A 55,568-nucleotide genomic window follows, 5' to 3' on the forward strand; every position below is an offset into this window, starting at 1 on the left:
TGTAGGCCTACCTACTACACTTCAGGGCCCGGTCACAAAGATGACGATCCTATATGGCTATATTTTTCTTATTGCCGATGATGCCCGCATGAGCCTCCAGCTTGTGCGTGGATAATGGAAAGTGCGAAGGTGATTTGATAAGATGATTGATAACGTCCATGCCTACTGGCGGCATTCGAACCCACGACCAGGTCGCACTAGAAGACTTTTTCAGTTATGACCGCGAACGGGTGATTTGATAAGATGATTGATAACTTCCATGCCTACTGGCGGCATTCGAACCCACGACCAGGTCGCACTAGGAGACTTTTTTAGTTATGACCGTGAGCCTCAAGCACATATCACACACTTCCAAGTGGTCTCCTGTATGAGCTACAAAGTCGGTGTCGGTGGAGATATCAACAAAGAGTTTACTCTGTATTGCAGTGGAACCACCTAAAGAAACCCGGCAGAACCTCTCCCCCGGGCACAGACAAGTTAGTGAAAACTCGATAGGAAATTAATCAATCTGCCGGGTACCTAACCTCATTATCAGGGAATCATCTGAATAATTCTAGAATTATTATTTGATAATTTTAGTTGTAGTGAGTTATTTGATCTTTTTCTTTTGTTATTGTAGTTGACAAAATGCCCACTGAAGCGTTGATGACCATTTGGATTTTCCCAGAGTTTTCATTTCAGTCACTTGTTGACGAGCTCACTCTATTGGAGTAGCTCGATATAATTTCTTGTTTGAGTGCTGTGCAGCTCTACTAAATTTATCTTCTATGATAAAGTGTCAGTGCGGAGTGCGCCAGTCGGCTTCTGAACGCAGCATTGTTGTCTGCTCGCTCAAGATGGCTTCCATTCCAGCTTAATTTAGATAACAATTTATAATGTTTTTGAGATTTAGTGTTTATTATTTGTTTCCTGACAACGTAATACTTGTGTGATTCGTTCCTTGTTTGTTTATGCCGCTCGTAAATTTGAACCAGTCGTAAATCAGTAAGTAAAATTGGCTTAGTCCATGACCTACATTCATACACCAATGCTTGAGAAATCCAACAAAATATTTGTTGAGACATTGGTGTTTTCATATTGAATGATTGTTTCTGCTGAATGATAATTCACAATTGGGTTTACTCCAAGTTTGAAGTCCAACATGTACTAAATATTTTTGTGATTGTCAAGTACTAACATTTCAACATTTTGTTTGAATGCATGAATATAGGTCAAAATTTACAGCTAGAATTATTTCACCTTGCTGGATCAATACACGATGTTTATCAAGGACTTCAGCATTGCGTTTTTGGCCGTCACAGATTTGTTGACAGTTGTTATAGGTTTCAGGTTGTTTAAAGCAATTTTTTCAGCCTGTCTCATTTTGATATGGCATCAAGCAAGACAGTGATTTCTTGTTAGCAATGAAGACTCTAGTCGTTGATAATATTCAGCTTTATAGAGCTACCTTAATTATTATTGGCTTGAGCATAGGAGTGATAAGGGGCATGGCAAGGGACAGCAAAAAAATGAATGTGTACGCCGCTCCAATAATTTCTGCATCATCATAAAAACAATCAATAGCAGTTGGCAGGTTCTAAAAATCATTGCTTTGATTGCATTCAACTTTTTGTATTGATGAAAGGTGCTAATAATGATAATAATAATCGCAGAACTTAAGCGTCTGGCCTATTAAAAATAATATTCAATTAAGAACTATAAATCAGACAAGTTAATTTTCATTAGTTACTATAGAGAATGAGTCATATGTATGGAAACCCTTCAATAAATTGGAGACTGTTGTAGATATAATACTGTAACTTCCATAAGTTATTGGTCAAATACTCTACCTTTTGACGTACAACTGAATTCCAACCCCTTATAAGGGGTCGTAGGTTGTAATCTTCATAAACTCTTATTGTTATGTCAAAAATTGTAAGTTTTTGAAAAACGTCAATGTTCTTAAATCACAAAATAATCAATAAAAATTATTCATCCTCAAAAAAGTTTTAAACTTATTCATTCATTTATTTAATTACAACATAATATAAGAATGCTGCAGGCTGACGCCCAAATGCACTCATGAAACAATCAATTATCACAACAAAAGATAATTTAATGGTATTAAATCTCTACTCGTATTTTTACATTCTTCACAGGGAAGGCCCCCCATCCCTAATGTATTTTCATTTATTTTATTCTTTTCCCCAGATTCCTTCAATAGCTGTTCCAACCAAACCAAACCCCTTCTTTCTAATAATATATTCTTACCCTCAAGAGTACCCTCAGTCCTACGAACGCCTTTCAAATTTAATTATGATATTCTTAAATTTCACTTTTAAAATGATTTGAGTAAAATTATGGAAATTTTATAAAAAAATATTTTTATTATAATTATATATGTAAAATTAATTCAATTTACAAATTATTCTTGGAAATCGATTGGTTTCAGTTAGGAAACTGAGTAAAAAAGAGTATGAACATTGTTGAAAAAAATGAAAATGTTTTATTAGATAATAATGTAGGTATTAAAAAAAAAAATATTTAAAAAAATTAAATTTACAAATATTTCTTTCCTTAGATATCTGACAAACTATTAACATCACTGCTTCAAAATTATCATCGTTGCATGAATTAATAATTTGATCTGGCGTATTATGAATGTTTGTCAAAGATTTAAAGCTACTCTTATCATCGAGTATTGGCCTAATAGCACTAAGCTTCTCTTTCTAGCGGTTCTTTGAAAGTTTCTGGGGAAAGCATGTATTCAACCAAACAAAATACTTGACAACTATATTCGACTCCATCCTTTAAAAAATGTTGTTCGCCAATTTATTGAATAAATTGATAATAATTTAGTCCTCTCATGCTACTATTGATCTTTCATGATCACCTATTTGCATTGGCAATTGACATCCTATTGAATACAATTTTTTGATATATATTCCATTCTTAGATGCGGTTAAATCATCCAACAATAGTGAAGCTCCTTGCTGTCGTAATTTCTATGTACTGGAAAATATTTGTAAAGAAAATATCACGTTTAATTTCAATTAAACCAGAAATATCTGGTACTATATAAAATATCGAATATATTGAACCGTTATCGCCTGGCTTGTCTTTGAATGGGCTGCTATAATTTAAGGTCTTCATCGCAACGGTATGGATAAATTTATATCTCCCCTACATCGCTCAGAGCCACTTGAATTATGTTATATGGTACAGCTATAGTGTAGAAAATATTTTTGATAGAATCAATTTTTTGGGAGGTCAGTAAAATATGATAGTGCAATTCTTGAGAATATAGACTCACTGCGCTAGACGGTAGAAGGTAAGCTACTCATAAATTATGAAAAACAAGATGCATATATTAACTTATAAATTTTCAGGCCCAGTCGATCTTAAAAACAAATCATTAATATCGAGGTAATAGAAAAGCAACATAAAAGTTGAACAATAGAAGCAACATGATAATATGGTATGTCTTGTCATGTCATGTGTTTTGAGCTTTCATATGAAAAAATATAGATTAGTTTCGGAAATCATATACTCATGACAGATTAACCAAAGTTTCTAAGATTTTAAATAATTGGGTTGGTGCTGTCCTAAAAGTCAAGACCTTCTTTTCGTGAAGATTGAGATTAGTGCCTTTCTATCAAATTGGGACGGTATATTCTTGAGGCATATAGCAATAAACTGAAACGGGCTGCTGCAAAACTCACCAGTTACCAGTAGTTCGATACCATAAAAACTGTAGGTCCACTCATCCCTCACCGACATCCTCCATCACCCACGCACAAGCCTATGGCTTATGAGGGCATCATTCACACCGAAAAAGTGTAAAGTTTGGTTATAAGTCAGGGGTAAAAGATGTAATTGGTTTGAGCTAGTTGCATTAGCTCAATGAATACAAAAAATCTGGTGTGGCGCACTTACATAACTTTCCTTGCCGTTATAAAAATTTATCACCTGATGCTATTGTTCACGCGCATCTCAAGTTTACTATTCAAAGATCTGAGCTAGCTGGTGACAGTACAATATCGCTGGAGACACAAGAGGTCTGCTATCTCTTCATAGTGAATGATTTAATAGAATCAACAGTTGCCAACAGTTTGCAATTGTATAATCACATTTTCTCGAATTTCGAGCTTATTTTCAATTTTAGGTGAAAATGTTACTGAACATTAATTGTAGAGATTTTCATGCTCAATCTTTTCCACTTCGATTTTTTTTTCAAAATTGTTTCTGAAGCCTGATAATTGAGAATATAAAATCCAACTTTGCATGGATGGGGCAGAGCTCCTGAAATTTTTACAGACATGAGACTTGTGGCAGTTAATAGAGCTTATCAATGACTATTTTATTTATAAATTTGATCAAAAACGTTGGGGACGTTTTCGAGAAAATCGCGAAATCCCCTGTTTTTGACAACATTTTCGCCCTTTAGCCGCCATCTTGAATTGCATTTGATCGAAATTGTTCGTGTCGGATCCTTATATTGTAAGGTCCTTGAGTTCCAAATTTCAAGTCATTCCGTTAATTGGGAGATGAGATATCATGTACACAGACACACACACACACACACACACACACACACACACACACACACACACACACACACACACACACACCAACACATACAGACCATTACCAAAAAACCACTTTTTTGGACTCAAGGGACCTTGAAACGTATAGAAATTTAGAAATTGGTGTACCTTAATTTTTTTTGGAAAGCAATACTTTCCTTTCCTATAGTAATAGGACAAGGAAAGTAAAAATTGAAAGCATAAAATGAAACGCAATCGATTTATCATTTGATAAAGGATTGGCCTGCTTGGGAGTGATGTTGTTATTGGGCGGGTGTTGTGTCTGGTTCTTAGCACGCATGCGTTGCAATATGTTGGCAGATGGCATCGTTTGCTGCTCAAGCTGCTCTGCGTTCCAAGTGGACCGATTTGGTCGAATCGTCCAACTTCGAGGTTCCCGGAGAAGTATCTTCCGGAGTAAGGAGTGTGGTTGGATGGCTCAAACAGGTGTGCTCTTTCTCACTCATATAGCACACGTCTATCTCTCTCACGCTTCATCTAGTTTTTCGTCTATTTGCGCTTTATTTTCGTAAATTTGAATCTAGCTTTGTGACCAGTGTAGCTTCTAATAGAGAAGTTATTCTAATCCGTCATCTTTCAGCATTATTTTTTTGAAGATTTCTCAATTCAATTGATTATTTATTCTCAATAGAAAAAAGTGTCCACTCTATTATCTATGAAGCAAAAATATAATAATATACATTATATCTACGGTGACCAAACATCCTACCTAGTTGATTGAGATTGATTCCAGAGGTTTTTCTCGTAGTCCCGTATCACACTCTAACTGTCTCGATATCCCAAAATATTGCAAAATAAATATAATTCGTATGTTTCAAATTAATTATAAACAAAGCTGAGATCTTGCAATTTTTACTAACTGTCTCGATATCCCAAAATATTGCAAAATAAATGTATTTCGTATGTTTCAAATTATTTATAATACAAAGCTGAGATCTTGCAATTTTTATTAAAATATATATTTGAAGATTAGATATATTAACAGATTTCTCTTTATTAATATGCCTGTTGGATACAACATCTTGTTCATAATGGATGAATAAGCCAAATCTGTATTGAATAATGTATTGAACGAGTTGTTGAATAACCTGTGAATCTTGTGCAATTCATATAAATCATGTGCAATGCATTATAAACTCATCCGGGATAATATAGATTGATTGAATTGATTCAATTGCAAAAATAGTTATTACAGAAATTCTTGCATTTGTTGTGAATTAGAACTAAGTTTGAAATTGGCTGTTGACTATAAAAGTTTTCAAATATAAGGAAAATAACTTGTCCTGATCTGACCTGAAATATTATGGTCACTGTAAATATATCTTATCAATTGATAAAATAGAATTCAGTATGTGAGATGAAACTGCTAGAAAGAAAAACCTTTTTCAATTTCCTCTCTACAAAACTTCAATGATCTAACTACTGGTTTCTAATCTTTGATGATGGTTTCATTAACAATAATTTCATATACAAGAATTAAATTGAATCAGATAATGACAAACCTGATGATTGATGGTATTATGATTTTCATAGGTTGTGGGAGCTTTAAAAAATAAATTGAAATCAATAGTTGATTGTGAATTTCAATCATCACGACTAACAACTATCTACCAAATTTTAAGAACTTCTTAATCCACTAAATATGAATCAGTTCAGATTTGACTACCATGATGGGAGCGCCATCTTTTTATCATATAAACTACTTTCTGTATATCATTATGTTCCAATTAAACTTTTACCAATTGGTTCTGTCATATTCCACTCAATTAAATTGTGTAACTAGGAAATCCATCCTAGTTTGTATTTCTTCAAGCATTTCTTTTCAAAATTAATATAAAATTTTCACTTATAGAAACGTCAATGCAGAAACCCCTCCCCTCCTACTTCGATGCAGAAGTTTAATTTTAATTATACACTTTTGTCTTGATTATTTCATTATTCAAATTTTGTTGAAGCATATTGTAGAGATTTAGTAGAAAGTATGCTTTTACGTGCAGAAACTAATTTTCATTCTTATTTTCTACCTTCACGTATTAAATTTTATCCTGTCTCCAATCTAAAAAAAACAGATCTATCTATTATAAGAAAATAATTCGATCAGTTTTTTCCACTGTTACACTTCAATAAACTAACTTACATGACTCACTCAATGACTCAATTAATTGGCGTGCTTTGAAAATGACATGCTCTTGTTAGCAATTACTGTGATGATTCAAATTCACTATCGATTTGAAATTTCCTCTTCAAAATCCCACCTACCATCGCATGATCTAGACAATTTCTTATCCAGTTTATTTCGAGTAATAATTATTATTTATGTAGCTGAAACAAATATGAGCGCGTTGATTAATATTCAGAACCTACAAAATTAGAATCTCTTAATTTTATCTTGATTATGCTGTGATCGATGAGGATTAGATCAGGGTTTGATACGAATGCTTTATGCATGTTTCTATATAAAATTTAGATATGAAAATTTCTGGCACTTATTATCTCTATAGTATCAACGAGCTGAATCATCAATCTCCATTATGGTCAGTAAACAAACATTATATAACTTCCATAACTATTGCTTCATAGAGCTCTTTTCAGTTATTTTAACTTCGAACAAATCGTTAATTTTCTAATTTCAAAGCTTTGCTATTTATAAAGCTTATATGTACTTGTTGATCTGTTGAGCCTATATTTGAAACCTAACTGTCATAACTGTGTCGCTAGCTGATCAATAAAGCGCTTCAAGACTTTAATTTTTGAAAACTAAAATATGAAAATTAATAATAATAATAAAAAAATAATAATATAAATTCCTCAAACTCTTACTCATCTCTTCTATTATAATCAAGTAACAGTCATGGGGATACATTTATTTGATTAAATACAATTAATAAAAAAAATAATATAAATTCCTCAAACTCTTACTCATCTCTTCTATTATAATCAAGTAACAGTCATGGGGATACATTTATTTGATGAAATACAATTAAGTAATTTAATAATCCTTGGACGATTTTTCTAAACCCAATGATAATGAGCCACTATATTGAACGTTATACTGAACTGAGTCACCCGTAGTTTGTAACAAAACATTCTAATGCCTCATATTTAAAAAGTTCTACTCCTATAATTCAAATTAAAATATTCTTTATCCCATACAAAATACAAAGGCTACATTGCAATACAGACCATATTTTTACTAGTAATGATAAAATTTTGATAATAATTTCATGTTAAATAGGTAAAAATTACGTTTGAATGATTCTATTTAAAATTTGAATTTGACATGTTTTTAACCAAGCTGCGTCAGCTTGGTTTGTCAGACAACCGAGGCACGGACTGCCTTGTACTTCGGTTATTTAAATCATTTTAAATTGACCAGTATTGGTTTATATAATTTGTATGGTTGTAGATTGATAACCAAAAGTGCCGTGGTATTGGGCCCTATTTTCTAAGCCACCATAACTTTCTATTGTACATGACACACTCAGCTTTAAGTACTCAAATCAAATCAAAAAGTTTCTTATTCACAAAAACATAATACATTAAAAATTCATTAAAACAGTGAATACTCTCAACAAAGACTAGAGTCTGTGAGTGGAGGGTGAGTTCTTTCAAGTTGATTGAGTTCATTTAGACCTACTGATAAATAAAGTTAAATTGTTTGATGAAATGAAGATTTTTTCAATTCGATTCAGTTCAATTCAATACTGCCTCCATTACTATTTTACTTTCTCTTAATAGGGTGTGTACTGAATGATTGTTGTAGTAAATATTGAGTCAAAACCTTAATTGCTCATAATATGATAAAATATGTGGACTCCGAACGACTACCTGCAGCTACTCTTTCTCAAAAAGCATTATTGTAACATTCGCATGTTTGATAAATTCGGTAACATAGCTTCTTAAAATGTATGTATTCAGGGCTACTCATTCTTGTTTATGAAGGTTATACGAGTAACCTTTTAAAAAAGTTTTTAATATAAAATAATAATAATAAAATAATCATTCTTGTTTATAAAATACGAGTAACCTTTTAAAAAAGTTTTTAATACAAAATAATAGATTAAAAACACAAACATAGTTTGTTCGGTAACATAGTTTCATTAATCATAAAGGATTCTATTCATGTGGTGCAACGTCATTATAGAATCACGGTTAGCTCCAGCTGGATTGCCACATATCAGTGACAGAGAAAGTGTGGGGCACAGAGAAATAATATAATTTCCATGAGATCCAATTGAACTGTTTCCACTTAGCACGGCCGAACAAGTATGAATAGTCCCATTTGAACTTATGGCAATAATATTCTCACGGTACTGATCACTGTCCCATTCACTGATGTGTGGGGATTCTGCTTGAATAAGTATTTTTCTTGCAACACATCTTATTTTGTATTTTCAGGTTGTTTTCTGTTTGTATATTATGTACCGTTGTCCCTCCAACGGGAGTCTGGGTATGAAAACGTCCAAATTATTTGTATGAATACCGTGGTTAAGAATAATATTGCAATATGGTAGTTATGTTTTCAAATTTCACGATTTAATTATTTCGTCTTGAGTAGAGAAGGATTATGTTCTCATGAGAAGGACTACGTCCTCAAGTAAAACTTAAAGAAGTAGAACTGTACCCTCTCAAGTAGACAATCCACATTTAAGTGTCAAGCCATGCGAGGAGTTTTTTCAGTCTGCACTACAGGACAGGAAGCTCTCTGATTGGCTGATTGGGGTGAGTTTCCTATCCAGCCAATCGGAGAGCTTCCTGTCCTGTCGTGCCGACTGAAAAAACGTGGCTTGGCCCTTATTCAAACAGGGGAAACTTGGAAACTACATTCAATTCAGTAAATAACTAAATAAGTAAAACTGCTTGTAAGCGCCACCCAAGTACTGAAATACTCTTGCTCTCTTGCGTTAGGTACTATCCAACCAGGTTTTTATCATTCAAGAATATAGTCTCGTCTGAAATGAGATAATTCATCAATTTTTGACAATAGTAATACAAAGATTACAAGTAGTCCAGTCAATGAAAGGTTATAAAGGGAAATGTTTGGAAGACAATTTTTGACCCCACAGTTCTGTTTAGGGTAGTAAGGAGGTAAACATATCAAAAGTCCCCACCCCTACCCACTGTGCTAAAGGACTTGACTGTCATATAAAAAATTAAAGCTTACATAATTTCCTACAATATTCATCTCACAACTTTTTTCATATCTTCTGTAGTTTTCGAGATATCCGCTTTTAAAACCGCTCTAAAACATTCCCTTCAAATTCCTTTGTCAATTGGTTTATTGTTGCAAAAATGGAGATTTCACACTCAACACTAACACTGCTGCAAAAGGTGTAGGGAAGTTTGTAAAAGTGTGAAATTATATATAATATTGAAGAGAATTCAATGCTCTATAAGCTCATAATAAGCATAGATTTTTCCCATCGATTTTTAAAAAGTTATAAGAGCAAAAATTGGAGGCAGACGTTTCTTTTCAAAAATATCACACCTTCAAGAGCGGATATCTCGAAAACTAGAGAAGATATAGAAAAATTTGTGAGATGAATATTGTAGGAAATTATGTAAACTTAAATTTTGTATATCACAGTTATGTTCGTAAGATACATAGTTTTCGAGTTGTATGCGAGAAACCAAAAAATGGTACCTTTGAACCACCCCCACCCCCTTAGCACAGGGATAGGGGTGGGGAATTTTGATATGTTTACCTCCTTACTACCCTAAACAGAACTGTGGGGTCAAAAATTGTCTTCTAAACATTCCCCTCGATACTCTTTTTTGAGCTTGATTGCCTGGACTAAAGGGAATCTTTGATGAAAATTGAAATCATGATGTTATGCCAGTCCAGAGAGTTGGTAGCTAATTTTTTCTTTAGACCTAACCAGTAACCATGCTCCATGATTTTCTAAGGCTGCATCATGAGTTCATACTGCAATTAAAGTTTGTTTTAGTAACGTTTTCTAACAACAAGATGTAATATAAATGTTCATCTACTATTATATTTTTGTAAAATATTTTGAACGTAAAGTATTTCATATTATTTGGATTGAAAGCCACCCAAAAGATTAATTGAAATTTGTAATGTCATTTTTTTGGATCATTGAATATGACATTATACTCAACAATACAAATCAAATTACTTTATTCACTCTATTGTAAAAATTATTCCTGAAGGTTTTTGTAAAAGTTTTAACCTTCTTAACTTTTTCAAGTTTTCTGCATAAGTACAACGAATACGTTTTATTAATTTCTTGTTTATTGGCAAACTGGGATTGGTGGCATTTGGGATTACAATGCGGGGCAAATTATGAAGACGATTTGTGTGTTTGCAGTGAGCGTTATCCATATGTACGATAGGATAGCGATTGCGATAGCTAATCGCCAGGCTCCAGCCACTTGAAAACAGCCAGAACAATGTTCCGCTCCACACTAAGGCTGTATGGTTGCAGCCAATTTGCTCTAAATACTTTAAACAACAAAGGGAATGCATGCCAAAGCTCTCGGATCTTCTGTATATTTCCGGTAATCATGTTTCTTTTCATGTCGTTCAATTTTTGTCGGATAAGAACTATACAATGAGTGTAACAATAAGTACAGTGTACTATTTTGAACTTGATTTTTGCCAAAGATAATTTTTTGAAAAATTATGAGTACAGTATACTATTTTGGGCTTGATTTTTTCCAAACAAAATATGATGATTTTTATAAAAATTATTACTTGGAAACATACCGGTAATGAATATCTGTTACTTGGCCTCGATTTTTAAAACACTCTTTGAATCTAATGAACCATTAAATCCAGATTTAATGGTCCATTAGTTTTAATAATTGTCATAGATATCGGGCCTAAGGGACGTATTTGTTAAATTTCTTGAAAACATTCTCAGCTAAGCACGCTTCGATTGTTTGACAACCAATATCAGAAACAAGCTGCTAGACATCCTTCTGATGTTTCTCTGATTTGGTTGCCAAGCTATCAAAAACAGAAATCAACCAGAAGAACTCTTAGGATTTTGATTGGTCCCTGTTATTGGGTGCGAGACATCCAAACAGTACTTGCCTAAGTTAGTTCTTAAAAATCGTTTATAAATACGTACCTCATTCTATGTTCAATACATACGTATATCATGAGGTACGTATTTATAAACGATTTCCAAGAACGAACTTAGGCAAGCACGGTTGAGTTAGATGTTTCGCAGGGACCAAACAAAATCGTTATATTTGTTCTGATTGATTTCTGTTATTGATTGCTTGATAACCAAATCAGAGAAACATCAGAAGGATGTCTAGTATCTTGTTCCTGCTATTGGTTGTCAAACAGGGACATCAAAATCGTTCGAATTCTTCTGACTGATTTCTGTTAATGAATAATTATTTACGTATTTACTGTAAATATTTACTGTATTTACGTCCGCTAGTCAGTTTGTTTGCCCGGACCCTTGCAAGTCAACAACTAACGCTACGTTTCGCCGGAAAATTTCGACAGAGATGTTGAGTCTCCAGTACCATCTAACCTACAAGAGTACAGGAAAACTAAGGCCAGGAAAAGTGTGTCGAACATGTGTGAACACACACACATGTTCGACATATAAGACATGTCAATGGCGAAAGGCTTCCAACAAAAGTTTTTGATTTTAGGTTTTTGTGTCTTCGATTTCATTTTTCCTTCGCTGATCTAAGTTTGAATTATTCTTGTATACTTATAATTTGTAATTTTCCAGCGGTTTATTGACCGAGCGCAGTGAGGTCTGTTTTAATTCGGATTTTCTTCTGTCTGTATGTATGTAACGCATTTACGGCCAAACGCGTTGATAGATTTCTATGAGATTTGGCAGGAATAGTCCTTTTTCAACAGCGCGTCGATGCATACTAGGGATGTCAATTCCGGGACTGATTTCCAATCCCCGGTATTTCGGGGTTATCCAATATCAATCCCGGGATCCCGGGACTGATCCCGGGGATTGGCAAAAATCAGTTTCATGCATTTTTAACCAATTGTTCCTCCTCAATTACATGTTCAGTAACAGTGTGTGGAGATGAAAAAGGGCTCATTATAGAGGGAGAGGTTATTATTTAGATGAAAAAATAGTTAGGAATAATATTAAAATTGAACATTCTAGTTCCATAAGTGTTTTCAAGATTAGGAGTAACTTTTTTATATGATGTCCTACTAATTTTTCATTTGCTGTATCCTAGATGATAGTGAGAACTGAGGAAAGCAAGATGACTCATCAGAGTCTTTTTCATGTAGAGCAAAAGCATTTCTATCCTACAACAGGACGGGATAGATTTCACACTTTTATCACTTCAAATACTGTAAAGTGAATTAATATCACTTGAATTAATAATAAAAATTAATACTTTTTGTAACACCGCATCGCCATACCGACCGAACAACGCAAAAGCTTAACCACTACACTACTAAATGAAATTTCGTAGAGTCAACTATATTCACTTCAACTAGATATTCTATAGAATTAAAATATTATTCAGGTCCATGTGAAGATCATTCCTGAATTAAAGCACTGTCGGTTCACGACTCTTCCCTGATAAGTTATGAATCTCAATCATGATTAAAATACTAGGATGAAGATTTTTCAAGGACCACTTTCTATATGATTTAATTTTAATTATTTTTTGTGTTTTTTATTGTACAAAAATATTATTCTTATGTATGAGTTTTTGTAAGAGTATGTAGAACTGACAGCAGATTGTGAATCATATTGTTTTGTTTTTTATGAGGAATAAAGAACTTTTTGAATTGAATTGAATTCTACTTATGATAGGGAAATAGAAGAGAAGAGGATTAATTAGACAGAAATTGAATTGTAAGTGCTTGTTTATTTCTGATTTTTGAAGTTTTTTCAAAGTTCTGAGTGACATCAGCACTATTGCAAAAATTGCGTCGTCTAGAGTGGTAATAAGTGGTGCTGTGTAAACAGAAACAAACATAGACATAACAACCGATCAACAACCATTCTGCGAATAATGTGAACCGACAATGCAAATTCTATTCAGCCAGTTCAGAATTCAGTATATTCCAGTATATACAGTATTATGTATATGCAACTGTAGGCTTTGCCTGTAGAATAAATTAGTCAAACACTTAGAACAATGAATTAGTTATAAAAACTCATATTCATCACCGTAAATAAATTCTATATTGCATTGTTTTTGGAAAAAAAACAATTCACAATTTTAGGTTTTCTAATCCCGAAAATCCCGGGATTGACGCTGAAAAATCCCGGGATTGTTAGGTATCAAAAATGGACCGGGATCCCGGGATTGACATCCCTAATGTATACACAAGGTTTTTTTTTGAAATTTTGCATTTTAAGGAAAATATAAAAGGAAAAGGAATTTCCTCCATACTCTGATATTGCTGTATATATCATCTACTCTGAAGATAGGATTAAAATCAGACTATAGAATTATTCATAATCAATCAGCTGACAAGTGGATTATTCACTGCATGCATTACACAGATGTCTGGAGAAGCCGGTGGACAGGTGACACCAGATACTTGTGGATGAGAAAACTGCGTGAGGTCTACTACTGTTTACAGAACTACTAGTTTATTGTTATCAGTTTATTTTATGTTAGAAGTTGCTGTTAACAGCTTTTTTTCGTTCAAAGCCTTTCGCCTGAATGTCTTTTCCGTTCGAAAACATGCCTGTTCACACATGTTCGACACACTTGTCCTGTCGTTAGTGGCCGGCCTACTGCACACCTGACTGGTACTAACGTTCCGGATTTCGACTGTACAGTTGAAAATGTCCGGCGAAACGTAATGTTAGTGGCTGGTCCAAGTATTATCATTAGTAGAAAGATGTCACTAGTAACGCTGTACTCCTTGACCTCCTTCCCTGATATAAGCAGAAGTAAGCTGCTGCCAAGTACCTCAAACATACTCAAGTCCTGTTGTATAACAATGTGAAAATTTGAAACATCACATACATTAAATTTCTTATTGTAATCAGTACTTGAAGGGTGAAAAATTAAAAGGAAATACTTTTCAGTTTCACTTAGAATTAAGCGTAAAATTCTTTTTTTTTTCATTCTTTCAACATTGAAATATAATAGAGAAGTTAATTAATTATTCATCCATCCACTCATATAATTATCATAAAAATAAAAATATAAAAATAATAATAATTATAAAAAATAACAGTCTTCCAGCCAAATATTTCCCTCTATAATTCTTCAAATTCTCTGTGCGATCAACATATTTTTTGTAACTTGTTGTTGGGCTTTACTCGTCTGGTTTTGTATGAAAATTATGTATGTTGACCTTCCAGTCTCTGTCCGGCTATACTTTCATATGTGAAAAGATTTTTCAAAAAATTTCAGTTGTTTTTTCATGAATGCTTATTATTCATTTCCGACTTTGTGTGCTATTTTTTCAATCAGTTGAACAATATACTATTGGTTCATTTGTTAGCCTGGGTTCTTTATGTGTTTCTGGAATTTAATAGAGATTTCTGTGAGAAATGCATTTGTGTGATAGCTTAATGTGCTTGGTTTTCGGTTCTGTTGAACTCTTCCACAATTTCTGTTAGTTTCTTTGTGCCTACAGTATTATTTAGAAAGCATCTTGAATTTTCTATGCAATGTTTAGGTACCTACTTTGTATAAAATGGATTTTAAATAGTGACACTCATCAATAAGTAGTTTTTATGGTTAAAGTAAGAAAGGATTTTATGTGAAAAATATTTCTGTAATCACTAGAAAAGATCTAGTTTGTAAGGAGGTCCTGATTTTATCCATTTTTCACTTTTATAGTATTTTTGATAGATTCATTGCAAATATAATATTCCTCATAAGAGTGATACTTCGAATGATAGCCTACTACTTACCAAATAGGACTATAGTTAGATACAAATAGAATTTATTATCTGTCTATGAGAACTATTCTTGAAAATGTTTCTATGATGATGTTCGTTACATAATTATGAGTCAGATGACCCCCGCTTGATTAAATATGATGTGATACATCTTTCATACTAAAAATAAGACCAGAATTTCTTATTAGAAAGTATCTTAGCCTCCAATCATGATTTATATGCTCTGTTTATTCCTCCATTTCTTTTGAATTATTTTGTAGTTCTGATCTGGTATCATTAAATTTCAAAATCCTTTCAATCCGTCAATATACTTTGAATTTAAAGTAAAAGTGCCATTATAGTCCTCTTATTAACGGATATTGTAAGAAGACAGTGATCTGTTTAAACTCCATTTAAGACTAAATATCTGAAAAATATCTATGTAAGTAGCTTACCTTATTACAGTGAACAACTCACACACCAGAACATAGAGTTATGGTAAGATGAAGGTAAGGTTTGTTTAGAGTTTTTTTTGTATAGTATTTTGATCAAAGCACCTGCTTGGTTTCTTATTATTTTGATATTTTTAGGCTTGTAGTTTTGAATTTTACACACATTCAAAGTCAGAAGAGACACGTAAAACTTAGTTACTATAGTAAGCCTAGTAGAATGTAATTTAGTTTACTCCACTAAAACATCCAAAACCTTTTTATCCACGCACAAGCCTTGGGCTTATGTGGGCATTATATTCAGCTAAAAAAACGTATATTTGTTATTGGGTGGAAGTTTATTTAATATTTATTATATATTGGAGTTGATTTTGTGAACTGTTTATTCATTTATTTATTTATTTGTTCCTGGATACAATCACAAATCATATAAATATGATTAGGAAGGAACAACAGGCTTGTTGTGAAATGCCAAGAATTATAAAATGGTTACTATTGAAATTTGATTTGAAATTGAAATATAGGTTAATAAGCATTAGGAAAATTCATTCATGGGACGATATTTTTTAAACAGACATATTTTCTTTGCTTCTATTTCTATATGAAGTATTCTACTCAGTAATCCCATATTCATATTTCTCTTCTCTTGAAAAGTATCTCCCCATATTCCTGTCCAATGCCTAGGAATTGTATGATTTTTCTGGCGAACATTGACAATCACGTTTATTCTCCTATAAAAATCGAATAAATTGAAATTGAAAAATTTAATTACAACTTCATTGTGAATCATGACGTATTATTTTTTGAGCTGTACATAGTTTTAACCTGGTGACAAGGTGATCTTTCTCAAATAATAGTTTAACTAAGATTTTTAAATTGGCATTTAATGGAACAATTTTGGGAAACTTACTAAAACCTGGTGACCGGTCGAATATTGAACATTTATTTTTAAAAACTGCTTTCAGGCTACCTTTTTCTCATATGGGCTATAAAAGTATGAAAGTTTAAAAGTATAAAACATTATCATTGATTTATTTTGAAAGCTTTCAAATATATTGCCCCTGATATGATTATCTATGAATTTTTATTTATAAAATGAATTTGGTTTGTGAATATTGGTTTGTAGATGTGTTTTGTGTTTTGGTAGAATACCATTCAATAGGAAAAAAATCGAGCTGTTTTTTTTCTAGGTAATTTCAATCATATCTCAGTATTTTATTTTTCCATAACTCATTAAATACAAAATTTGTATTTAAATGTAAACTGGGAATTTCGAAACTATTATTAGCGGTTTTTAAGCCTAATTTTGCTCGAGATTTGTTTTAAATAAATTAATGTTACAGATTAAGTAACATTGTAGGCTACTGATTCGAAAATGTTATAGTTGATTTGAAATGCTTACTTCCGTACATGTAAGGAAGTATTCCTACTCTATACTGATTTTACTTGAATGAAATGTTATATTTTGAAAATATTAATCGTTCTCGCCTACCTAAATTTGGATTCAGATTTGTTTCATAAAATACGTGTTTACAGATAAAATAAGTAACATCAATACCATTACATATCACAAATTTACTTCTCTACATATTTACATGTACAGATGTACACTTTACTGATTCATCATATTTTGTTTAGGAAGTCTTACAAAAACGCAACATTAATTAATTAATATGTGAGAATTTATCTGAATAATGCAATTTTAATTTTTAAAATTTTCACCCAACAAGTAACGCAAATTTCACTGTACCTACATTACTCATTTGTTTTGTTGAGTCCGCATTATAAGAATTTGTTAATTAGATCTTATTAAATTAATTATTTTTATGATAATTGAAGAGACTTGAGATTTTGTCAATGTTCCACTTTATTTCAATAAAAATTATTCTTTCACAGGAGCATGCTTTCGTGTGTGCTCACACACTACTTCCCAACATTCTACTTCTACTTCCCAACAGAAGTTTAGTAGAACTTTCCACTTCCCAACATTAACTTACTTTAGTAGAACTTTCTACTTCTCAATATTAACTTACTTTAGTAGAACTTTCTACTTCCCAACATTAACTTACAGCTAATGATGTGTGAGTACACACAAAAGCATTCTCCCGTGAAATAATAATTTTTATTGAAAAACGTGGAATATTGACAAAATCTCAAGTCTCTTCAATTATGGAAAAGTTTCACAACATCAATATTCACTCTACAAACTTTATTTTCATGATACTTTTTAGACGAAATTTATGATGAATTTTAAACAAGGCGACAACAGCAATATATATTTTATAATAAATTATCGATCTAAAATTGAAAAAATGCTTAATATTCAACATCAATTTATCGACTTCAACAATCGTTATTTGAAGTCCATACAGGGAATTTCGAAAATAGTTAATTTCCTCCACCTACTGTCTAAAGTACTTACTTTACTCCCTGGAACATAATACTAAAGTCCAAGTTTTTCGCTCTCGGGACGAAAAAACAGAAAAAACTCCCTAGGGATGAAAAGTAACTCCATTTAAATAAGAAGGGAAGCATCTCTATTTTAAAAACTTACATTAGAAATAGGTTAGAAGGTCTAAGCTTAGATGAGGAAGCATAATAGAGTAGTCATTGAGCCAACTAAATTAAATACCTCAACCGGAAATTTGAGTAAGATATGGAATATATGTTTGTATGCTAAAATTGCCTATTACATACTTCATATTAGTATTCTACAAAAATTTAGAAATATTTTTTAAATATTCCATGTTATTCAAAATACCAGCCAACAAATATTTCCCATCAACTAATCAAATTTGGAACGCGAACATGTAGTTTATGAGTAGGCCATTGTTGTTACAACTTCTGCTGACAGACAGCGTATAGCGCTGTCGGTGGTGAATTGTGATTACTTCCAGCTGTTTACTTTTTAGGTTGAGTTGTAACACATTGTTACTGGTCACGTAAGGTTTTAACATTATTTTATTTGCAGTTTTTATAAAAATGTAGGTGGAGGAAAAATGTTGTGTATATCACGAGTGAAAAATGCTTTTTCTCCCTCAGGGAAATTGCGCCTCGGGAATCAATCTTTCCCCTTGGGGAGAAAAAGTGGCATTTTTCACTCTAGATATACAATAGTTATCTGTATATCTAGAGTGAAAAGTACGACTTTTTCTCCCTGTGGGAAAAAGTTTGAAGCCCGAGGCGAAGCCGAGGGCAGCAATTTTCCTGAGGGAGAAAAAGTATTTTTCTCTCGTGATGTACACAACATTTTTCCTCCATCTACATTTTTTCATAGAAACTGCAAATAAAATCATTCTAATAACTTACGTATTGGTGACAATGATTCCTAACAACATAACCTAAATCTAAAACCTAAAAACCGATCGTCTGATTGGCACTGCCGATTGCGCTATCTATCGGCAAAAGTTGTAACAATTATATCAGCTGAGCAGCTACCAAAAATGGCTGACTCCAGATCACGCGGTTCAGATTTGAATTGCTGATCAAAAATATTTGTTGGCTGGTATTTCGAATAGAATAAAATATTTTAAAAATTGTATAAATTTTTATTGTCTACTAATATTAAGAATATAATAATTATCATACAAACATATATTTCATGAGTTAATCAAATTTCTGGTTGTGGTATTGAATTCAGTTGACTCAATGACAGACACCTCTATTATGCTTTCTCATCTGAGCTTAGACCTTCTAACCTATTACAATGTAAGTTTCAAAATAGAGATGCTCCCCATGTTATTTAAATGGAGTCACTTTTACTCCCTAGGGAGTTTTTCTGTTTTTTACTACCGAGAGCGAAAAAGTGACACTTTAGTATTAGGTTTCAGGGAGTAATGTAAGTACTTTAGACAGTAGGTGGAGGAAAATAACTATTTTTGAGCCGACCTCTTTGTGGTTGTTACTGGCTCAACGATTTTCGTATTGAGTTTGTATATTTTTAGTTATATTCAAGTCCTATTTTCGGTTGTTACTAACACATTGTTGTGATATTGTGACAGGCATCGTTGGAAGTAAGACAGGCGGGACGTCGGACATTGGATCGTGCGACAGGAACCAACAGTGGCGGGGGCACAATGTCGCAGTCCGACTCAGTGTTGACGATTCTCCACTTCAACGATGTCTACAACGTGCAGCCGCAGCGCGAAGAGCCCGAGGGAGGGGCTGCTCGCTTTGTGGCGGCCATTAAGGCGCATGCGCATCTCGATCCTCTCGTCCTGTTCAGCGGAGATGTGTTCTCACCGAGCATGCGTGAGTAGCAGACACACTATAATTTTTTCATCGAAAAGAGATACAACAATAAAATTAATAATTATTGTTCATCAAAAGGAGAGATAAAAATAATATAAGATTTGCAAACACTGCAAAATTTGTGAGTAGCAGACACACTATAAATTGTTCATCGAAAGGAGAGACACAATTACATAAAATTTGCGTTTGTGTGCGTATAAAAGTGATGACACATCACATACTATTATACAGTATGACCACGAGAAACATTCACATTTCAGAAATGAAAAAACATTATTAATTTTTCAAGATATTATTTATTCAACTTGAGTTAAATAGTTGTGATTATATACCATTTACTTTCTTAGAGAAAATTATGTCAGGAAGGTGACTTCCTTCTTCCCTGAGGCAATTTTCTATTCTGTTCATAAAGCTCTTCCACACTCGTTCCAGTGTATCCTCATTGATCCACGCCACCTCAGTAAGTCTGAGATGACAAACTACGATAAACAAACTACAGGGTGAACACGATAAGCATTTACATTTTGTAAATAAAAAACAATATTAATTTTTCAAAATACTATTTATTCAACTTCAGTAAAATAGTTGTGAGTATATGCCATTTACTTTTCTTGGAGAAAATTATGTCAGGAAGGTGACTTCCTTCTTCCCTGAGGCAATTTTCTATTCTGTTCATAAAGCTCTTCCACACTCGTTCCAGTGTATCTTCATTGATCCATGCCACCTCATTGAGTATCGCCGCTTTCAAGTCATCCAAAGTGATTTTCATTTGTGGGGACATTTGAAAGAGCAAGTTTATCGTCATAAACCCCATAGTTTAGATGACTTCTTGAAAGCGGAGATACGTACTGAGGTGGTGTTGTTCACTGCACCTACACTGGGACGAGTGTGGAAGAGCTTCCTGGGGAACGCACCAACTAAGCTCCCCGACAGTAAAGCTCCTTTTAAAACCAATTTCAAGAGGATTTACTGACGGCACAGTATACATACAGTATGGAAACTTGGCTAGTACCCTGACGCAAAAATCCGCCATCTTGTTAGGAAGCGCCTCATTGTAATAGTATTGATGGTAGGTTCGGATCACTCTAATGATCCGGATCAATTGATCTCGTTCACTGCCACGAGACAATCAGAAGACCAGGATTGGAACTTCCCAAGGTCACGTGACGTGTCTAGTATTAACGTCATGTAAAAATCATTTGATTACAAGTTTCCATTCTGTACCTATTCTGTGCTGACGGCGTCAACTGAGCTCCTGAGAGAGGAGCTTAGTTATCGTCTACGGTCCCGACAACTAGTCCCCTCTGAACCAGTAGGGGATTTACTGTCGGGGAGACTAGTTGACGCTAGCGTGCAAGGAGCTTGGTTGTTGTCACCGAACCCGCACGATCTGAGTGCCTGAGTTTTCGCGAGTAAACTGACATATACAGTAGAACCTCTGTATAACGAAGAGAGATATTCGTTATTGAGAGGTTTTTCTGTCAAGAAAACTGCCTCGATCTTATGGATCTTGTAATATAAAATCACGGCGGTAAATAAATGAATATGGTACATAAACATCGCGAACGTAGGTATGGCACCTATTAGGCCAATATTAATATGGAAATTTTAAAATTCATGCTGTTTAAAATAAAAAACATGTTTTTTGAATATTTATAGAATTTATTTCCAGATTGCTTGATATGTATTATTAGTAGAGTTTAATTAAAGTACATACTCAGTAGCAATATTTTTCAACTTCATTCACCAAAGTTATTTTACAACTTTTTACACTACTATCATATTGAACGCAAAATACGGTAATTTTAATAATCGAATCCATAGAATGTGTGAAACTGTGTCTGTGATTGTACTTCCCCGCCCAATTCAAGCTGGTTTCAATGTTCAATAGGGGATCAGCTGTCGGGGAGACTAGTTGTCGGGTACGATCACGACAACCAGACCCCTCATAGGCCTATCCAGTAGGGATTTACTGTCGGGGAGACTAGTTGTCGTGAGCGTGTGAGGAGCTTAGTAGTCGCCGACAACTAAGCTCCTTCGTTCTAGTAGGGGATTTACTGTGGGGGATACTAGTTGACGGCAATGTTATATTTTGCCAGGGGATTTACTGACGCCTATCATCAAAATAGCGAGGAGACTAGTTGTCGGGGAGACAGGTTGGCGGAATAAAAAATTGCCTCAGGGAAGAAGGTCTTCACCTTCCTGACTCTCAACGTAAAATTAATGGCATATCCTCACAACTATTTTACTAAAGTTGAATAAATAGTACTTTGAAAAATTAATATTGTTTTTTTTATTTCCAAGTAAATGTTTCTCGTGGTCACCCTGTAGTTTGTTTATCAAAAGGAGAGACAACTATAACTTGAAACTTGCACTTGTGTGCGTATAAAAGTGACTCAATCATCTGCTCTTTATCATATTGTTGGAGTCTTTAATACCAGTTCACAATGATTTCATTCACACTGAATCACACCTACTGTGATTACTGAGTTGAATCATAGAGAATCAATAGCGTAAGTAGATATCCCACGGTATAGGGCGTTTATGTCGCAACTTTTACTGTTATCTTAAGCCCATAGTCAACGTATTTCTTTCCCGTAATGCTGTGTGACGCTGGTAGTCTCTCATATTGTGCCGTTCATACACTCTCACCCCGCCAAAACATTAAAAATCGACAATAATCGGCTTGAGTTAACAGTAAAAGTTGCGACACACACGCCCTATACCATGGGATATCTACTTACGCTATTGTTTCTCTATGGTTGAATCTATGACAAATATGTTGTGGCCGCACATAGCAACATACAGACGGAGGAAATATCCCTCCTTTATGTTCTAATGCATGCAGACGTTTGATTTTTTCTTTGACCATCTGCTAAAGTGTGCATTCATCTTTAGGTGGATACTGTAAATCGGTGTTGCTGCTCCAAGATCCATTTTCACACATTTGATTACATCGTCCCTCGGCTCCCAGAACTGACTATAGTTCTGAATTAACTCAACTAATATTCAAATCAAATAGTTTTTTCTATTTTCGTATGAAAAGAACTGCATAATGAATAAGAGAAGCCTATATAAGATTTTGGTATACATAAAAATAATATTGGTCGACATCACAAGTTTAACAAGATTCCTCTTCTGTTATAACATATGCATTGTTATGAAAATTGTTCTCAATTGATAATGCCAAACCTATAGAATATTCTCAGTACTTTCCGTGTCCAAACAAGCAATCATTAGATACACAGTTCCCATGTGAAAAAAACCAATAATAATAAAAATATATATATAAACATTGGATCAAACATTATCATTAAATTACATGTTTCCAAAAATTTGCTCAAATATTCTCAGTTGAGGCATAGAGAAAAGATGGCATACTATGATATACCTAGCATACTGAAGATGCTTTACCTATGCTATCTTTTCTCTATAGTTCAGGTGTCTCCTTCATGAAAGTCAAGGCCTGTGTCGAAAGGTTATAGAGGTTGTTGAAAAAATAGTGACAAAAGAAATACAATACTGTACGTGTGAAACATTATGCTTCTTTATATTTTACATGGTGTGTTGTATAAATTAAATTGAAATGATCGGTTCTGATTTTTGCTGGGCTTGCAAAAAAAATCTTGAAACGGTTTTGTTTGAATCTTCAAAAAGTTTTGAATCTTGCAACCGTGTTGCACACACATTATTTACAGAATTAATGTAACAAAACATTTCATGGCGGTTACTCATGAATCTGTCCTGTCCTTATATATTATGTTGTTGCCTGGGGCCCATTCCTCGAAAGATACAAGTTAGATATTCACTAGTAAATCAAAAAAGATTTGTTACTTTTTATGTTTCTCAAGGAAAAGTCACCTATCTTTCTACATTGTCGATGTCAATATCACTTCCAACCATCTGTTGAATCAACCAGGTGATGAATAGGATGTTAGTATAGGGAAAAAACTCCTGGATCTTTTAAAGGACACAGGTATTGGTTTGCCCAACTAACATACTTGGGACACACAATAAGCTTCGGTTGACGTGTGAAGTTAACAATTCGATCCTTGAATTCGTCCCTTCAAAACATATAACATAACCACCTGTTATTTTTTTAACTTCATTAGTGATTGTCACATTCTATTTTTATGATATTCTGTTATTTTATTTAATAACCGTTGATCACTAGTGAAAAACGGCCAAGCTTTTCACTAATTCAATAGGTAGGTGACTAATGCTTTTTCATATGCTGACTTTCTCATTTGAAACTGAATTTTTGAAAGTGAATCATACAATGATGAATCATCTAGTAACAGACGATTGAGGGTTGAGTAATATTATGTCACTAGTCACTATAAAAACATATGGTGTCCCCAAAAGTAATAAGTTTGTTATTATGCTATAGTAGCCGCACAACGAGATGAACAATGTTTCACAGGGCGCATATGGTTAGTTCCACTAGTGAATTGAGAGTCACCTGTTAAAATTCATAGGTGAATATGTAATACTCATCTATTTCACTATCCATGACGAACTGCAAGTCAATAATCCGTTTTTGTACTATTTTTGATGTAGTTGTACTACACCTGACTGTAGTGTCGTCAAAAATAGTTCAAAACGAATGAACATGTAACTTGTGAATTTTGAGAAATGTGTCTCTGACGTATACGAGTATTTCATGGTGCATGAGTTAGATTGGATAGATAAATAAATATAATTTTATTGCATAAAATTCATAGAATTAAAGACTACGTTCTGAGTAGATTTTTGCCCACACCTTCTTCTACCAGAATTCCCAGTGTCGCTCTGGGCCGGCTAGACTCTGTCGGCGTCTGGGGTGGGCCGCAGCAGGGGACGGGACGCTTAGTGTGGTGTCCGTCAACCACCCTCGTTCAAGTCGGGGGTTGAAACAGGGACTTCAGTGCTTTATTGAAATGATTCCCTCTTTTAGGGAAGAGGGGTCGTGCTTTCGCACTGCCTAACAGGGTTGGGCGTGGAGAGACGGGAGTAGGAACATTCTGGTATTCTCGGAGAATACAGTCTTCGGGACAGGAAAAATGTTCCCTATCTTTGCTGGAGGTCCTCTTGCTATTCCGCCTGGGGCTAGCAGGCTAGAGGGGCCCTGGAACCGGGCGTCGCTGGCAGTCACCGAGTCCAACACCTCGGTCACCGGTTGTCTCCAGCTGTCAGGATCGAGATCTCCGGGTCGAGAAAGGCGTTCCCAATCCTTACTTGAGGTCCTCTTGCTTTCCGACCCTCTTCGGAATCCTCCTGGATCTTGTTAGATTTTGGTCCAAAATTTAACTTGTTGTCACAGGTCGAAACAGGCTGTCTGGCTGCCACGAGCAGCGGAAGTCGTCGTACGGGACTCGCCTTCTCGCCAGTGCCGTATCTCGATGCCTCACGCGTCTTCCTTTAACTCCAGTTAAGGGAAGGCGCAGTTCGAAGTTGTTGAAGAAGTGTAGAGGATGATCGTGTCACGAGTTGCACCCGCTCTGGCCGCGTCCTGATCCCTTCCACAGCTCAAGACCAACTGACCTAACCTCACTAACTCTCTCTTCTGCTCGGCCGGTCTTCCTTGGCAGCCGAGTCAGATAAGATAAGGATGCGCGGTGTAGCTGAGCAGTAGCCCAGTGCCTGAGCCGTTCGTTGTACAACGAGATCTTTTAAAAAGATTACCGAGCGTCGACAAAACTAGCTCTAAAATCAATTTCCCTCATTAGTCACGAAATACATCGTGACACAGTCAATATACAAAATATAACACACTAATAAAAGTGAAGATACTACTGCTTACAGCATGAGCTGTGACTCTTGACCACAAAATAATAATATTATATAATTACTTTTTAATTGAACTCACTACTGGCGCTCAAGTGTTACTTTTGCCAGTAGAGCCAACATTTTATTATTATTATTAATAGTTCCCTAGTTTTTATGTATGTATTTTAGTTAAGTGCAGTAGCACATATTTATTTTTTGTATTTTGTTTTTGGCATATAAATTCATTCATTCATTCAATAATAACTAAAAGTGCAGGTACACAAAAAGTAACAAATAAATACAACAAAGTTTATAATTAGTTTTTGAACTTTTTTTGACGACATATAATATATAATATATATTATAAACATATAAAGTTAATAATATATAAACATACACCTACATACATAATAACATGTCACTAAGCAATGATTATGATTTGTGTTGCAGTGAGCACATTCACGAAAGGCGAACAGATGAGCTGTGTGCTGAACAACTGCAACGTGGCTTGTGCCGTGTTCGGAAACCATGAGTTCGATTTCGGCCTGGAGGTGCTGAGTGCTCGCACCGCGGAAACCAACTTTCCCTGGTTGATGTCGAATGTGATCGACAACGAAACTGGCCGACCCCTGGGGGATGGCAAGATCACCCATGTTGTGGACTGGGTGGGCAAGCGACTTGGTCTGATTGGCCTCGTGGAGAGAGAGTGGCTCGACACGTTGGCTACCATCAATCCCGATGAAGTCACCTTCTTGGATTTTGTCGATGTTGGCAACAAGTTGGGTGATAAACTGAAGCAAGAGGTATGATGTCATGGTCAACTTTCAATTTTCCAGGGTTTTGTTCAATTTTATCTGTCGCCACTTCATTAGATTATCTGGGGGATTGCCATAAGTGCTTCATGGAGCTTCTCTTTACTTTACTTTACTCTACTCGTTCGTCATATGAAACTGCACCAAGGAAACAACGCTCTCGCAGTATATGAAACGTCAAAGTGTAATCTAATATATTACTAATATCCTTCATCTACCAACATAACAGACAAGAGAACACAACAGATTTCACATAACATACATTAATCAAACATCAACCAACAAGGAAGTCTGCTAATCTGTAAGGACACAATACAATAATATTAAATAAAAAGACTAATAAGTTGTTAAAAACCACAGATTCATTGATATTTAGAAATACCGGGTTTCGGTTGTTACACCATTGTCAATCTCTGATAAACTAAAACTAAATACAAGAGCAGCAAAATTTATACTAGTAGGCGAGTAATGCATTTGGTCAAGAGCATGAACGCCTGCCATTGGCCCAGCTAGACAGTCTCCTCCCACTTAATGGTATAACAAAAACGTCACAAAATGGCGACTTAAGCAACAGACTCGCCATGATAACAAAATTTACTTTCAGTACAAAATAAGAACCAAGAAAACAAGTAAAAGATAATAAAACAAATATGTAAATAGAAAAACTATTGACTAATGAATGCTTACAATGCTATGATAAAACTAAAATTCGTAGTTTTGTATTGGTTGAAATAAATCTGGTCATTCAAACTATACTGGGAATTGTCCTTAATTAATCTTGTTATTTCTAAAGCCTCTAGAATATTCAAAGATCTGCCTTTGTTATTAACATGCAGAAACTCGATATTCTCCTCAACTGTGGGTTTCTGTGGAAATCTATGGTTTTTGACAACTTCTTAGTCTTTTTATTTAATATGAATAATTACCACAATATCAACTTCTAAACTACACAAAAAGTGACAATACAATAAGGAATTCCCTGGGCGTGGGCGTTTTTTTTAACTCCTCCAAAATTTTATAAAATAACTTGATTAATTCAATATGAAGTGATAATTAAGTGTTATATTTAAATATAGTTTGGTGTTTTAATTTCTATAAATTCAAAATGTTTAGCTTGTATATATTTTTGGACGAAAATTGAACTTGAACGTTTTACAGTAGAAACATAACCTATTTTTTGGACATTTTATTAATTTATCAAAATTTGGGAATGGAATAGATTCGGGCCAAGCCTGTTGTTCCTTCCTAATCATATTTATATGATTTGTTATTCTGTCCACGAATAAATAAATAAATAAATAAACAAAGTGGCACTATTTCTCTTATGTGAGATGGAAGAGTTCGCTTCAAACTCTTGATCTCCTCTCATATTAGTATTTTTGAAATTAATTAGACTATGATCACATTGAATGCACGCATGTGCAAGTGTACGCTTGGTCATGCATGACCAAGCGCGCAGATGAGAAACAAAATCTAGAAAGAACCATAAGATCACTCACACTGAAGCGTGCACTTACTGGTGGCGTTCAGTGTGAACAACTACAGGCAAGTCACAACGTGTTTCTTATTGCTCTTTCAAGATTTTGTTTCTCATCTGCACGCTTGGTCATGCATGTGCATTTGCACCTATGTGCAGCCAATGTGATCATACCCTTACTATATCTGTCGTCACATCATTCGATTGACTGCGGAATTGTCAAAGCTGCTTTATGGCATTTCTCTACAAACTCTTGATTTGCGTTCTTATTAGTATTTTCTTGAAATGCATACCTTTCTTTAGTTTTCCATTGATCGAACTTAGTAAAACGGGAAATTTTTAAATCACTTTTGCTATTAAAAAGAACGACTAGCAGTCAGATGTTTTACAATAAATGAATTAATCACTCACTGTGACAACGAGATCTTTCGGCAGGTCCGCCATGTTATTTTTAGGTGGAGTTTCAAACATGCTTTGTTGAAATTAATGGGTTCTATATTGCCTTCGTAGCCTTACCTGACGGTAGAGTGTGGAATCAGCTTGTCTGGCAGAATAGAATTTCAATGTTGTTTTCCATCACGAACTGCTTTTTATTAAATCACTTGAGTGATTAATTCATTTATTGTAAAACATCTGACTGCTAGTCGTTCTTTTTAATAGCAAAAAGTGATTCAATAATAAGCAGTTCGTGGTGGAAAACAACATTGGGAAATCTTTCTTGATTACAACGACTATTTGATTTCAGAATTTGAGTTGCAGCATTTCGATGAGCATTCTTCTAATTTGCAATCCGATAGTTATTGTAAAACCAGATAGTGAATTTTAATTGCAATTTTTCGAATTTTCAGTCCGATAATATTGTTGTAAAAATAAATATTGATTTTTCTAAAATTTTCAAACATTCAATTTATTTCCAGTGAGACCGTTTTCGTAGTCACCAGGATTGAAGGATAATTAACTGTGTGCCCTACATTTCTGGTTGAAGGATTTCACAACACTAGCTAATAGTGTTACCCACTTACTATGAGTTCTTAATTAAATAATACAACTGGAGTATGATGAACATTCAATCGAAGCTTTGTGAGAACAACATTTCTTTATGAACAGATAGTTCATAATCATCTATTTGTATTAAGTCCACTCTATGCTCGCAAGCTCAGGCTTTTAATTCAAAATTCTTGGATATTTATACATGAATAAATCAGATTTTTTTCTCACCTTATGTCAATAGAGTGAAATTGTTTAGTTACATTCGTTTTCATTTTGTATTTGTTATATTGATAGTTTTAGTCTATATTCTTTAAATATTGTAATCTTATTGGCCCAGTATAGGCCGAATTTTACTATTGAATTAGTACCATTTAGTTTTACTATATTATTTATAACTGTAAAGTCCGGTTTCACCAAGCCCGGTCAAGACATTTGAACTTTGTCAAATCAACAGCTGTGCTTATAAATTGAAGTTGGTTTATTGGTCCTTCAAAATTATTTCTTTAAAGTGTGAATATTTACTATTTTAGTGATAATAATGTGAAATATTTATCCTATGTTTGGTTTTGAAACATCTAAATTTAAAAATCTACATTGTGAAAATAATTAAGGACTGAAAATTTTGTGAAGTGAACAACTACAAGACTTAACCTATTTGGACTATGTGTAACTTTATATAAATTTGGGAGAGGAATTGCACAAGGGTTACTTCATTTTTTCTCTCCCCTATCATTTTGATGATGTACTTATTGTATAAATCAATATAGAATTTGAATAGGTACGGTTAACAACGAATGTACTGGAACATATGATTTCTATGGTGATAGTTATTAACGATATTTCCAGTGCACACTTTTAAATCGTACCCAGCTTGATCACGTTCAAATGAATTGACCGAGCTTGGTGAAACCAGACATAAAAGTTGTATAAATAGAAATAAAAATTCCAGTACCCTTTTTTGAATTATTTTATCACAACATTTTTCAACATAAAATAATTCAAAAAAGGGTACTGGGATTTTTATTTCTATTCGTATTACAAGTAGCCCTAAACAGAAAAGAGACAATAAAAGTTGTAACTTGGTTTCTACAAGAAATGGTTAATACATTTAACCACTCAATCAATATTGTAAATGCAGTTTTTGGTATTTTGTTGATTTTGCAGGGCTGTGATTACGTGATAGCCTTAACTCATATGCGGATGCCCAATGACATCCGTCTAGCCGAAAATTCCACTCATATTGATCTCATTCTAGGAGGTCATGACCATAACTACGATGTTCGTAAGGTAAAATCATTTTTGTAATTCCAGAGGGCTCGGAAAAAATTATACACTGTTTGATAGTGAATGTAATCTGAATTATGTTATTTCTTTCACTAAGTTACATTTTTTCAGATATTATATTACTACAATTATTATTTATTTATTTATTATTACTACTATTAAATAAAATGTTTAATGATCTTTTATGTTTATGTTAAATTAAATGACATCTTTTGGTACTCGTTGCTAGCACACAAACTTAGGTTTTGCTGGCAACGCCAATTAAAAATGTAAGTTTAAATTTTATTATTTTTCTGTATAAGTATGAAGTATTTGTTTTATTTATTATTGCTATCCTCATAATTGACAAATAAATGATTTCGATTTTTGATTTTTTAAAATAAAATAACGTACTGCTATGAATCTTATTTGATATTGCAGATCGATGCTTTATCAAAAGGTAGTGTAGCATGAGGAGACCGCATGTAAACTAAACTGTGTGCTCGTTTCAGATCGCAGTAGCGTAGCTTAAGCGACGTCTTTGGGTGATGTAGCCTATTAATACGCAAGTTAGAAACAGTTCACAGCAAAAATATTTTTCCATTCTTCTTGTAAATACATGGGAACGCGCCAACTAAGCTCCCCGACAGTAAAGCTCCTTTTAAAACCACTTTCGAGGGGATTTACTGACGGCGTCAACTGAGCTCCTGAGAGAGGAGCTCAACTGTCGGGGAGCTTGGTTGTCGTGAGCGTCCGAGGAGCTTGGTAGTCGTCTACGGTCCCGACAACTAGTCCCCTCTGAACCAGTAGGGGAATTTAACTGTCGGATTTTAACGTCAACTGTCGGGGAGCTTAGTTGTCGGGTACGATCCCCTCATAGGCCTATCCAGCAGGGGATTTACTGTCGGGGAGACTAGTTGACGGCAATGGTACAGTATATTTTGTTAGGGGATTTACTGACGCCTGTGATCAAAATAGCGAAGAGACTAGTTGTCGGGGAGACAGGTTGGTGGCAACCCAAATACAGCTCAAACTTTGATCAAATGATGAAAGTTTTAGCTGTGGTCGAGTGTTATTGTTAAGCTCAGAGTGCATGCTCGCTACAGGAGCGACGGCGACTTTACTTGTTCGTCATATGAAACTGCATCAAGAAAGCAACGCTCCCGCAGTATATGACACGTCAAAGTGCAATCTAATAAATTACTAATATCATAGCCACCTTTAATACAAGGCCCTGGCCTACGATATTGCAACGTCGCAGTGTAGGCCTACAATCTAATACATGATTGATGAAAAAGATTTTTAAAAATACCAGCTGATCTTTTTCAACAATCATGTTTTATATTCTAGGCCTACACTGTGACGTTGCAATATCGTAGGCCGGGGCCTTGTATTAAAGGTGGCTATGATATTAGTAATTTTATTAGATTGCACTTTGACGTGTCATATACTGCGGGGGCGTTGCTTTCTTGATGCAGTTTCATATGACGAACAAGTAAAGTTGATCTTTTTCACCAATCATGTATTATATTCTAGGCCTACACTGCGACGTTGCAATATCGTAGGCCGGGGCCTTGTATTAGAGGTGGCTATGCTACTATCCTTAATCTTCCAACACAGCAGTCAAGAGAACACAATTGATTTCACATGGTTGGAAACCGCAGCATAAGCGATGCGTATTATTTAGAGCCATGAAAGCGAGGCGATGCTACGCCGGCTTGAAATGGACAGATTTTTCAAAATTGGGAGATACGTATTTCTGAAGACGACGGTGCTCGACGGTCTGAAACGGCCTGCCAGTGCGTTACTAAGATATTCACTGTCAAGAGTGTATATATTTTTTGAAATCCTTTGTATTTATACTTTACATATCTGATTATTTGATCCTATAAGTAAATGGGATTAATATTAACGTTATCTATCAATATTCGAATTGCATGAGGTATTGGATAGTTGTGATTGGCGATTAATATTCTTGATATTTGATGCATAATATTTTAGCAAAACTGAGCCAGCTATTCTCATGACTCATTGAGCTAATGCTCATTGCTGTTATTACTGGCTTATACACTTATATAGCTTTCAATACAGCAAAGTTTTAGATGAATTCACATTTTATTAACTGGAATAATAATTATTGAACTGTACATGATATAAATCATGCAATTTATAAATACTATGATATTAATCAACGACCACATAGTACAAATAGACAGAGCAATCGTATTACTACAGCATTAAGACCTATGAAGCCAAGTTGGTCATCATAGTTGGGTCTAGAAACGCAAAATCCAGCTCAGAGACGTTAACAATTGTAGTACCTGAGCTACAAATACAACATCGTTTAGCCCCTTAGGATTAAGTAAATATTTTCAAATTTGGTATACCTATACCCAATGAATCACTGATTCTAATCATGTAACTAAAATTACAAGTTTTGAATTTATTCAGCTTTAATGAATGAAAAAAAGTTGAAAGTTTCTCGCATATTCAAAAACGTGACATGAAAAGTTGGTATTCGAGGAAAATTTTCATCTTTATTGTAGGAAAGTTTTTAGTAGGCGAGAAAGTTTCAGATAAAAATATGAATTTTATCTGTACCTTTTTTTCTAAGATCAGCCGTTCTCCTGATATTCTCGGAAGAATATAGCCAAGCGAATACTGATGCCGAGATTGCCGAGCCGCATACACCTATGTGCCGCATACACCTGTGTGCCGCTCTCAGCTCTTTTCCCAGTACAAGGCCGCCGCCATATTTGTTGTGTCATCGCACTAAAGTTGGCTTCAAAACTCAGCCTGCTTACTCCGTCTATGTGTATTATGTGGTCGCTGGAGATAATATTGTTTTGTATGTACATAAATTGGCGGAGCTTTGAACATATCAATGACCATTCTTTGAAAAGAATACTCGGAACTCTCTAACAAAACGTTAATTTTTTTAAAGTAAGGATTAATTTACAAATTGAAAATGTTTGTTGTGGGAAAGGAATTGAAAAACTTACTTTCTGCTCCACAGGTGAACGATAGATACATTATAAAAAGCGGAACGGACTTCAGACAAATGTCTCGCGTGACCGTCTCGTTCTGTGGATCAACAGCTGATGTGCGTTGTGAGAAGATTGATATAACGGCTGCAGCCTACAATGAAGATGAGCTTACCCAAACGCAATTAGAACGTTTTTCAGGTTAGTCTTCTGTTTGGCCGGTCACACAAAATCTAATAAAATCATGAAAACACTGGGATTTTTTGACAAAATCCCAGTGTTTCCATTATGGATGGATATCACAACATATTAGTATCTCTTATAAAATCATTTACTCAATGGAAATAAAATTATATGATTTACAAAAATGAATAATTGAACTAATTAGATTAATTATTTCAAATTAGATAAGACAATGATGAAGATCTGTATAATTTATTTTTCTGTTCATTAAAAAAAAACTCAACTGTTATATGAGACTCAACTCACACTTACACGACTCAAGTCGAGAAGAGACAGCTTCTCTAGTCCCTTCTCGACGCAGCATGTGTTTCCAAATGGTGACACTCAGACCAGTCAATTCTAGTCTCCGCGACCCTACGACTGTGAGACTGAGTCGAGCGTCGACTCGACGTGTTGGTCGAGCCTCGACTTGAGTTGCGTATAGTGAGGTTCACGTTATAATGGCAGTGTGTGATTTGCAATGGTGCTGCTATCCTTGTCTATAATTCAACAAAGCAGATGGCGCTATCTCCTTCACGCTTTGCGATGTTGCCACATCGTTTATCAACAATGTAGAAATTCAACTAATTGACAAAATATTTAATCTCAATCATGAAAATTTATTATTAAATCTCTAAAAAATATATTTTCCTGACAAATAAAATATGATTAACTATTTTTAACAATAATGAACAGTTAAATTGATCAGATATACCAGTATGAGCTGTTTGGGTGGCAAGGCTGAGATCTGGCAACCCTTTTCTCCTAACTTCCTACGCTGCCATTATAACGTGGACCTCACTATAGTACCGTGCATTTTTAATGAAAGTGATGTTTTATCATTTTAGATAAGACAATAATAAGGAATAGATAAGACAATATATTCATAATAATTATTATACAATTTTTTACATGCTAAGTATTAACGAATTAGATCTTATATTTTTAATAAAGTAAGGTTAGAAAATGGAGTAGCATGGAACTGAAGTAGTGACAATGAGCAAAAAAGTCGTGAAGTTGAGAGACTGGAGTCGTACGATTCGAGTCGAGGTGGTGTGAGTTGAGCCTTATACTGTTTGCATAAAAGTTTTTCGTTTGTTACACCTTAAGTGTTTGATATGAAATATGTATAGGCCTACTCGATCAGTCATATCAGTAAATTTGTAATAAATAAATTTCAATTTCAAGTGAGGGGAAAAATTAGTACGGGAATTAGTTGGGATTAATGATGAATAAATGATAAATTTCTCTTATCAATCTATGTATACCGTTGGAAGGTGTAAGCTTTAATTTAACAGCTCCATTTTGTATGTGTGTGTGTGTGGATTAATTATTTATTATCTTTATTATTTGGTATCATTAATATTTATTATCATTATTATCATTATTAGGGGGGGGTGAAGATTGGAGGGAGAAGGATAGAATGTATCAAGTTTGCAGATGACATGGCTGTGCTGGCTGAAAATGAGCTCGCAATGAATGATATGTTAAAACATATCAATCACTGTTGTGAAGAGTATGGGATGAGAGTGAATGTGAAGAAAATAAAAAGTATGGTGATCAGCAAGACTCCAAAGAAAGCAACAATCAACATAGGATTGCATCACATTCAACAGGTGTCATCATTCAGGTATCTTGGGTGTATGATTAAAGAGGATATGCGATGTGATTTAGAAGTAAAAGTGAGAATTGCAAGAGCAAAGGAGGCATTCAGCAATATAAGAAGATTGGTGAGTAGCAAAATGCAAATAGAACTGCGGAAGAAGATGGCCAAGTGTTTTGTGTGGAGCGTGGCTCTCTATGGAGCGGAAACCTGGACTCTCAGAAAGCAGGAAGCGAAGAGATTGGAGACCTTTGAAATGTGGGTGTGGAGGAGGATGGAGAGGATCAGCTGGATGGATAAAGTGAGGAATGAGGAGGTACTGCGTAGAGTAGGAAAGGAAAGGAATATTATGGCAGTGATAAGGAGACGAAAGCGGAACTGGCTGGGACACTTGCTGAGGCATGGCGGACTACTTGTGGAGACAATGGAAGGGACTGTGCAAGGAGGGAGGGTGCTGGGACGAAAAAGAGTGAAGTTGGTGGATGATATCAGGGAGGAGGGAAAGTACTCCAAGATGAAGAGAATTGCACAGGACAGAGAGGAATGGAGAAGGAGGAATCATGTTTAGACCTGCCCTAGGGCAGAACACCAGTAATAATAATATCATTATTATTTATTTTAATTATTTAAGTTTATATTATCTCATTTGTGTATGCTCCCGTTTGCAGACAAAGTTCATTTTTTAGCAAGCAGTATTGTATTCATTGACTGTACACTACGCATTTTTGTTCAATTCAATATATGATTATTGTTATTCTGTAATGTACTTGTCGTTGAGTAAAAATTTATTTAATGACTGTTTTCAGGTGTGATGGAAGGTAAAATGAGTGAACTGCTTGGAGAGTTCGCGGTTTCTCTGGATGGGCGGTTCGAGGCGGTTCGTCGAGGAGAGACGAACCTCGGCAACTGGGTGTGCGACATCATCCTAGCAGCCACTGGTGCCGACTTGGTCATCCTCAACTCCGGAACTCTGCGAGCTGACAAAATCCTCCCCCCTGGGCCGTTCACTCTTGGCGATCTCGTCAATATTGTTCCAATGCGAGATCCTCTTGTTGTTTTGCAAGTTTCAGGTTGGTTCATATCATTGTAATAGTGTGATATTGAGTGGGTATTATTGTAGTTGGTTTTGTGTATCTTATATTCTTTTGCAGGTTATTGAACTGAATGAACATTGATTTTTACTGTATGTTGAACCTTGAATTTTAGTGTGGGAATCGACCAGGTCATTATTGAAATTGCTAACTTGCTGCTTAGTTGTCAAAATTAAAGCAATTGAGGGCCTTGCAACAAAAAGGATCCAGCTCCACTTTTTGACCAATTTCAGGTTAAGACATTTTCTGATTCCAAAAAAATAGCTGCATCGATTGGTGCAATCAGGATTCAAATCCATTCAAAAACAACAGAGATAGCATGGGTGTCTTCTTTGGGTTGGCGGAAAAAAGATCCAGCTCCTGGAGCTGAATCGTTTTTGGCCCAACCGAATATTCATATTCAAGAGGCAGTGCTGAAAATACTGGCGGCTGTGAACAGCTGGTTGAATCAGTTTGGCGCGTTTCTAACCTCAATATCTTTTTTGTGCTATAGTATATGCAAATAAAAAACTTTTCTCAATGAAAACCATCTATAATTTATTGCAAAGATACCCTTGATATACCTGAAATTGGGGCAAAAAAGATTCAGCTCCAAATTATATATAAATATATATATATTTTTTTTTTTGATCAAAGAACAAGTAGAAACATCTTTAAACTCACTTAGAATGTGTATGGCGACATATAGAATAACATGATGGTAGCTCATAACTGATAGACAAAGAGTTTTTTTCCCTAAGGTTTTCATTAATTATTATCTCAAAAACTAGAAATTTGGAGCTGAATCCTTCTAACTGCAATGCCCTCAATTTTCGTGCATTTTTCAAATACTGTTTCAATTTCATGTCGAAAAGCTATTATATTTGGGAATTTTACGAGCATTGACCTTTTTGCAGCTTTGGCTTTTCCACTGGAAGTTATGCTCAACGCTCGTGGAGGGGGAATAATTTTCAGTGAAAAGGCCACAGTTCGAATAGCGACGTAACCGGAAAAACATCATGTAACGGTGTGCGAGCCTCGGTCCTCTGAATGGTTCCATTTCCCATTCAGAGGGACAAAACAGAGGGTTTAAGTTATTATAAATTTGTATCTAGTTGAATAGGGAATCAAGGTTTATAGAGTTAGTAGGAGTAGAATCAGGAAATTATTTGTGCGTGTGAGTTCAAGTATAGAAAGTTCAAGTAAGTGTTTCTGAAGAGTCGAAGTTTAAATTGTTAAAATGGTGAGTGCCAAACTTTTAGTGTTTTCTTATTAAGCTCAAAATTTAGTTTCATAGAATAACCGAGGCCCGAATTTAGTTGCAGCAAGTTAGCAAGTTCCCAAGAATTAAAAATTGAATATGGCTTCTGTCCCAAATCAATTACTGTATAAATTTTGTTTGAAAATTTGACGTGATACATGACTTTCATTAAGTCATTCGATTTAGAATTCAATAAACCTGACGTTAAATTTCAGAAATATTTTTCAATGAAGTTCCTGGTAGCTGACGTTAAATTTCAAAAATATTTTTCAATGAAATTCCTAGTTACTATAGTTGCTAGAATAAATGACAATTAAATATGATGAGAATCTGTGCATTTGAATAAACGAATCTACTAAAAGCTCCCAACCAATCAAGGATTCAAATAGATATTTGATAGCATAATTTTGGTAAATATTATAGAAGAGAAGAAACACCCCCTCAGTTTACATTGGTGCGCAGCGGTGGTATAGACTGCAAGAATGTCTATCGAACCACTTGTATTCTTCTGAAAGATTAACTAAGTCATGAGACAAAGATATCACCGGTTAAATCATAATTATACCAGTCATCTTTTTAATCAAATCAAATTAACTCTATTTTCAAGAGATGATTAACGTGATGGTACAACGTAAAATCATTCATTAAGATGCGAGTCTACACGTCGTATTCACCCGAACCGTTGACTGTAAATAATTACTCTAATAGGGCAGGTGAAATGATGTACTCGACTCAAACTCTCGATCAACACTAAGTTTATGAACGCAATAATGAAGTACACACAAACACATATAGTGAGGTCCACCTTATAATGGCAGTGTTTGATTAGCAATGGTATTGCTATCCTTGTCTATCATTCAACAAAGCAGATAGCGCTATCTCTCTCACGCTTTGCTCTGTTGCCACATCGGCTTTTAACAATGTAGTATTAATCATTAATTAATAAAATATAGTTGATTATTTTAAACGAGAATGAACAATTAATATTACATTAAAAAACCTGTATCAGCTACCGTCAACAAGGCATTGACAAGACAGTGAGGATCGGCTACGTTGTTATCCCATCTCTCTCCACTGCCATCATATCGTGGACCTCACTATAGTACAAGAAATTGCCTGTAGGCGGAGCGAAAGAGAGAGAGAGAGTACACATTGTGTTAAATTAAATTATGTTCATCACATAATTTATTATACTAGCCATTTTTTTATTAGATTTTGTACTGATAGTTTTCTAGTTATTGACGTATATTGCAATCTTCTATACTGATATTTTTGATGATTTGTTGATGATCAGGTGCAGACATTCTGCTAGCTCTTGAGAACGGCGTGTCTGCGTATCCTCGCCTGGAGGGTCGGTTCCCGCAGGTGGCCGGAGTGAGCTTTGGCTTTGACCCGACGGCCCCACCCGGGCAGAGGGTGGATGCCTCGCTGGTCAGGGTGGGTGACGAGTATCTCGATCCCAACCAGAAGTACCTGCTTGCCACCAAGGCCTATCTGCATTCCGGCTGTGATGGATACACTGGCTTCAAACAGGCTACTGTTGTGGTGAGCTATAGATCAAATCAAATCTCTACCTCTCCCAAAACCATAATTAAAATGACAATGGGCCATATTAATAAAAACTGAGCATATGCTCATGAGCATGAGCATGAAGCATGAGGTTTTGCTCATAAACATTAGGTAGAAGCATAAGCATTTGCCCATTTTATATGAATAAGCTTTACCTTATGCTCCTGAGCTTTGGAGCAAATGCTCACGTATTTTAAAGATTTTTCATCAGCTGATTTGCCTTACTTTATTTTCATAGTGAAAGGTAAGAATTAGAATGTGCTACTCACGAAAGCGCTAAATATATGCAAGTATAGACACCACTTGTGTTTGGTCGTCTGCTCTGTTCTCTATCTATGAATTGAGTTTTAGGTTAGTTGAATTCTGAATTTTGAAATAATAGTGTGAAAAAATGTCATCTCTATAATAATCTTGAGCATAATCTTATAATCTCAATAGCCTTCTTATAATCGTCTACACTCTCATCTTCTTAAATAACTATTTCCTATTCTTTGATGACCGTCTTTATATCCGATAGGTATTTATTATTCTGTAGGAATAATGGTGATATATATCATGGTTGAATCTAAAAAGAGTTTTCTAGTTCTCAACTATTGGTTGTGATCGTATCTGGTATAGTTTCCTCTTCCTCACACGAATTAGTTGAGCCATTTTACTATGAGCAAAAGGTGAAAAGCTGCTCCAGACTAGACTCACCTTTTTCGAAGCATTTGCTTCAAAAATGGCGAATGCTCCAGTTTATTCAAACAATTTTGAGTATAAGCTTTTACTTTTGAGCAAATGCTCAAATTATTTTTTGATGAGCATGAGCAAAAGGTTTTGCTCACGTTTATTCATAGAAAATGAAGCATATGCTCAATATTTTAGAAGTATACGCAAATGCTCAACTTTATTCATATGGCCCAATGGTTATAAAAGAAAAAAGTAAAATATAATATGAGCTCGAGCTTGTTCTTTTGGGAAGTAGTTCCTAATATTTGATTTTGTACATCACTTTAATTATTGCAGTGTTTATTGCTAATATATCCTATATCCCATATCCTAATATTTGATTTTGTACATCAATTTAATTAGTTTAGTGTTTATTGTATAGTTTATTGATCTACTTTGTAATTTATGAGGAATAAATAAATGAATATAAAAAAATGAATATGAAAAATGAAATCTCATTGAATAGGTTAATATATAAATATATCAAACAGGAAGTCCCTGCAATGTTCGAGAACACCTGAGCGCAGAGGCCGAATGTTCAATGATTAAATAATTCAAGAAAATAATAATGGGATAACATGCAACTTAGTTTTTTTAATCTAACATTTATTGGGAAAATCGGGAAGAGAAACAGGGGTGAGGAAATTAGCAGAGTAGAGGCATAAGGGAAACTAAAGAATAGTTGAAAATTAGATAAAAAACATGAGAAGTCTTTATACTAAGCTAGGAGGAAATTTCTCAAGATATAAGCTACTTATACTAAAATTTAATTGTTCGAAACTATCCATGTATGAATTACCAGTTTTCTATTAAATTTACTATAGTGAGGTCCACGTTATAATGGCAGTGGATGTGGATGATAATATAATGATAATTTTTATCATAACAACAGAATAATACTCTTGTAATGATAATGAGTAATTAGTGGTTGATTTGTTTTCAGTTGGACGAAGAAGAGGCTCCTGAACTCGGATTGGCGATCCAGAATCACTTTGAGGCAATCAAGGTGCGGATGGGCAAAAGTCGCCGAATGTCACGCCACAGGCAAAGCCTTGTCACGTTGTCACGCAGGTTAGACATTCCTATCAGTTTGCATCCTTCAGTCCTGAACCAAACATGTTTCATCATCTCTTAATCTCATTCGTACAAGCAAAACGCTCATGTGGGCATTCAAAAAAATATTTATTTTGAATATTATTCAGTACTTGGATAGACTTCTCCATTGATAATACAGCGCGTTCAAAAAAATATATTTTTTTAATATTATTCTGTGATTGGATAGACTTTTCCATTGATAATAAAGTGCGTTCATTGTGTCGTGCACGTAAAAATAAACATTTCTATAAAAAAGTGGGTTTTCATATTTTAAGTTTGGCTACCGCAAGATATATAGCATCATTATTCACGTATAGAACATACGTCACTTCTAATGTGTACAGGCTACAAAAGGTCTACAGTATTGTATTGTGTACGATAATGTAAGCATATCGTTTTGCCAAGGAATTAAATTGAAATATATTCATAACACATAACAAACTAAATGAATGAACTATTCTTAAAACAAATCAGTACAATAATTTTGAACAAAATAATAAACTAAAATACATCATAAAATATTATCTTCCAATTTAAGTTTTATAAATGAAAATAATTTCAAAACTAACAAAAACATTAACGTCATTAACGGAGTTTATCAGAGATTGACAATGGTGTAATAACCGAAACCGGTCTTTCTAATTATCAATAAATCAGTGGTTTTTTGACAATTTCTTAGTCTTTTTTCATTCAATGATTAAAAGTGAATTGCTCGTGTTCGCGGCCTGTGAATCTGTACGCACCTTAACACAAATCACATTGTAAATCATGAGAGTGTCCAACATGGTCAAGTCTTCATTTCTGTTCAACACGATGACATTCAAAAGCTAATAATTAACAGCTGATTAGTGGTATCGAGCGAAACCGAAATCTACACAGTGACTGACTCTTTCTGTTCGCACCTTTAGGGTATAAATAAGCGGAATTTGTGTAATAAATTATGTTTTTGTGCTGGCAGCGCTGTGTCGATACAGAAGTCTATTTTTAAGAAAATTGAAGAATCAAAACATTTCGTTCATCGCTTTTTCAACCAGCTTAGTCCTATTACTTTCTGGACTGACGTTGTATAGAATAACTTTGGATGAATTAATTCCGAGTCATTCCTGTAGAGTTTGAATAAATGGAACGGATTTAATCATTCTATCTTTCTTTCTTTGTTTTTTTATTTCTTTCTTTATTTACTTTCACGTCAATGAATCAAATTAAACAAAATCAAACCAAATTTTTATTTTATTAAAGCTCTAGAATCTCCGATCGACAAGTTGGACAAGAAAGTACTGAGGAAAATTTAGAAAACAAAACCATCGCAAACGACACCAATAGGTATTTATTTCATGTGTTTCACGTCTTATGTTGTTCCGTCCATAAATGTGACCTGTCTATTATCCCACGAAGTCTCATAGATTCTATCTTACTGTAGGCCTATAGAAATATTATGAAAATAATGATGAGTCGTTGTTGAGTTGATCATTTCATTATGTTATAATAATTGAATGAAAAAGACTAAGAGATTGTCAGAAACCACAGATTTATTGATAGTTAGAAAGACCGATTTCGGTTATTACACCATTGTCAATCTCAGCAGGCTGTTTATCAGAGATTGACAATGGTGTAATAACCGAAACCGGTCTTTCTAACTATCAATAAATCTGTGGTTTCTGACAATTTCTTAGTCTTTTCTTTCTAACTATCAATAAATCTGTGGTTTCTGACAATTTCTTAGTCTTTTTCATTCAATATGAATAATTACCACAATATCAACTTCTCAACTACACAAAAAGTGTTATAATAATAGTAGGCCTCCACATCAACCCTACACCCAACCCGTTCCACCACATGGCGCCAAGTTTCTGCATGTTGTTTCTATCCTACCTATTCTTTTCCTAAAATTGACTTGATTTTGTGCGTGAATAAATTAGACGCACGATTTTTCAATCAAATACCGAAATGCAATCATTTATTGTTGAAAAATTAAGGAAATATTACCATAATTAAAAAAAAGTTTTATTTGTCAACTCCTCTCTTATTAATTATTTAATTACAGGACTGCAGTTTCGTGTTGAAATCAACACATGTGATGCATCTTCAGTATAGCTGAAGATGTGTTGGTTTCAACACGAAACTGTAGTCCTGTAATTAAATTAATAGAAGTGGAGTTGTCAATTAGAACAGTGTTTTTAAATTTCAATCAATTATTTATGTAAAAAACAATTTGAATGAATCAAGAAATCAACATCTTCAATTGAAACCCATCAATATTATCTATAATTTCAATTATAGAAAATAACTATTACCATCATGATATTTTTAAATTAAACATAGGAACACTTAATATTTTATAGTTTTTAATTTGAAAATATGACAAGGGTATCTACCCCTGTGGAATGGCTCCCGGTGTTGAGTCACATCCCACCCCCAAATCTTCGACGCATGAATGCCCCCACTAGAGAGTACAAGAAGATACAGGAAAATCGAAGCCTACCAATTCATGAGGATATACAAGATGCCAATCAGAGCCGTCTGCAATCTCGTAAGCCACCGGTTGGGACAGTAATTACAGCCTTAGATGCAGGTTTCAGTTTAACTGAGGCCTGGCAACAAGCGTGGTCAGCAAAGCAGAACATTGACATTCCATTTTGTAACCAAAAGGCCCCCAGGCTTCGATTTGCGTCGTAAAACATGGTCAGCACTGAATAGGGTACAAACTCGTCATGGTAGATGTGCCTATCTGATGCATAAGTGGGGGAAGGCTGATTCCCCTTTCTGTGAGTGTGGTGGAGCAGTCCAGACTGTGAGACACATAGTGGAGGAGTGCCGAGTGCCCCAGATCAGCATACACGGGTGCACAGCAAGATTTCCTGGTGGCTAAACCAGCATCAATAGCCTACTTAAATACCCTGGAAGCATGCCTCTAATTTCCAGGTCAGAAGTGACTAAGATATTTTTATTCGTCTTATCTATGAATTTTCTACTGTTTTCTCTTTTTTCGAATTTTGTGATTGTAAATGTGTTGTGTATATATGCTGCTATACGCTAAATAGAATTACAAGGGTAGCCTACTAGTTTTTTCTAGAATTCAACATTCAAGTAGTCCTAGTGAAATACAGTACTTTATTTGATATTAATTTATTGTGAGGCGTTGTTTTTCTTTTTGATTTCACCGATTACTGTTATCTTCTTACTTTTCAAATTCAGGTCCAATCATGTCAAGATACTGATTTATTATAATGCATTGTTTTTTCGTTTTGATTTCACGAATTAATTCCGTCTACTTCCGTTTTGAATTTAGGCACAGTCTGGTGAAGATGCTGGACCATACAGAACTGGATGGACCACCACCTCTGCGACGGTCTCTCACTTCTTCAGACAGAGACAGTGGATCACCCAGTCACCCTCTCACTCACACTCACTCTCATGCTCAACCCCGTCTCACAAGACGTGCTTCCCTCGATGATCTGGAGAATGACACCTGCGCACTGTCTCCACGGGTTGAGGGGCGCATTGTTCTGCTTACCGATCAGGTCAGTTCGTTTTAAATTTATTAATTAACTATTTTAATTGTATACAGGGTTCTCCCTCCCTCTCTCTCCAATGGCGCTACAGCCCAAATCGGGCTTTGGCCTCAATTAAACTTTGCCTCCAGCCATCTCTATCCATTGCTGCACCTTTCCATCTCCTCACACGTAGCATTTCCCTATCGTCCTTAGCCACTCTATCCTCCCATCGATCTCTTGGTCTCTCAACAGGTCTCCTTCCTCCAGGCTGTCCCACGAATACCTTCCTTGGCACACGTATATTTGGCATCCGTTGCAAATGTCCTGCCCGTCGGAGCCGCATCAATCTTATGTGGGCCGATAGTGGGGGTTCTCTATAGAGTGTTGCTAACTGTTGCATTAGTACGGATACGCCACTGTCCTACCTCACACACCGGTATATATATTCTCCACAGCATCTTTCTCTCAAATACATTCAACAGGTCGGCTGTTCTGGCTGTCATTGTCCATGTCTCACTTCCGTAACACACCACTGTCCTTATAATGTGTTTATATAGTTTTATCTCGCATTCACGGTGTACATTTCTAGCTTCGAATATGCATATAAGGGAGAAAGATGTGCGGTTGGCTGCAGTGATACGTTTTTGAACTTCTTTGAGTTCCTCATTAGTATCCGTTATGCAACTCACCTATGCCTAGGTAAGTGAAATTGTCAACTACTCCATAGTGCTTCCCTCCACATTCCATGAGTTGTCCGAGTCTATTTCGATGCTGTCTACTTTGGAGCAATACTTTTGTATACAGGGTTGGTCGACTTATTTTCTGTCAGTTATGAAATATGGAGTAATTTTTTGGGGAAAAATTATCGAGAATAATGGAATATTCATACTGCAGAAGAAAGCTATTACGATAATTTATAAGATTAATACAAGGCGTTCTTGCTTACCTTATTTTAATGAAAAGAGATTGCTGACGGCTCCAGCTATTTATATATTAGATTTTTCAATCTTCGTTTTCAAAAATAGACGGATGTATGAGGAGAACCAGGTGAGTCATCCCCATAATACAAGATTTAGAGGTTTTGTTTACCCACATCATAGACTTAGCCTGCTGGAGAGTGGCCCGTTTTATATGGAAATGAAAATATTTAATTCAATTCCATCTCATATAAGAGAGAAATTGAGGGCTTGAAGGAGTTCAAAAAAACACTCAGGGAATTCCTTATTGTATTGTGTCCTTACAGATTAGCAGACCTCCTTGTTGGTTAATGGTTGATTACTGTATGTTATATGAAATATGTTGTGTTGAAATATGAAGGATGGTAGTATTATATTAGATGAAACTTTGACGTGTCATATACTGCGGGAGTGTTGCTCCCTTAATGCAGTTTAATAATTGTGAGGAACAAGAAAAGTGAAGTAGAGTCGGCCCTGATGGGATCGGGCTGGTGCTTGAGCCCCTTAGGGGCACGGCCCTCGGTCTGAGCTCTTTTGGGGTTCGTTCTGGCTCTCGTCTCAGGAAGTACTGGATCCACCAGTTGCTGGCGCTGGTTCTCATGGTGAAGGGAAAAATGCCAATCAGGGGGAACCATAGCACACGGATGACTGTGTGACTCCGTCTCTGGGCGTGGATTATAGCGGTAGGTAAAGGCTCCAGACTATGGGAGGTTCATGGCTTGACCGAGTCGCCAGAACTCTCCGTCTCTGGAGGTAGCTGGGCACAGTGAAGTATCTGGTGGAGTTTCGGGGACGCCAGTGAGAAGAGAAACCAGACTATGGGAACTTGGGTACCCCCGTCTTTGGAAGTAGCAGGCAGTGAAACTCTGGGGAGGCGAGACCTCGGGACCCAGACTGTAGGAATCGGGTAACGCCTCCGTCTCTGGAAGTAGCATCATAGCATGTCGAAAAATCCTCTCACTGGTCCTTGTTTCCAAAACGCTTGCGCCCCCCTTTGGTCGCCTGTTTGGTGGACGTGCAAGCGCCCGTCATAGAGACGTATAAAATTGGGAGCCACGAGTATTTTTTCTGGTCTGTAGACGAGTTAGAGGATACGTCCGGGCTTGTCCAGCCCACGTACCGCCGGAACTGTATAGTTGCAGGCTAAACTCCTCCATGATACTCGTCTACCGACTTGGCAGTGCCGTTGGGTAGTAGTTCACGGGATATGCGCATAGCAGGTGCTTATTTTGGAGGTGTGGCGTATTCTCTCACAAAATACTTAAGTGATGAAAATTCAACATAAAAATGCAATGCCCATTGTATCTTATTATACTATAGATTAACCTTTGCAAATAAACAACAGTCAATCTAGCAAGTGAACCGTTTTGAGTAGATTGTGAACTTTATTCTCTCGATTTACTCTGATTTTGAATGCTTGTTAGCTTGCAATTCAAACACTGTTTCTACTTACTTTTTTTATTTACCTGGTCTATTAACTAAAATGAAACGACTACTGTACACGTAATTATTGGGAAAGAATTTCCAAAGCTATTGGAATTTACTGATCAAATTACTATAGAGTGCTCAATCAATTTCTAAGAATACATAATTTTGTAATTTAAGCTCCGACATGCAGTCTATTATTTGATGGAATAAATGATTTTCTTTACTTAGTGACTGCAGTAATTTCGGGTTTCAATAACCCATTTTCAACAGTAAGTAAACTATTTAGTTTATTTCATCAAATAATTGAAATATCTGTTTTATATCGCAGTTTGGAATGAATCGCGAAACCATCATGTTTATTACCAACAATATTCATAATTTTTCATTTAATATGTAATATTTGTATCATGAGGAAATAAATTCATACATTGATAATTATTGATTTATCAATTTTAATTAAGTATTGAAGTATCTTATTTTCGTTGAATATTGTAAAGTATTTCCTTTACAGTACATTACAATATTGTGAAATAATCTGTTCATAAAGGCTGTTCAGTAAATCTTTTTTTTTAATTGGATAACCTTTTCCAATAAAATTGTTAAGATCATCTATAAGAGTGAGAAAAAGTGGCAACTGAAATTTTCAAGTGGTCTAATACACGAGTTATGGGTTGTTGAAGTGCTAACTCAGTTTTCTTTCCTGATCATAACGGTTTCAACTATATTAAAACTTCTCTTAAAAATTCAAAAAATGTATCTTTCCAAACTAAAACAATTTTATTTCCCATATCGTTCATAAATAAAAAGTAACAATTTTTTTAAATTCGATAACTTGTTTATTTTGGCATTAATCGCGAAAAAACGCATAAATTATAACAATGCCAATGATATACTGAATATATTAAAAAAACTCCCAATGGAAAACTCGAAACTGTTTATGATCTGGAAAGAAAACGGCGTTCAAAACTTCAACAACCCATAACTCGCTTATTAGACCACTTAAAAATTTCAGTTGTCACTTTTTCTCACTCTTATGATGATCTTAACAATTATATTGAAAAAGATTATCCAATTTAAGTAAAAAGAAGTGTACTGATCAGCTATAAGTAACCGTAACCTACTCAGTTTCTTTTTGTGCCAAGTGGAGCTACTTAAAGACTTGTAGGCCTACTTAATTGACGTCCAATATATCTGTATTGTGAAAAATTTGTTTTATAAATCTACTATAATCTTGGTACGAAACTGATGAACCTTTTTTTGTTTGTTGAATCAGGTTCGTAAGGAAATGCTGTTAGAGAGACAACGGCGAGAGGCGGACTCTGTCATTCCTGAGGTCGAGGAATCTGACTCAGGTTCCCCCACCACTCCATACCGACCTGGTGAGCTTCATAGCAGTAGTAAGTTAGCAATTTCTCCTGCAACTGATTCCCCATTTTTCAAATTCATTGAACACAAGAAAGGGTCTTTCAGTGAAACGGGACGATTTCAATAGGTGGGATTCAGTTGGCCAATAGAAGGCCAGTAGAAGGCCAATAGGTGGGATTCAGTAGGATAATAGGTGGCCAATAGAAGGCCAGTAGAAGGCCAATAGGTGGGATTCAGTAGGCCAATAGGTGGCCAATAGAAGGCCAGTAGAAGGCCAATAGGTGGGATTCAATAGGCCAATAGAAGGCCAGAAGAAGGCCAATAGGTGGGATTCAGTAGGCCAATAGGTGGCCAGTAGAAGGCCAATAGGTGGAATTCAGTAGGCCAATAGAAGGCCAGTAGAAGGCCAATAGGTGGGATTCAGTAGGCCAATAGGTGGCCAATAGAAGGCCAGTAGAAGGCCAATAGGTGGGATTCAGTAGGCCAATAGATGGCAAATAGAAGGCCAGTAGAAGGCCAATAGACGGGTTTCAGTAGGATAAAACGTGGCCAGTAGAAGGCCAATAGGTGGGATTCAGTAGGCCAATAGATGGCCAATAGAAGGCTAGTAGAAGGCCAATAGGTGGGATTCAGTAGGATAATAGGTGGCCAATAGAAGGCCAGTAGAAGGCCAATAGGTGGGATTCAGTAGGCCAATAGGTGGCCAATAGAAGGCCAGTAGAAGGCCAATAGGTGGGATTCAATAGGCCAATAGAAGGCCAGTAGAAGGCCAATAGGTGGGATTCAGTAGGCCAATAGGTGGCCAGTAGAAGGCCAATAGGTGGAATTCAGTAGGCCAATAGAAGGCTAGTAGAAGGCCAATAGGTGGGATTCAGTAGGATAATAGGTGGCCAATAGAAGGCCAGTAGAAGGCCAATAGGTGGGATTCAGTAGGCCAATAGGTGGCCAATAGAAGGCCAGTAGAAGGCCAATAGGTGGGATTCAGTAGGCCAATAGAAGGCCAGTAGAAGGCCAATAGGTGGGATTCAGTAGGATAATAGGTGGCCAATAGAAGGCCAGTAGGTGGGATTCAGTAGGATAATAGGTGGCCAATAGAAGGCTAGTAGAAGGCCAATAGGTGGGATTCAGTAGGCCAATAGAAGGCTAATAGGTGGGATTCAGTAGGCCAATAGGTGGCCAATAGGTGGCCAATAGAAGGCCAGTAGAAGGCCAATAGGTGGGATTCAGTAGGCCAATAGAAGGCCATTAGAAGGCCAATAGGTGGCCTTCAAGAAAATGTATTTATCTAATTCAATGATCATGAATTTGAAGTAAAAAGGTTGCCATTTACTGTACAATAAGTCTTTTAGTATAACATCTGCCAAATGTCCTCTATTAGAATCTATGCAATCCTCAACTTTCCCATGGCATTTTGCAGCATATTCCATCAATAAATGTCGTAACTATAGTGAGGTCCACGTTATAATGGCAATGGAGAAAGTTAGGAGAACAACGTTGCCGATCCTCTGCCTTCTATAGAAGGTAGCTGGCACAGGTTTATTGATGTAATTTTGAATGGTCATTCTCGTTTACATGACAACTTATCATATTAATTAAAATTAAATTATAATTTTAAATTATCCTATCATATTAAGCGATTAATTTCTATATTTATATGGTTATTTATGTCCAACGGATCTCGAAAACGGCTCTAACGATTTTCACGAAATTTGGAACATAGTAGGTTTATGATATAAACATTCGATTGCACTAGGTCTCATCCCTAAGAAAACTCGAAAACTCGCCGAAGGGCATGAAAAGGATAATAATTATTCATCCTTGCAAAAACAGATGATAATTTCGTCGTCTGTCGATAACAGAAAATGCGTGTGCCTGTGTGGGAGAGAGACAGAATTATGTTCAGCTGTATAATCAATCAGCTTATCTCACAAGAAATATTATCTAGAAATTTTAATCGACTTGATCAAAATAATCTAATTTGTTGACATGACTTGGTATATCATTCTAAATTAGAGTATATTATCATTTTCAAAGTTAATAATTATTTTACAGTTTTAAGTGATTAGTGAGTGTTTTTTTGTTATTCAATTTGGTTTGTAAACAATCTAAATTGGAACTTTTCTGTTTTCAAATGTTTGAACTGAAATTTGGATCTGAATTCAAGTGTATGAATGTGTGAATTCAATAACCAACTTTTTGGACTATTCATAGTGTATAAATCAAAATTCGTGGAAGAAACAGTTTTGGGCTGTGACTGTTAGTCCTTCCCCAATCATTTTAAAGAATTGTGTTCTGTTTATTAATAAATAAATAACGAGCGAAGCTCGTTGCCTCGATATTAAGGAATTATATATTATAGTTAAGCAAGGAATTATATATTTCAATAATTTAATAATGAATTTTCATAATTAAGATGAAATATTTTGTTAATTAATTATCAATTCTACATTGTTAAAACACGATCTGGCAACAGAATAAATCGAGAAAGAGATAGCGCTATCCGCTTTGTTGAGAAGGATAGCAATACCATTGCTAATCAAACACTGCCATAATAACGTGGACCTCACTATAGTCGTGTTTAATTTTAAAATATTACAAGGGTACTAGTTATTTTCTATAATTGAATATTCCATCAAATTCGTAGTTAACTCGTTGTTCTTGGGCTGAGGTCGTTGAGGATAGCTCTGGGTCGAGAGTTCGGAAAACCCCTTGTTTCTAAGTAACCCCATACAATAAGGTAGCAGGTTTTCGAATTTGTGGTGAGGGTCGGAAACAGATTCATCCTTGTTTAAGGAAATGACGCTGTCTGGAAATAAAGCATTAACAGCGTTCATGGCAACTCTAGCAATGTGCTTTACGGAGCAACAAGCTACACTGCTGAACTCTGAAATAAGAACCATCACAGCCAAAAAAACGAGTTTGGTATGAATTTAATCGATCCTGAACTCTGAAATAAGACTATCCCAGCCAAAAACAACGAGTTTAGTCTGAATTTAATTGAATACTAGTCATTATGCTGATAAATTTCATGGGAAACTTGAGAATTAAATAGATTCCAGTAGAGGACATCATCAGATGTTATAATTAAAAAATCACGTATTGTACATTAAATGGCAACCGTTTTACTCCGAATCTATGACTATTGAATTACAAAATGAATTTTTTCAAAGACTTGAGATCGTATTTAGATATTTCTGTTTCACCGAAAGACTATGGGGAAGTTGAGAATTGTATAGATTCCAATGAAGGTGTTATATTCAAAAATACATTTTTCATCCACTTTACAGTAAATGACAGCCTTCTTAATTCATAATTGTGACCATTGATTGAAAAATATTTTTTCTAAAGAATGAGTCACATTGAAATCGTCCCGTTATGACCATAGTTATGTAAACCAAATCTTTCCAATTTGAAAATTTTGAATTCATCAAACAACAAAATAAATTTATTAGTAAACAAAAACAATTTAAGAATGTTTTGTAAAGAGGCATATAATGTAAATAAGTTGATTAACATTCAAGAGTTACTTCGATTTACAGTTAATTAATCTACAATGTCAAAATCATCACAGGTTAGGAAAATCAAGGATGAATAAACAGAATCAGTTGATCCCAACAATAGTTTGTAATTATACAGTGTTTTTTATGTAGGTATCCCACAACGATAAATGGTCACCTCCACAGTTATTATTAGAAGTATTAAAAATTCTAGCCATGTAACCATACATCATTTTTCCATGTTTTCTATTCGTTTCGTACATACACTGGTATAATATTATGTATTTCACAAAATTTTTCCACAAATTATTTTTATTTTGAACTGTGGTTACTGGGAGATTATATATTAATACTATGTTTGTTTTCTCAGGCTGAAGTTGGTGTGATCAAGGAAACGAAGGAGCAATTCAAAATGGAGGCTGTAGGGAACTTCCGTCTAACTTCCATTTGTTCCTTATAAATTCTTTGTAATTAGGTGCTAAAGCTGTCGCAGTTGAATTCCGACAATATTTACCAATTTTATGTCAAGTTCGCTTCCGCTCAAGCTTATCAAATGTTTCAATTGTATTATTTATTAATTTTATCTACTATAACGTTTTTGTTCGAATTGTTTATCGTTTGTTATTATCAGTTGTGCTGATGATTCGTTAGAAATATTTTATTCTTGAAAAAATACAGTGTCAGTCATTTTCACTCCTCTCTGCATGCAATGTTTGAAGGTACGGATTCAAGGATCCAAAGGTTCAAAGAACCTCACACGTCAACCGAAGCTTATTGTGTGTTCTCTGCATAGTACGGGTTTCGTTCCTTATCAAATACACCAAAATACAGAGTGAGCATAAGTTATTGAACACATTTCATAGGTGAATAAAAAAATTACGATCAAGTGTACCTACATGGATATTGATTTATTGAAAAACTAATTTCAAATAGTTCTATTTATAAAACATGACAACATCAACAAATTTCTACGTGAGCACTTTTTGTTGCACATAAAATATCTAGACGATATTCAATTTCACTCCATTCATTGTCGTCGATCATGTCCTGAATTGCGGCTTCAATTCTTCGTTTTAGTTTATCAATATTACATAAATTCCTCGCATTCAACTTATTTGTCACGGCTATACTCTAAACAAAAACGTCGTTGAACGGTAATAACCGATTATCTGCTTTTGTGAAACCACAGAACGCAGCTTTCTATGTCATCCCACAGTATTTAGCCGACTGTGTCACCCCCACCATTGAGTTGACTGTGTTTCTAAGTAGGTCATCACAAATTATAGAATCTACACCGATTTTTGCCACAAAAATAGGCGCGCTACTACTATTGGTTGTATTTTTATTCACCTAGGAAATGTGTTCTATAATTTATGCTCACTCTGTATAAATGTTGGATGTGTGACCTATTTCACAGCTTGGGTCTCCACTATTGTGAAATTCACTTCGAACTGTCAGAATTTCTTACAGATAACATTATAACATTAATGCTACCCATTTAACTAATGCTGACAGTTTAAAGTGAATATTTTTATATTTAAAATGGTTGAATATAATATAGAAAAATTGAACTCAGTTCTCTCAACTTCCAGTTAGTATTTTGTTGCCCAATGTCATGTGGAAAGAGAATTCAAATTTTTCAAATTCAAATTTTATTCAATCCAATTCACAATATTTACAAATTATGAGAAAAAATAATACAGCTTAACAATATTAGAGTAATAAGTTAATATTTTATAAAGTACATAAAAGTCTAATTTATTAAACAAATAACAATAACATCAGACAAGAATTCGAACATGCTAAACCAGGACTAATTTGTGAATTTGGATAGAAAAATACTGCTTGCTGAGAGTACAAAACTCTACGTCTGCGAGCAGGAATGAATATCTGATAATTTATGAATTTATAGAGAAGTAGAAAAATATAAAAAGAAGAAAGAAAGAAAAATTAGCAACCAATCACTCACACATTCACACTAACCATGCTCACTCTCCAATTCCAGCTCATTTAGCCAATGCATAGCCACCATTATCAGAGTATTTTAACTAAGAAACCACATTGAATAAGGTCTCTAGATAGTCAGGCATAAGACCTCTAAGCCATCCAAGAACTTTTGTTTTAAAAACAAGTCGATTTTGTGTTCTCTTAATTTCAAGAGGAATATTGTTGAAAAACTTTGGGCCGAGAAATACAAACGATTTCTGGAAACAAGTGGTATACGATTTAGGAAGTCTTAGTAAATCAGATGTCACTCTCCTAGTTTGATAACTAGGAACATCCCTGAACAACGCATGACCACAGTTTCCAGACATAACATAAAACATATACAATACTTTGAAAACATAGATATATCTGAGAGGCAAGCATCTGAGACTCTGAAAGATAGGAAAAGAATGATCATATCTACCCTCCTTCTTGATGGCACGAACTATGGATTTTTGTATAGTTATTAAGGGCTTCAAGTGACTAATGTAAGTGGAGCCCCAACAATTTATACCGTAGCTGATTTTTGAATCGACAAGTGCAAAATATAGCTGCCTCAGGACACTCATAGGGAGAAATTTATTCAAAAAGTAGAACTTCCTCAGCATTAACAGCAGATGGCTTTTTATATTATTAATATGATGAGACCAAGTGAGCTTTTCATCAACAATCACACCCAAATATTTTAATGAGTCAGTTTGACCAACCACCTCACAGTCACAGTCATCACTCGCACAGCTACCATGAAACTTCAGTGCAGAAGGCAATGTCCATGATGTTGATAGTGTAAACAGCATGTATTTTGTTTTTGAAAGATTGAGCTGAATCTTATTGTGTCTAAACCAGAGCAACAGCTTGAGAACCCTTTTCGCATTCCACTAAGCTAAATAACTAGCCAGAGGCTGAACACTGTGAAGTAAATATAGTGTAGAATCATCTGGTAAGTAAAGTAAACTACTAATGAACACTGTATGTGAAGTAAATATAGTGTGAAATCATCTTTTAAGTAAAATGAACAATTGGAAGAATAAGATGTTGATATTGTCAATACCACTTAAATTAATTCATATTACAGAACCAGGTTTGATGGTAACACCTACCACATCTTCAGCTGAACTAATGTAATATGAATTAATTTTCGAATAAATTAAAGTGGTATTGACAATATCAACATCTTATTCTTGCAATTATGGAGAATTACCACAACATCTCTTACCATACAATCAATTTTTTAACAAATAAACACTATATGTGAAGTAAATATATGTGGAATCATATATTATGCGAACAGTTTACAGATGAGAAAAGAGTAGCTTTGCAATCAGATGGTGGGAAATAGTTTATTGGTGCAAATTGTGTGCAAAACAGGACGAGTATAATTTGAGAAAAACATTTGAGAAGTTTGGCAAAACTTTTGCTCATCAGTTACACACAGTATTTTTTCCAACACTTGAATAATTATATTATCACAACTCTATTATGGTTGATATTGGGCTGACCAATTTTTTCACAGACCTAACCTAACCTAAACTAACATAATTAGTTGAGAACAAGCTCTTTTCGATTACACTACTTGTAGAAGAAAGAGTGGACTACTAACTTGGAAAGAGTGGTTACCAAAGAGAAAAGATAGCATAAGAACATGCCTCTCCTATAGTGAGGTCCAATAGGTCTATAGTGAGGTTATTGGCTTTTAATTTCAAGCTGACCTTCTCAGTCGATTAGTACATCGAATCATGGGTGGACGCAATGGGTGATTCAAATTACGTTTTTCTAATACTCAGGCAGCTGGCGTTTTTCTCTGAAAACTTTAAGAAGTACTGACTAGTTATTGGAACGTAGCTGTGACTGAAAGGTACAAGATTTATTATGAGCTGGTCAAATGCAGTGGAAGGCGAGGCTAGTTAATTTCCTTAAAAATTCTTCTAATA

At 35.0% G+C, this 55,568-nt stretch overlaps 1 protein-coding gene across 8 annotated transcripts; it reads left to right on the forward strand.

Annotated features, from left to right (window-relative positions):
• Window positions 1–749: 749 nt before the first annotated feature.
• LOC111056372 (NAD 5'-nucleotidase) lies at window positions 750–52,324 on the forward strand. Of its 8 annotated transcripts, none has more exons than XM_039442751.1 (13): window positions 791–984; window positions 4,887–5,012; window positions 10,916–11,105; window positions 19,857–20,106; window positions 26,305–26,657; window positions 30,298–30,420; window positions 33,413–33,581; window positions 36,012–36,275; window positions 38,831–39,081; window positions 40,760–40,887; window positions 44,201–44,432; window positions 48,063–48,168; window positions 52,022–52,324. In XM_039442751.1, the coding sequence occupies exons 3-13, from the start codon at window positions 10,998–11,000 to the stop codon at window positions 52,024–52,026; spliced, it is 1,989 nt and encodes a 662-aa protein (XP_039298685.1). In that variant the 5' UTR covers window positions 791–984; window positions 4,887–5,012; window positions 10,916–10,997; the 3' UTR covers window positions 52,027–52,324. The 8 variants fall into 8 exon arrangements, with proteins under 8 accessions (XP_039298686.1, XP_039298687.1, XP_039298688.1 ...); XM_039442748.1 differs by having other exon boundaries at window positions 797–984; window positions 48,063–48,186; XM_039442752.1 differs by lacking the exon at window positions 4,887–5,012 and having other exon boundaries at window positions 750–984.
• The last annotated feature ends 3,244 nt before the right edge of the window (window positions 52,325–55,568 follow it).

Source organism: Nilaparvata lugens, chromosome X (genome assembly GCF_014356525.2).
Source record: "Nilaparvata lugens isolate BPH chromosome X, ASM1435652v1, whole genome shotgun sequence".
In the NCBI taxonomy this organism is placed as follows: Eukaryota; Metazoa; Arthropoda; class Insecta; order Hemiptera; family Delphacidae; genus Nilaparvata; species Nilaparvata lugens.

Coding starts and splice junctions, on each gene's coding strand:
- LOC111056372 (XM_022344073.2), top strand. CDS start 4,887: ATGGCATCGTTTGCTGCTCAAGCTGCTCTGCGTTCCAAGTGGACCGAT. Junction 20,107..26,304: donor TGTGTTCTCACCGAGCATGC/GTGAGTAGCAGA, acceptor TTTGTGTTGCAG/TGAGCACATTCACGAAAGGC. Junction 30,421..33,412: donor ATAACTACGATGTTCGTAAG/GTAAAATCATTT, acceptor TCTGCTCCACAG/GTGAACGATAGATACATTAT.